Below are 72,089 nucleotides of genomic sequence, written 5' to 3' on the forward strand. Positions count from 1 at the left end.
TTTGACCCAATACTACCTGCGAGTAGAAATGGTGATCAATGAGGGATTTGTAGGAGTCCTAGTTGGGCATCAATGATGCTTTAATTAATTTACAGGAAGGGGATAATCATGAAAAATCAAGCTCTAAGGATGGTCAACACCGTTTGCTTTGCAATAATGCAACAAGATCACCACTTGGGTGTGCAACAATGATGAGCAATCTCTAAAATGAACGTCCATGAATAAAGTACGACCACACAATTTCTTCAACCATGGTGTTTAAAAGTGTCAGCCACATGCAAGTAAAAAATAATCTCATGTCAGGAAGAGAGAGTATGGTTGGCTCACGGTTCCTACCTCTCACCTACTTGTGGAAATAGTGTTCTTGGTACATAACCACAGCCAACCCCTTCTCATTGTCTATGGATGTCCTCATCCTTCATCTGTTCCCCTTGGTCCTCCCAGGGAACATACTGCCCTTCTGTGCCTTATTCCACTAAGTGGTCCTGCTTTCTCCCTATAAAGCACACACTCAGAGTGGGCATGCTTTTGGTGAGAGATGGTGACTGATTTGGGTGATAGAGTTGTGTTTACTTTACCTGTGTCAGCAGGGGTGGGATGTAAAGGTGAATGCACCCCCATTTTAACTTGTAAAGACTTATTTCTGTTTTATGAGTATGAATGAGTGTGCATCATGTCTGAGTGTGCATCATGTCTGAGTGTGCATCGTGTCATGTATGTGCCTGGTACTTGCAGACGGCTGAGCAGGACTACGGGTCCTCTGGAACTGAAGTTACAGATGTTTGTGAAGCTGTGGTGCTGGCAACCAAATCTTGATCCTCTGAGAAAGTAGACAGTGCTCTTAACCACTGGGCCATCTTTACAGGCCCCTCCCTCTTTATCTTATTTGTGAGACAGACTGTCGCTGTCTGTGGAACTTGCTGATTTGCTTCCTGGGCAGTCAGGGAGTTTGTTCCTCCTCCTCTTCCTCCTCAGTTTCCCTTTCCTCTTCCTCCTTTCCCCCCTCTGAGGATGTAGAGACATGTCTCATCATTTCTAACTCTATTTATGAGTACTGGGGATCACAACCCAGGTTCTCCTGCTCACAGACAATCTTACCATGTTTTCATTGTCATGTTTGGTCCTTTGATTTTTAATATTTCCCAAAATTTATACCATAATCATTAATCTTAACATCACACACACACACACACACACACACAATTTTTCTGCCATACCATTTAAAAAATATTCCCATGCTACTCAGTCTCCCCAACAGCTTCTTCAGCTTGCCAACATCTTCTTGTGGTGACAGAGATGGTCAAAGAGTCATTCCTTATTCTACCTGTGTCTGTGAAGCCACCAATGAGATTCTTAGCCAGATTCTGTTCCAGATGCTTCCCCAGGGGCCATGTGAACAGAGAAGGAAGAGCCAGGAAAACAGCCGGGAGAAAATGAAGATCTACAGATGTGACATTTCCTCAGAACCAACCTGTCTCCATTTCTCCAGTAATTATTCGCCTTTTTGTTTACAAATGGGAAATATCGGCCTAGTGTGCCTTGCCTTCCAAGAGACTGAAGTTAATTTGAAATAATCCTTCTGAAAAGGCAACAATGAAAGCATGCAGAACGCCCTGTTGCCATCCCCTCTGGCTACAGACTCGACAGTATTGATACACAAATCAAAGCTGACTGCTCTGGTAACTGAATCCCTTGGCAGCAGCAGAAGCTTTCAGTAGGGAAAGTTGTTCCCTCTTAACATGATATCTTGCTATAATGGGCTTCAGGAAGACATTACAGGGATCTCCCCCTAACCCCCGAAAAAGATGAAATTTACCTTTTAATTTTTTTTCTCCCCTAGATGTATGGGTCAATAGCATAAAATAATCAACACATCAAAAATAAAGAAATTTGGAGTAACAAGAATAAACTCAGGAGGCTGGAGAGGTGGCTCAGTGGTTACGAACCTCAGAGGACCTGGGTTCAATTCCCAGCACCCATGTCAGTTGGCCAAAAATCTGGAGAATCCAACACTTTCTCCTGGACCACTTGAGTCACTCCACATATGCACATATACAGTGTAACATGAGCACACAAACATGCACACACATGTACACATTAATAAAGATGAAAATAAATCCTTTTATTTCAAAGTATAGATTCTAAGGAAATAAAGGGGACCACTAGAGGAGTATGATTTGAGGGTACCACTGGATGATCCTCATCAGAACTCTGCCCACCTTCTGTCTTCTTCCCACCTGAAGCTTCCACTAAGCAACCAATTCCTTGGAATAGGCTTTGTGTAAGAGGCTCCGCTCAAACATGGGTGTATAGAACTTCCAGGTCAAAGGGGCTCTCAGAGGTTGTCAATATAATCCTGAGCTGGTATTTTGGTCTACTTCTTTTTATTCAGGCTCCTGTTACTCAACCTTCACATGAGCTAATCCCACATCAGGGAACTCATTGCCCGTCAAGGCCTCTTGACAGCGGACTTCCTCTCAGTGAGTTTGTGCCTCATTCTTTTCATTATTTGATTGCTGGCAGTTTGCGCCTTCAAGTGTTGGGTTTTTACATTTATCTTATTTTTCCCTTCGTCTATTGGAGACAGTGTCTCATGTATCCCTAGCTGGCTTCAAACTCACCACGTAGCCAACCATGACCTTGAAATCTCGCTCCTCTTGTCTTTGCTTCCACGATGCTGGGATTTCAAGTTGGCACTATGTGACTGGCTTTTACAGTGCTAGGGATAAACCCAGAGCTTTCTGTACACTAGATGAGCACTGAGCCACAGCCTGAGTACCCATGGAGGCATTCAATAAAGCATCATCTCCAGAGCCGCCAGCATATCGGCATTACAGAGAACAGAGGTTCCTGTTGGCTTTCTGTGAGAGCGATGCCCAGTACACAAAATCTGATAAACATGATCATTTCAAATGTGTCAAAATAGACCAAGTGATCATGGCCACAGAGGATGACTTGGGGTACTGTATATAGGCTGTGTGTTGTAGCTGATACCACTGAAGCCCTTAACCACCCAGTATTTACAAATGTGACAGTGTATGGAAATAGGGTCTTTGTGGCTGTAACAAATAGAATGATGTCACTAAAGTAAGGTCAAGTGAAGCATGTCCTGTGTCTGTTTTAGATGAGAGGAGAGAGACTCAGAGGGCAAGTAGTCTGAAGACATACAGGGAGAGCCTTGGGCCACCCTGTGGAGGTGACTACAGGGACAGCCACAAGTCCCCAATACTGAGAGGTGCCAACATCAGCCAAGGGAACAGCATGGGTCAGGTACACCCCTAGAGCCTTTGGCCAGGTCATGATCCCTGCCAACACCTCAATTTTTAACTGAAGTACTATGAGTTGTCACAGTACTCTGTGAGAAGCCACTGTCTTAGGGTTTCATTGCTGAGAAGAGACACCATGACCAAGGCAATTCTTATAAAAGAAAACATTTAATTGGGGCTGGCTTACAGTTTCAGAGGTTCTGGCCATTATCATCATGGTGGGAAGCATGACAGTGTACAGGCAGACATGGCACTGAAGGAACCAGGTGTTCTTCATCTTGACCTGAAGGCAGCAGGCCTAAGCAGAGAATAAGGATATATGACCCCAAAGCCCACCTCCCATGACACACTTCCATCAACAAGACCACACCCACTCCAACAAGACCACACCTCTTAATAGTACCATTCCCTGTGTCCAAGGATTGAAACATCTGAGTGCATGGGGGCCACGTCTATTCAACTCACCACAGCCACCCAGAGCATATAGTACAGTTATATCTGCCCTAGATTAGTTCAGAGGGTCAGGGATGATCTGAGCAAAATGAGCCTTGGACGCTAATGAGAGAACTTTAATCAGAAAGAAAGATAGGAACCAGGACGTATGGAAACTTTAAAGTTGAGATGATCTTATAATATTTCTGGTGGCAGGGGGAGAACCGTGGGACAAAGAGTCTGAATAAAGTCATCTAGTCAGATCTAGATGATGACACCAGAGATTCCCAGCCCATGTCATAGAACAAGATGCTGACATTCTGATGTTCATCTCAAGGACTCAGTATGCTCTAAGGCATGGCTCTACTTTCAGAAGATTCCTGGGTGTTGCAGTATTCACAGATTTGGGAAGGCTGTACACAAAAGACCCAACATTTTCTCCAAACACTTAGGTTGTATCCAGGCAATGGAAAGGTGCGGAGAAGTTGAACTCATCTGGAAACTCTCCCCTCTTCTTGTGCAGTCCCCTTCAGGTATGAAGAAGAGGCTGTTGAATGGAAGCCCCATGTCCAATGTCTTTCCTCAACGCCAACATTTCTTCCTTCCCATCTCAACTTTCCCAGTCCTTCGGAGGAAGCCTGACTTAATAGGCATTAAGTAGTGATAGAGCAAGCCACGAAAGAAAACAAACCCAGCTCACTTTAGTGTGATACCAAATTCATGTGTATTTTAGCTTAGTTAGTTCAGTAATTGTGGGTTGAAGTTAAGATGATTGGACAGCGGAGAGGTAGGTGGGGGAAAGGCTAGGAAAACGGAAGAGGAGGATAGAAGGAGAGATTCCAGGAGGAATCAAGATGGAGCTGGAGAGGGAGGATATAGATCCAGGTGGTCTTAATTGACAATAGGTAGATATGAATATTTTAAAAGGTTTCTATAAGTCTTTTTTATCTCATATAGAAGGGCAGTTTACATCTTTGTCCATTGGATGTAAGTTTATTGTGTAAAGGGGTCTGTGGATTGAGAATTTAATATATAAACCTGCTTGATAGGCTACTGGGCTTTGGAGTCATGTTTGTGCCGATAGGTGGAGGAAAGGAACATGACCCCCTGGAGGGTCGTATCTACTTGGGACAGAAGCAACAGGGAGGGTGGAGTGAACCGCCTGGAAAGGGAACCTTGAGGAGAGGTCAGCTTGTGAACCGTGTGACAGAGCCCATGTGCTCAGCTCCACAGGGGAGCAGCATGCATGGGGGCAGATAAAAGCACCATTTTAATATTTACTGCAACAAGTAACTCCCAACCTTCTCTTTTTCTGTCCCATGAAGCTTAAGCCTCACCTTGCTCTTTCTCTATGTGGGAAGTACTGTTCACCAGCCACAGTGGGATGGATTTGAATGTCATTCCCTCCTGTAGTAGAGACTCTTGTACCTCATCAATCAAGAGAAGCCATTAACTGGCTGCTTGAAGATGCTCAATGCTTAAGGAACTCTGAGCTAAAGAAGAAGAAAGACTTTAGATTTCATTTTTCCCATCCCATGTACCAGACAAGTGGTAGCTAGGTCTCCCTGTTCTGTTGGCAGGAAGAAAAAGGTTCAGACAGCACCCCTCATGGATGAGAGGAAAGATTGCCAAGGCAGATGGGTGGCGAATTTGTCACTTCTCTTCTGCTGTGACAGAACACCTAACAGAAACAACTCAGGGCTCACAGTTGGGAAGCATTAGTGAATCACAGCAGAGATGGTGGGCCAGATGCTGTGGCTCTGTCTCTGGCTCTGGAGTCTTGAAACGTGGCTTTTCACATCAAACTAGATCAAGAGGCATAGAGAAATCGATCGAGGAGTGGCTACACTTTCAAAGATCTATCCCTAGTTACTTCCCGCCATCAGTAAGGATGTGTCACAAACTGACAAGGTGGTTTGTCAGCTGGGTACCAGGTTACAAACGCACAAGTCTGTCCGAGGCATGTCTCTCCGGGACCAGAAGAGACGGGAGAAGGCAGTCAGTTCTTGAGTTTCTTTGGTCTGAGAAAGAAGTTGGCTCCAGAGAAGCCTTCCCCGGACTGAAAGTTCTAAACTCAAAACACCAAATGTAGGCTTGCAGGAACTTTGAGTAGAGCAGAAAGGAAACACTAAAATGTTCCTCTGGAAGCCGGTTCTTAGGACAAGGTTCTGACCTTGGCTTCATTCATGCTCTCTCTTTTCCAGTAACTGGCAGAATTCCTCCAGTGGCCTCAGATGCTCTGTGACCTACCATAGCCAACAGATACCAGAAGACCAGAAGAATAAACTTCAGAGTTCAGTATACCTACCTATCCGCCATCTTATTTCCTCCTGTTAAAAAACAAAAAACCTTGCTCCTTCCCCCATCTTCATGAAATGACTCATTCCAGAAAGAACAGCATCTGACATTCATGTTTATTAAAGAGCCCTTTGCTGTCTTCTGATAACATGTTCTGATTGACTGGTGTGCAGCCTTAAATATTTTGACTATTGCACCACTGTTTGGAGTCCGTATGGAAACACCATGGAATCCTAGCCCTGAGAATGGCCCCTGTGAATGACAGCTACCCCAGCATGGCCGTCACCCTCCCACTGGTCAGTCTTCTCATCTCTGCCTGACTCACACCCAAAAGCACAGACTTTTAAGTCCACCCAAATGTAGTTGCCTATGCCCCACCCCTACTTCAGACACACTGGGTAGAGTGGGGATGGACACTCCCAACATTGTGTCTCTGTTTCTGTTTCTGTTTCTGTCTCTCTGTCTCTCTCTCTGTCTGTCTGTTTGTCTCTGTCTCTGTCTTTCTCTATGTCTCTGTCTCTCTCTGTCTGTCTCTGTCTCTCTCTCTCTCTCTCTCTCTCTCTCCCCCCCCCCATTCCCAATCTTGGCCCTATCAGCAGCAGCCTTCTTGCCTGGCCCATAAATTGGAAAGCTAAACAAGGCAAACTATAATAAATGAAAAAAATTGATAAGAAGCTGTTAAATTACATGTAATTTATTCCACATTACCCCAATTCCACTGAAAACACTAGTATTTGAACAGCTGGAAATTGTCAATTAATGGAGTTGATGGGGATTTTGTTTACACCTGTGCCAATGTTGTTACTATTACCCTTTTCAAAGCTTTGTGAGACAGGTCTTGCTATAAGTAGCCCAGGTTGGCTTTGAACTTGTAATCTTCCTGCCTGCATATCATGAGTGCTGAGATTACATTCGCATGCCACTGGGGTTCAGTGTACCTGGGTAATTTTATAATTTACAGCATTCTGGTTCTTCACAATTTTCTCTCATAGATTTTTTTTCTTCCTTTTTTTTTTTTCTCATAAAAGCAAATAGTATGGTGTCAACGCATGGAATGCAAACTTCTTTGCCTTAAGTTGTGGGAGGAACAGATCATATCCAAAGCATGAATATGTGTGAAAAGGTTCCATCCACCAAATCATAGCAGTGCAGTGCTTATAATTTTTACCAGCCCAGGATTAGATATTAGAATCCCCAAAGTGGGCTAGAGGGAGTCTGAAGCACATTCTAAATGATGCCAACCTAGAAACCACGGCCACTTCCAAATAGAACTGCCTTGAACCCAAGGCAACCTCTAAGAAATAATGTACAATATGTAGAAAAGACAGCCAGACAATGGCTACCACACCAGTCATAGAGATCAAACGTGGATGGCTAGATGGGGAGCTCCTTAATACTGGACAAAGCTCAGACAGATTTTTTGGGCTCAACTTTCTGTTGATAACTTGCAACAATAAATGAGTACTTGCTGACCATTGAAAAGGCTCTGGGTGGTTGCTGAAGGCTTGAGAAGCTCTCAAGCATGTTAAGGAGCCATTATCAAGAATGTTCTGGTACCTTGGAGCCAGAGACATAGCTCCCTGGTGAAGAATACTCACTACTCTCAAATTGGCTACAGTTCAGTCCCCCATACCCACGGGGTGACTCACAACTGTTTTAACTCTTCGATTCTGAGGACACACACACACACACACACACACACACACACAGGTGTTTATAAGCACACAGACATCCGTATGGCTTACAAAAATTCAGTCTTGAAAAGTAAGAGCATTCCGGTGTGGAAGACCCAGTGCTTCCTTTTAACTCGCATGTTGCAAAGCTGCTCCGTGCTTGATGACTCTTCTCTAGATGGCATGCTGCATCAGATGAGTACTGATCACATCAGTGTCACTAGAAATATGCTGCTAGAGGTGAAGGGTGTCATCAAACTCTGATCCTTTGGACCGATTCCCACACGAACGCTGAGTACAGACCACAGACATTTTTGCTTAATAGTTTTTAAGTAGTTGGAGAAAATTTTCAAAAGAATACTTCTTGACATGTGAATGGTACATGAAAGCCCAAATTCATCCCAGAAAATTTATTGGAAGAGACCAAAACTAATCCATTTGTGTATTGTCTGACCGTACATTTTGCGCGAAGCCAGAGCTGATTGCATGTGACGGAGACCACGTGGCTGGCAAGGCCTGAGCAAATTCGAGTTTCCTGTCTGGCTCTCTGGGGATAGAGTGTGTTCACCCCTACTCTGCTCACGCACCCCATGACACGTGATGGCCCCCTTTCCTTCCAGAATGTGTCTCGGGGGAGTGGTTTAGGGTAGAGGGTCCCTAAATGTTAGGTCTTCATTAAATTGGAAGCAGAAGCAGTATTTATTTATGCCAGTGGTTATTAAAATTCAAAGATCTAGAATCTGGCTGTGAATTATTACAGCAGACAGCCAACCCCTGGCTTTAAGTGGTGGGGGTTAGTACTTCTGAGTAGCAGCACATAGGGGTTGTGCAAAACCCATTGCTTTATTGCAGCCGAGGCTCAGAACATAGCCTCACAGGCATTTCAGTCCTGGGCCCCAGCCCTTCTCTAAGATGCTTTGTGCTGTGTAGCTGGTGAGGCCCCAGATATTTCAAAAATAAATCCCTTCTGGTTTGCTTTAGCAGAATCTAGCAGATTTTTTTTTTTTTATCACTTGAAATCCAATATGGTCCTTATTTATACATTCCTGATGACCCACAGAAGGAGTCGGGAGATGCAGCCGTCCATTTTATGAAGCTGTAAGATCTTGCTGAATTATTTAGGTAACTGTCCACTAGCACTTACAGCCAGGGAACTCTCAAGCTCAACCCAGAAATCTTAGTTATTAAGGTGACATTTTGTAATCTTCTCATTGGGCAAGAACAGAGGAAAATACACTGTTAGGTTTTGAGCAAGAATGCAGAGGGAACAGAGTACTGATGGGGAAAAAAAGAAGAGCCCGCCATAGTTCTTGTTTTATAAGACAGCAAGGCGTCCCACACCTAAGACAGGGCAAATGGCTCATGAATTATTCACAGGTCATTCTGAAGATCCAGCAGCTAAGCAAACAGAGCTTCCAAAGAAGTCACCAGGACCAGTGCAAATACCCACTGAGGCTCCAGTGGTGCTTAGACTCTACCTTCCTTCCTGGGGTAAACCCTCTCCCCAAGTGTCCCCGCCCCACCGCCTTCTCCAACTGCCTCACACTCAGGTGACAAAGCAGTGATTTTTTGACAGGTGTGCAGGGCAACCAGCAGGAGTTTGCTCTTCGCAGTGACACGCCAGATCAATAAACACCCTCATGCCAGCCTGCCCCAGCTGGTGAATAAATGGGTCCCCACTTTAATTATTAAACAAGAGTCGGCAAGGCTCAACACACAGGTGCTATGCGGGGCAACAAGTATTTCCGGTATGGAATGGGACTGGGTGGTGTAGCCCATCCCTGATTCAATTATCCTCATCCTACCCCTAGTTAATGGAAAAGGGAAACTGCAGACATGACTGTCAGGGTCTGTGCCGGGAAAGGACATTTCTGGACTTCGGTGGAAGTCCTCCCATCTTCCCTCGTTTCTGTTTCTTGCTCTTCCATTTGATCAAGTCTCAGCCTACTGGAACTAAAGTGTCCGGATTCAGCTTTCTGGGAGCGGCTCCTCATTTAGTCAAAAGAGAGGAGGAGAGTACATTTCCCCCCCTTCGGTGAGGCACGCTATGTGGGGCTGGGTCCGGCACGGAAGACGGCGCCATAGCTGTGCGGGGCCAAAGATGGAGGCTGAGATCTTGACAATGCGATCGAAAGCTGAACCGAGGGTCAGCAAGCTTGTTTCGTGAAGCGCTGGGCACTTAAATATTTAAGCTTTGTGGGACACCTCTGCTGCTGTTTTGTTAGCAAACTTACTTAATTTTCAGGTAAAAGGGGGAAAAAATGGCTCACGGAGGGTGGATTTGACCCACGAGCTGGAGTCTGCTGACCCCCTTCTCGAACCAACCCAGCAAATAACCGTCTCCAGAGTTCTTATTAGGAACGATGATTTAACAAATAAATAAATAAATAAAGTGCTTTTTAAGTTACTGTAACTCAAGATATTCCACTGTTTGCAGCAAGAATCCCCTTGTGATCCTGCAGGACGTCTGCTTTCATGAACTTCCTCGATCCACATCCGAAGGAAAGGGCAGTAACGGCGATAAAGGCGATCAGATGCCAAAGAGAGGAATGCCACACACATGAGAAAGAAGTTTCTAATGGAAGTGGCAGTTGCTGCCTTGGAGGGACAGGGCTGGATGAAAAGAAAGATGGAGAGTGGCGACAAGAGCTTAGGGTGAGGAGCTCTTTGAGGTAATAATGTAAAGGGGGTGGGGGTGGGGTTGAGACGTGATAATGTAGGGGTCCCCCCGCCCCCATAGCACGAATAGTAGTTTGGTTTGCAGCCTGCATCCCTCCCTTTCTCGTATGTCATGGTTGGTGGTCCATTTTATAGGACAACCTGCCAAGATGCTGTGCCAAGGTATTGCATCAACACCACAAAGGTGTTTCTGTGAGGCGTCTCTGTGTTGCCTTCACCAGTCTTTACAGTATAGGAGATGGTCACAGGTGATGTGGAGGGCCTTCTTTTGACTCATGGGGATTCCTGATTTGAAGTCCCTGGATGACCTTTCTTTTTTACCTTTTTTTAATTTTTATTTTTTTAATTATTTTTAAATTAAAATTACATCACTCTCCCCTTTCCCCTTTAAATTTATTTTTATTTTTATATACATATATTCATTTTATTTCTGTTTTTATATCCTGACCAGAGTTTGCCCTCCCATCTCTTCTCTAGTCCCGCCTCATCTCCTGCTCCTCACATCCCCCTCCTCGCCACACCCCTCCACGTCAAACCCCCTTTCTCCCATACCACACCCCCTTCCTTCGACGCCACACACCCCTCCACACCTCCTGTTTCTCTTCAGAAAACGGCAGGCCTCTCATGGTTATCAATCAACGACAGTATATCAAGTTGCAATAAGACTAGGTACCTTCCCTCACACTGAGGTTAGACAAGGCAACCCAGTGGGAGAAAAGGGTCCCTAAATTAGGCAAAAGAGTCAGAGACATCCCCTGCTTCCCAGTGTGAGGAGTGTAACATGAAGACCAAGCACATACGCAGGGGGCTTAGGTCCATCTTCATTCAGGCTCTGATTTCAGTTCAGTCTCTGGGAGCCCATGGGAGCCCTGGTTGATTGAGCCTGTGGGTTTTCTTGTGTCCTCAACCCCTTTGGCTCCTACAATCCTTCCTCCCCTCTTCCATGGGATTTCCTGATTTCTTATGTTGGCTGTGGGTCTCTGCATCTCTGCCTCTGCTTCCTTCCCTTTCTGGGTGAAGCTTCTTGAAGACAAATGGACTAGGTATCAATCTAGGAGTATCGCAGAATATCATTAGGAACCCTTTTCTATCCCAGGTCTCTGAGCTATCCATCCTCTGGGTCCTGGCCTTCTGAGCAGTGTCAGGAATGGGTTTCTGCTCATGGACTAATCATTGGTTGGCCACTCACATGGTTTCTATGCCACCTTACCCCATCACATCTTATAGGCAAGACAAGCTGTGGGTCGAAGGTTTGGTGGCTGGGCTGGTATCCCAATTCCTCCACTGGAAGTCTTGCCTGGTTATAGAAGATGACCAGTTCAGGCTCTGAATCCCCCATTGCTAGAAGTTTTAACTAAGCTCACCCTTGTAGATCCCTGAGAGTTTCCACTGTTTCAAACTTGCCCTGGAGGTGCCTCCCTCCCCTTTGCATTTATTCCAGCTGTCTTTCTCAGTACCTTCTCCCTCCACCCCCACCAGATCCCCCTGTTCCCATACCCCCTGCATGCCCCACACACCCCTATCCCACAATCACTAGTCTATTTCCCCTGTATAGGGAGATTTGACATCCCTCCACACACCTTGAGCCCGCCTTTGTTATTTAGCTCTTCTGGGTCTGTGAGAATTTTAACACGGTTATCCTCAGAATGTGGAGCAAGGAGAACACTCTGTCATGGCAAGTGGGAGTGAAAGCTCATACAGCTACTTTGGAAATAAATATGGTGGTTTCCCGGAAAATTGGGAATCCATCCCCCTCAAATCTTAGCTGTACCACTTCCCAGTATATACCCAAAGGATGCTTCACCATACCACAAGGACACTTCCTCAACTATGTTTATAGCAGCTTTATTCATAACAGCCAGAAACTAAAAACAAGCTGGATGTCCTTCAACTGAAGAAAGAATAAAGAAAAAAAGGCACACTTACATAATGAAATATTACTCAGCTGTTAAAAACGAAGACATCATGAAATTTACAGGCAATTCAATGAAACTAGAAAAAAAATTCTGAATGAGGTAACCCAGACTCAGAAAGGCAAACATGACATGTGTTCATTTAAGAGCGGATATTAGCCGTAAAGTAGAGGACAGTCATGCGACAAGCCACAGACCCCCTGAATGGCTTTAAGTAGAAAACTCTTCTGCTCCAAGGCTGTCTCACAAGCCGATAGCTGTTGTCATTTGAAGTCTCTTCAGGCTTGCTGATCTTCATGGAAGAACAATGGTTCCTTCATAAAGTCCATATTGGCTAATTCTCTCCTACTCAGATTTATTTATGTCTCTATACCTTTAAGACAGGGTTTAATGTATCTCAGCCTGGCTTTGAACTCCTTATGTAGCCAAGGGTGACCTTGAGCTTCAAGTTCTTCTGCCTCCATCTCCGGAGTCCTGGGATAATGGATGTGTGTCACCACACTGGGGTTGGAACCCAGGCCCTGCTAGGCAAAGTCTCTTCCCACTGAGTGACACCGTGGAGCGCTCCTGCCTTTTCAGACCTCCAGACAACAGAATGGTTTTTGTAGCCCTCTGAAAGCAAATGTTTCTGACTCTGGTTATGTGTTTGGGATCTCACACTGTAAACAAGTGTCCCTTTTGCTGTGTTTTAAAGGCCACAGGGTTTTGCACTTCTGCACTTTCTGTTGATGATTTTGTTACTTCCAAGAAAGGTCTTTGTGTGATGCGCATGTTCAGGCATGAGGGGTAGTGTGGTTGTTTTTCTGAAGTAAAGTGCTATTCTGGCTGTAACATATCCCTAAGAAGGTGTCTAAAAATGCACACACACACAGAGCCAGACTGTGGGGCATCTTGTTGATAAAAGGTTTTGACTCTGGGCCCCCAAGAACCCATTCATTTGCTTCTTCTTAAGATCAGCAATCCTAATCCCAGCTGATGATCTCCTTATATGACGTAAGTACCACACCCAATGGTAACCTGTGAACAGGATCTAGGCTGTGAAAATCCACCCCATCCTTCAGTATCCACAGGGGATTTGTTCCAGGACCCCAACCCCTTGGATACCAAAATTCACCAGAGGCTCAAGTCCTTTGTGTAAAACAGTGTAGCGTTTACATACAATTAGCAGCCTCTCTCAAATAATTTAAATGACCTCTGGCTTATAAGAGGGAACACAGTGTAAACTCTTTATAAACAGTTACAAGGAAGGGAAAGTCCGTTTTATAACTTTCTCAAGCGGTCAGTTGAATTCGGTGAGGTGGGGGCCACAGGCACTCAGTGTGGGCCATTTCCAGGTTTAGCTTGGCAAATGAATCTTCACAGAGACATCAGGGCACAAGTCTTACAGTGCCGGGCCCCGCAGGTCTGGTGGATCTCACCTTCTCCTTCTTTTCTCTGACAGGAGACTGGCCTTGGGCCACACTCCATCACCTGAAACCCCGAATCTCCCCACCCAGTCTCTTCCTCACACCTTCTTCACATGCCCTGCAATGCTGACTGAGAAGCCCCTGCCCATCTCCCGACCCTCCCCTCACACGTGCCTGCCTCCCATCTGCACGGTAATGACACCTCAAACTCTCCTCTGTACCACCATCCGAGGCATCCTCAGGCCTGCCCATCTCTTAGTGCGCTTGCACGTGTATTGGCTCCTTCTGGGGCATTCTTTTCATATCCTCTTGGATGGTTTCAGGTGGCACATTTTTATAACACAAGACCTTCTTCTGCAGGGCCCTTCCCCATAGCAGGTTCTCTCTGGACAGCTGCCCCTGCGCCCTGACTTCACTTCAACTGGCATTTGATTCCGTTCCATGTATTTAAGCCATGAAAGGATTCCTAACAATTTCATTCCATGGGCCCCCGTGGCGTTCTAAGACACCTAAAATGGCATTATTCACACAGGGTGCAAAATACACAGGATTACGGGGAATTTGGATTTAAATACAATCAGTTATCAAAATATTTTTAAAGGAACTTGGCAATAAATAGTTTCTTTGTAACATTGATGTCTAATAAAGACTACGCTTTTGGACAGTAAGTAGTAAGTACACATTTTTTATAGGTTCTTACCACATCTTTTTTTTTTAAAGAAAGATGTATTTATTTATTATTTTATGTGTGTTTTGCCTGCTTGTATGCAGGTGTACCCTGTGTGTTCGGTAGGTATGGAGGTCAGAAAGGGTATTGAGGCCTTAGAACTGGGGATACAGGTGATCCTTAGCCACCGTGCAGAAGATGGGAATAAACCTAGGTCCTCTACTAAAACAAGTCCTCTGCACCACTGAGCCATCTTTCCATCCCACTTAGGGTGTAGGGAAGTCTTAATGTTCTGTACAAATCTGCAGATTAGAGGGCTGTACAAAAAGTCACAGATGCTGGTAATTCTACTGCATTTGCAACTGACCCTAAGTGGACAGAGATGCTGAACACAGTTAAGAGTTTCTGAAGGTAACGGGTCATTTCTTTTTACTGCCAGCCATAGGTCTCTTGCTGGCTGCCGAATTCCATGTGCTATGCCCTGGATCAGGGAGGGCAGAGTAGTACTAACACTGCCCAAGTCCACCAGGGGCTAACAGAAGATAGGGTCCTCACCACCTCTGACTGTTGCTTCCTCCAGCACTTGGTGTGTTGGACACGCCCATGAACAGCAGCTGAAGACAAACCTGGAGAAGAATGAGGTTTCACCATCTGCTCGACTGAGTGACTCTTTACCCACGTGCTTCAGAATTTTAGATTGGGGCTGTTTTCTGTCCCAAGAGTCTTCCATGCCCCCCTTTCTGTACCTCCTTCACTTGGTCCTGACCACGGATGAGCTTTCTCTCAGCTGAAGATGGGTTTTTAAACTAGTTCTTCCCAGAGAGTTGATTCTTTTGGTTTATCCACTCAATGACCTGCTTCCTAATCGATGCAACTTTGACAGGGAGACTCTGTGGGGGCGTGGTCACATCTCCTTCATCTCCACATCTCTGTGTGTCACTGGTGGCTATTACAGGAACAGGCATGGTTTTATCCTCACGTGGATGACTAACTAATTCCATGAGACCTCACTGTCTCCTTGTTCACGAGGTAGCATGTCCTGATGCTCTCCACGGGTCGAGACCTCAGACTTCTTTCTGACCGCATCTTGCTGTTCCCTCTCACCTACCCGACAGGCTCCGGTTTGCACAGTCCTGCATCACAGATCAGCTGAGAATAAAGCACCTCGTGAATCCTACCATCGCCTTCTTCTATCATCAATGTGAAACCAGGGGCACGCCCAAAATTCCAGTGATCTCATTTTGAAGAATCTAGAAGTCATGTTGGGGAGAAGGCTTCCTGGGTAGAGCAAATGGGAAGACCTGAGTTAGAGTCCCCAGAAGCCGTTGAAAGCCAGGTAGGAGAACACATGTCTGTCTTCCCACTGCTTGATTCTGTGACAAAATGAAGGGGAGACACAAGAATCCCTAGAAACTCTTGGACCAAATAGTCTGACAGCACATGTGTGTGTCGCCCACCCACATACATCACACATACACGCACAAACACACACATACCACATACAGACACACAGGCAAACAGACACATACCCACACATGTGCACACACAGATACATGTGCACATGCAAACACATGTGTACTTGCACATGCAATACAGATAGACACACCATACATACACACACAGACACACACAAATAGACAGACACATATATATTATAGACATACAGACACGTAGACATACATACAAATAAATAAACACACACACACCATACACACACACATGCACATACACACACATACATACAACAGACATATATACACTATATACAAACACACACACATACAGAAACATACACAGACAGACACACATGCATACAACAAATAGACAGACACATATACACCATATACACACATGCACATACACATACAAAGATACGGACAAAAAAACACAAACAAATAAATAGATAATGTAATAATAACTTTAAATCATCATATTTCCTTGTATAGTTCCAAATCTTTCTGTGTACTGAAAGTTCTAGGGGAACTTCTGGGGTGTGGCCATGTTCCTAACTCTTTTAGCTCACAATCTGCTGAGAACGTTATTTAAAACCCACCCTAGAGTGTTTCTTATGTGATCTTCAAGATACATTTGCATTGTGTCCTTAATCAGCACATCATAAATGAATCACAGCACCCTCTTGTCGTGGGGGTTCAGGCTTGTGTCATAGGGACATTGACATTTTGATCGATACTATTCCTGCTTCTGACCACTGTATGAACACCCCAACGTGCGTTTATATACTTCCATGTGGACATGTGTTTGAATTTTGCTAATCTCTCTAATTTTTCTAATCAGTATTATACACAATGCCCCACCCCTGCCCACCACACATCTTGAATGTATCTTTGAGAATTTCTGGAAGCTCTTGAGACTAGAGTACATGCCTCTTATTTTATTTGTGTTCATGTGTGTGTGTGTGCATGTATATGTGTGTATGTGTGCCTGTGCATTAAATATAGTGCATGGATGTGCACGAATGAAGAGAAAATCCTACTGTGTCTTTTCTTAGAAACACTGTCCACCTTTAGTTGGTTGGTTGGCTGATTTGTTGAGCCAGCATCTCTCATTGGCCTAGAGTTTTCCAAGTTGGCTATGTTGGATGGCCCTGGAGTCTTTGCTTCTCCAGTCTCGGGATTACAGGTAGGTATCCCACACTCAGTTTTTGTTTATCTGGCTCCTGATAATGGACTTCAGGTCCTCATATTTGCAAGACAAGTGGTTTACTGTCCATGTTGACAAATCCTAAATGGCCTCAAACGCAGAGAAATTTCCCGTGGCCTGTGTGTGCCAACTCTGCCCCCGGAAGTAATGCGTGCTGTAAAATGAGCTTTCATGGACGTGGCTTGCACCCTTTATCTCCTTCCCTTGTACATACATACTCTCTCCTCCATCTTCTCCAGGCAAGGCCTCTCAGTGAGGCCCAGGGTTCAGTTGTATACCTAGCTTCCTATGCAAATAATGCCCAGTCTCTGCCTTCTGAGTCTATAACCACGGGGAAGCAGCCACGTATACCCAGCATGTATGTGGGTTCTGGGGTTCTGAACTCTGATAGTTCAGCTTGCTGGGCAAGAGACTGAACCACGGGTCATCTCCCCAGCCCTCATCCGCATATCTCTGATGGATAGCTTCTATGACCTACACATAGCCTTAAATGATTTTGAAGTATTAGAGAATTTGTCATGATCAGTCAGCTCAGTTGGCTTCTCGAATAAATGTGACTGGCACATTTTAAAAAATTGTCCTCAATCACACAGCTAGACTTGAAACCCAGACCTCCACACAGTGACCTGGAATGTACCTACTTGTCATTCACCACGTGACTGTGAGGACGAAGACCCAGAATATCCAAACTCAGTATGTGCAGCCAGGAGATTCTCCAGCTCTTCCATGACCACTCATCAGCTTACTTTTAGGGCCAAGACTGAGAATTCTCTCACCATGGAACCTTCCACCCTGCATAAATTTGTTCAAGTATTGTGTTGATACAATGTGTGTTGAACAATGCCAACAAAAAATAACGCCAATGACAACCCCCCACACACACACCGTGGACTCACATGAAGTACACGCTTGTGCAGTTTTTATGTACTTTATTGCTTTTTAAAAACAATAACAAGAGTTTTTGCATTAATTAATTAATGTGTTTGTTTGTTTGTTTGTGGTACATATGTGTACCATGGTGCACATGTGAAGATCAAAGGTCAGCTTGCTGGAGTTGGTTCTCTTCTACCATGAGTTCCAGGAATCAGCCTGGGCAGCAGGTACCCATACAGGCTGAGCCATCTCACCGGCCCTGGGCTTTAATTCTTTATGGCCTTAGACACCGAGCAGGTTAGACTCTTCTAGGTCCTGTTGGATTTTTCCGAGAACCTTGGCCTTTCTCTCCTGTCCCCCACTTCTCTCTCTCCATCTCTGTCTCAGATTCTCTTCTTCTCTTTAGCACTGCCCCCTCATAGATCTCTCTGGTTTTGTTTGGATTTTTATTCATCTACCGGAGGCCTCAGGGATAAATTCCTTTGGATCACCGCTCGCAAGAAGCAGAAAGAGCGATAGGAGAGAGTTCCTGATAGACTCAAGGCAATAACCAGCCAGCACCTCATGGGGTCCATGACTTTGCCAGCCGTCCTGTCTTGTTTTATTTAAACTGGACACATGTGCCCAGGGACCTGGCAAGCAGGACGTCTCTTTATCATTCAAACCCTGCACAAAGCTGTCACGCACAGGGCAGGCTGGATTTGATTTAGAGCAGTGTCCCAGTTGCCCAGAGGAAGTCTAGGGAATCAGACTTTCCATAATACACCCGGATTAGTCATTCGGCAAGCAGGTGAGTGTTTGCTTTTCGAAATTGTCCCTCGCTAAATAATCTAGGTAGATATTAAAAAAACAGTGAATTCAGCTGCCTGTGAATAGTATGGATATTTCTGCTTTTGTGCAGCACCAATCCCCAGCAATATTTTTTTTTTGTATTAAATACCATGAATCCACTTCACCTGTCAGCACTATTCAAAACACGAAATGCTGTGTGAATAGAGAGGATGTTCTGGGATCTTTCTGATGATTACTGTTGCTAGGAAAACCATGTCCTGATATCTTTGTGCTTCCTGTGTGTGTCTCTCTTTGTGTACAGCTTATAGTGACAAGCAAATTCATAGCGTGGTTTCGGGGAGGAATAGCGAAAGTTTAGAGATGTTTAAAGAATACTGCTTAAAGTTGGAAAGGGGATGTCAGCTAAAATAATAGTGGGAAGTTATCCTTCCATTGGGGAGGCGAGCTGCCGTGGGGATATCCATGGCTCCGTTTGCAGACGGTTACACAGACCCCGCAAGTCCATTCTAGGCCACCCCTTTCTGGAACCTCAGAACTGCATTATGCTTCTGTGGTCCCCAAGGAGATTACTGTCCTCTGCTTCTTGAGAATATTAAACCAATTATTGCTGCTAGCGTGTGACTTTGGTTTCAACTTGTAACTCAGCTTGATCGATGGGAGGGGGCCAGGTGAGCTCTTGTGGGGATGGAGCTGGGGAGAAAACCAGGTAACTGCAGGCTAGTTCTTTTGTTCAGAAGAAGCCATTCTTCCCCACTGGGCAGCAGTCATGATCTCACATCCAGAGACATTCGGGAAGAGTCCAAAGCAGCCATGGTCCGAGTTTTAGTGTTGTGCTCCGAGGCTGTCCCCAAACACAGGAGACAGGAAGCAGAAACAAAAGGCACCTTAAGTTCAAGGCCTGCAGGAGCCAAAAGTAATTCCTGTGGGGCTTCCGTAGCAAACATGGTTGCTGAGGGCCCTGAGGTGGTATCCTGTCTCTTTAGGTCTCTTCATCTTGTGTGAGATGAGGATTTGAACTTCCTCTCAAAAGGCCAGGACACGGCACATGAGAGTAACTCCTTATAGCATCTGGAGCAGAGGAAATGCTGTGCTAGAGATGGGTAGGAGAGGGGTTCCCCAATGTGGATTGGGTATTCCCTGTCATCCCCTCCAGTCCTTCCCTCAGGCCCCTCACTGCAACATCACAGGATTACACTCTAGTTGTTGATGAGTGAATGAACATGCACACACACAATCTCACACATGTACACACACGTAAGCAGACATATGCACACATAAGGCACACAGACTAATGCACATGGATATCCACATGTACAGAGCTATATCAACATATAGAACATGTACATATAGGCACCCACATGTACAAACACACACCCATACGAACAGGCACAGTACATTCATACACTGGTACAATCACACACATTCATGCACATGCTTTACCCACATCTGAGCAATTGTGTGAACTTACATATCACAAACATGCTCACCCACACATACATATCAACATCACCAGCCATATGAATGCACACATACACGCCCTCACATGCACTCATGTACACACGCAAAATGGGCCAAAGAGCCATGTACACAATTTTACATTTTAACCAATGGTGAGAAGAGTAACGGTGATGATAATGGCCGCCCCTCAGTCACTTTACAGAGGACTGCACACTATTTGTACACTAGCACTCTCCCGTAAGCACCTCTGTGCTGCAGCAGCCAAATAACAACCTCCCCCCAAAAGGAAACCTAAGCTCAAACCTCCAGGAGGCGCTGGCCTGAAGCCCCTTGTGCCTATTCACTGGGCAGTAACTCTAGAGTGTGTTCAGTTTGGGAAGCAGGGACAGACAAAGGCTCCAGTCAGTCCAGCCACCAGGATCCTGACTCTCATCTGAAATTCTATCCCACGTCTACCACTGACATGCATAGTCCGCCTCCGCGAGAGGCTGAAGATAAATAGTGCCTGGAATTCCTCCAGGGAGCTGGGATATTAGCAAACACCTTTGTGTAGGGACCCTTTGGCGGTGGTTTTAGGGCATTAGAATGTGTGTGTTTCTACATACCAGTCTTCTGCTAGCCCTGGCCCAAAGCATGCTGTGCCTTCTTTAAGGATGGAGGGGAGCGGGAGAGGGAAGGGGAAAGGGAAAGGAGGAGGACAAAGGGGAGGGGAGGAGGAAGGGGAGGTGGAGGGAGGTAAAGGGGAGGGGGAGGGAAAAGGAAAGGGAAAGAGGAGGGAGAGGGGTGAGGGAGAGGGGGGAGGGAGGGAAAAGGAGAGGGTCAGCATGCTCTCTGCTCTTGGGTCCAGAGCTGGAATAACCTCTTTAATGGCCAATGGCCAATCTTCTCTAACCCTGTCCTAACAGGATATGGAATTTTTTACACTGGGGCTTGGAGGGAGACCAGATGCAGCCTGGGCTACAGGTGCCCTGTGAGAGCAAAGATGCAGAATGAAGCAAGGGGAGAAAGGAGAAGCCCCCTTTCCCTTCTGCCTCTCCTTGGTGTGAAGTAGTTGGGTAGAAGTCCCTGTGAGCCCAGCACTGGGTGGCCCAGATCATGCCTTTGTTCATTATTCATGCCACATTGACCTGTTCACTGGAAAAACCAAGGCCAGTCTAGTCCAAGCTTCAAGTCCACATCACACTTAGAGACGCCCAGCTGACTCCGCACTCAGACCTGAGACAAACTCTGTGGTAACTAGTGAATCCTTCTGTTGGGGATTCTGCAGGGGTACATGGAGAGTGTGGCATCCCCTGGAGAGAAGTGGGCCAGCTTATCTTATGCTTCTAATGAGCCTGCCTGAATGAAGGAGCTCTCCCTCAAGTTAATTTACAAGGAAGAGAACAAGGGGCCCTACATATTCAGAAATCACTCCTTCGTTTCCAATGACCCCCTTTTGAGTGCTTCCTATATGCTTTTGCATATAGGAATTATGTGCACTGTGTATGAGAACACTATGCATTTTTCTCTATCTTGTCCCTTTCGTGGAAACCATTTTGGTGGGTTAAGCCTCTAAATAGTAAATATGTAAGTTAATATAATTCTATTCCAAAAAGCTTTTCCTAAGGGAGTAATCGAGCAATTATATCATGATGTATATTATATGAGGATGAGTTTTGTGGCTAAGCTTGTAACAGGAAAAAAAAATGAAGAGGAACAAAGAAAGGTGAGTATCAACTGAAGATGTGTGCATATCTGTGTTTATATTGAAGTGTGTGTGCGCACACACATATGTGGTTGTACACACATCTGCATGAGCATGAATTATATATCATTCGGTAAAAGGCACAATTCCTGCCCATGCACACCACTGAAATGAAGTCTATGAGTTTCCTGTGCTCATTTTTTTTTTTACAAATGGGACAGCAAAGGGAGTTTAAGGGTCAACCTATTGTTGGCCAACTCTACCGACATGTGCATGTTTTAAAAACAGAAACCATGAGCTGGTTTTGTGATCAGCAACCCCCAACCTATTGACACTTGGAGGAGGGGACAGCCAGGCACTATGCACACAGCTGCACCATTACTACCAATTAGCACTTAATTAGTACCTAGTGATGGAGATAGCTATTTTCAGAAGGCCATAAATAAGGCATCAGCCCTGGGTAAATATAAAACCTCATATTTTGAAAAGTAAGTACCAATGAAGACCCTCTTACCTATTGTCTTAGTCAGGGTTTCTATTCCTGCACAAACATCATGACCAAGAAGCAATTTGGGGAGGAAAGTGTTTATTCAGCTTACACTTCCACATTGCTGTTCATCACCAAAGGAAGTCAGGACTGGAACTCAAGCAGGTCAGGAAGCAGGAGCTGATGCAGAGGCCATGGAGGGATGTTACTTACTTGCTTGTTTCCCCTGGCTTGCTCACCTTGCTTTCTTATAGAACCCAGGTCTACCAGCCCAGGGATGGCACCACCCACAATAGGCTGGACCCTCCCCCCTTGATCACTAGTTGAGAAAATGCCTTACAGCTGGATCTCATGGAGGCATTTCTTCAACTGAGGCTCTTTTTCCTGTGATAACTCTAGCTTGTATCAAGTTGGCACAAAACCATCCAGTACATGTACGAAGGATGCCTTTCTTCTGGCCTTTATTTCCTACCAAATACTTGTGTAGACACTAAGGAGCATAATGTCTCAGACATGTTTACGAAGCTCTTGTGCAGAGCTCACACTAATGTATGAGCCATGGAGGCCCAGTGGGAATGTCTGGATCACAGAGCTTAGGGCTGGGGTCAACCTTGAGTCTACCACAAGCAAGTTTGACAGTGTAGAGTAAGTGCTCTCACCACGTGTTACCTCAAGTTTCTAATTAAGGAAATAAGACACTGTATACCTGTCTTGAAACTGTCCACAGCACTATGTTCATGTCATAGTCAATGGACCAGAGCATGTTCAAACCATAGTCGATGGATCATCTTTAATGACCTGTGCTACTGAAGACTCTATTGGGCGCAAGGGACCACAAAGAATAATAAACATTCACCCCAGGCCTCAGGAGCTTAAAAGATGGACAGCAATGGTTTGTTGTGTGTGTGTGTGTGTGTGTGTGTGTGTGTGTGTGTGTGTGTGTGTGCATATGTGTTCTCAGAGACATTCCACCATACCAGAACCAGTCCTAAGACTGTGGCAGAGAAGTTTAACACTATCAAAATACCCACAAGTACACATAAGCTTCCATGTTTATAAACATAAAAAAGTTTATATGATCTCGATTTCTTTCTCTTCTTCCATCCTCCTCATCTGTCTGGAGATAAATGATAGACCCTTAGCCTACAAAATGAGTATGACACATTTTCATCCTGAGAAGAAAAGCTGAGAAGGTATGGTTACCAGATGCTATGACTAGCAGAGTTGGGGTGCTATGGTTTGCAGGGGTGTTCTGATCAGTTGTTGTCACATTGAAACAAATTAGAGTCACCTGGGAAGAAGGAACCCCAATAGATGAGTTACCTCATTAGATTGGCCTATGAGCTTGTCTTTGAGGCATGTTCTTGAGTAAGATTGATGGAAGAGAAGATAGCCTATTGTGGTTATTGCCTTCCCTGGGCTGGTGCTCCTGGGTTGTGAGAAAAGCAAACTGAGCAAACCATAGGGAGCAAGTCAATGAGCAGCACTCCTCCATAGCCTCTGCTTCAATTCCTGCCTCCAGGGTTTCTGCCCTGACTTCCCTCAGTGGTGGAGTGTGATGTAGAAACTTAATGTAATACAATTTGACATAATGTAACCCAAGTAACACTTTTCCTCTTGCAAATTGGTTTGTATGTGGTATTTACAACAGCAGAAAAGCTAGCTAATGCCACAAGGAGACAAAGTAGAGCTCAGAGTCTTCCTTATCCCTATCTCTCCTAAGGCACTGACCAACACATGTTCTTTACTTAGTGTTGGGTCATCACCTCTTTGGACGGTGTGTGTGGGGTGAGGACATCAAAGTCAGAATTTATCCTTGGAAATATTCCTACTCCCTTAGGAGGTGAAGCAATTCACTTGCCAAATGAAGGGTGATTAAATTTCTTTACATGCTTTGCTGCTCCAGAACTTACTAAGCACATGGATGGTAACAGATAGATGAATATGTTTATTTGATAGACAAAAAATTGATTGCTGTTATTCTCCACAAACATAAGCAAGGATCCGGAGGATGGAATGCGAGTTCTTTGACAAACAATTTGCAACCTCCATATTTCTTTGTTTGGAAGGGACTCTAAAATTCTGTGGTAGTTTGAATGTGAATAGGCTAATAGATTTGAATGCTTGGTCACCAGGAAGTGGTACTATTAGGAGATGTGAGCTTGTTGGTGAAAATGTGTCACTGAGGATGTCCTTTGGTGTTTCAAAAGCACAACCCAAGCCCAGTGTCTCTCTCTTCCTACTGCCTCTGATCCAGATAGAGAACTCTCAGCTACCTGTTCAGCACCATGTCTGCCTGTGTACCACCACACTTTCCCCAAGCCCCAACTAAATGCTTTCTTTTGTAAGAGTTGCCCTGTGGTCATGGTGTCTCTTCACAGCAGTAGAACACCGACTAAGACTGGCAGAGCCTCTAGATGCATCATGGATTAAAGCTGAGGAGTCTGCCAAGTTCTGGGTGACAGAGAACTCCAGGTCAGAAGGAAGGAAGCCATTATCTTGCCTGTGAAAATGCAGCTTATTATACAGAGTGCACTCAGTCAGAGAGGTGACATTTTCTTTCTATTGCATGAACCATTTTACTTAAAATGGGGGAAATCTGGGGACACACAAGCATGCCCATCTCCTCTCCTTTATTTCTCCCTCTCCCTCTCTCCCTGCCTCTTCCCCCCTCTCTCTCTCTTTCTCTTCCTCTTCTCCCGTCCCCCTTCCCCTTCTCTTCCTCTATCTCCTCCTTCTACAGGTTTCAGTGGAAAGTCACTTCCTGCCTCAGCCCTACAAGACAGAGAGAGAGAGAGAGAGAGAGAGAGAGAGAGAGAGAGAGAGAGAGAGAATATATGTGGGTGAGATTAAAGTGCAGCCAGAGGAGAATGGAGGATGGCCATTAAAACAAAGAGCAGAAGTTCCACTACATAATGAGAAGTAGGTGGTAGAAGATAGCCACCTGTCCCAAACACAGGGGTAGATGTCACAGAATACAACCTCTCCAAAAAATAAGTAAATAAATAAAATAACCATTCAGCTCTGCAAATAACCCCTGGCCATGTACTGTGATACAGCTGCTGAAGTGACCCTGAGGCAGAACAAGAAAGCCTGCAGTCTGGTTAGGATAAATCTGAAGGTGCAATGGCCAGTTCACCTGGGCAGCTCACAAACCAAGTACAGAAGGAATGTTATTTCGCTGATAGCAAATTAATTTTGGTAGCACTGTGTAGCTGGCAGGAAGAGATGACCTCAGCCCATGGTTCCCTTCCCGATTCACAGCCAAGTGTCTAAGTCTTGAGACATAGAGAATGAAAGTGAGGGTGGGAATTTTAGCCTAGATTCATGCAGCCCATGATGATGACCACATGTGGTCATATGAGCAAATTAAAATTAAGTGAAATAAAAGAGAATAGGGCATGTAGCTCAATCGGTAGAGTAATTATCAGACTGGTCATCCATGAAGCCCCAGGTTTGATCCCCATTACCACATAAATAGGGTGTGCAGTTACAAGTATGCCATTCCCTCACTCCAAAAGCAGAGGCAAGGGGGTCAGGAGTTCAAGGTCATCAATAGTGAGTTCTAGGCTAGCTCTGGATCTATGAGATCTTGCCTTTCATGTAAAACTAACAAACAAAAACCAATCTGTAACATCACACACAGTTAGACTAACCAGCAGTTGCTTGGACCACCAAAATTAAGCACCTGAGGAATTGTCCATATGAGTCCACTTTAGTTCAGCTGAGAAATCTAAGACTGAGAGTCTCTGTCACTCAAATGGAACACACCCCTCTTCCTGGGCTCCCAAGCAATGTGTGGTTCTTTTGATCTCCCCCTTCTCCCATGACAAAGCTAGAGAATCTTGAGACAAGCCAGACAATGAGGTAAATGGACTTCAGCCATGTTTCCCAGTGAACACCAGTCATGATGCCAACTTGTGGGGCGCCGCCCACACATTCCCACGCATTCGCCATTACAAGATGGCGCTGATATCTGGCTGGAGTTAGCAGTAAACAAGCCATGTGCGCACAGGCTGGGTAACTTCCGCTTCATGAGTTCCGCCTCTTCCCGTGGCGTCATAGGGCCTGGTGAGTTTCAACCAATCAGGGGGCTCCGCGTCCAAGGCAAGGACTGATCCCTTTATAGGGGACGGGCTGGATAGCTCCTCTTCTGCCTCTTCTTCTCTCTTCTGCCTCTTCCTCTCTCTTCTTCTCTCTCTCTCTTCCTCTCTTCTTCCTCTCTTTCTCCCGTTGGTTTTTCGGCCGTCTCGTGGAGCTTGTTCGTCCTGTTCGTCTCCTTGGATCTCTTGGTTTTCTCCGTCCTTTTCGTTACGTGAAGCAAGTACCGGTTTTTCCAGATTAATAAAGTTTACCGCAGAAGGATTCTATTTTGTGTGCCGCGTCGTTCTTGCAGGCGAGACGGTTGCGCGGGACACCAACTAGTCCTTTATGCCTAGTCTCGCTGATGGGTTTAGGTACTTAGGGACCAGAATTGTGATACTCACAAGAGCTTATTCTTGCTGTATCTGCTATGAGGATTGTTCTCTGGGAAGCTGGACCTCTTGGTAGCTTGTATGGGAATAATAAAGGAAGCCAGGGATTATATATAGTAAAACAGCAATCTATGTGCCAACTAACACAGCCAAGCAATATTCGGCACCAACTTCCGAGGAAGCCCAGGAGGATGAAGTCGGGACGAGAGATGTCCTGATTGCTTTGGGGTCAGTCTCACAAAGTATCTAAGTAAATGGCCATCTCCAAGTTCAGGGGCTTCATTCATGATTTCTCTTGGAGGTCACAGGAAGTCAGCTGATGCCACTGTGTACTGTGACTCCGTGAGCCAAGCTGTTTCTCCCAGGTGACTCTGGGCTTTTGCTGTTCATCAGTGATGGTTTGACTATGACAAGTTCCCCATAAGCTCATATATTTGGACCTCTGGTCCCCAGTTGTTGGTGCTGTTGGGGAGGTCATGGAACCCTTCGTATGTGCAGCTTTGTTAAAGGAAGTATGCCTGGCCCCACTTCCCTTGAGTCTAATTCTTCCCTCCCCCTGCTTCTTTTGTGTGGATGAAATAATAACCCATCTTTCTGCTCCTGTTGCTACACAAAGCCCTCCCTGACAAGAATAGACTCTGACCCTCTGGAGTCATAAGTCAGAACAACCCGTGTCTTCTGTAAGTCGTCTTCATCATGGTGTTCACCATAGCAACAGAGAAGCATCTAGCACACCATCCAAAGGAAACAAAAATTCACGAACATTGCTGAGGCTCAAGTCCAAAGTGTCCCACAGCAGTTACACCAGGAGTGGTACCGATCCGATGCCCTGACTCATGGCAGAACCTGGGAAGGGGGAGGAGGCTTTAAGTGAGCATGCGCACCTTTCCCATCATGCTCAGATAAAATGGCTGACCACACAAGAGAATTGCAAAGCTCTATAGAGCCCTGGCTGTGACTGCACACCTTGCATGTGGTAGTTCATTTGATCTAAAACAAACAAACAAAAAAACAAAAAAACCCCGCAGAAACCATGAAAACAAATGTGACTATCACTCTGCTAAAGATGAAGACTGTGCGGCTTACATGTGCGAGGACGACGGGTCGAAACAGCAGGGGTAGCCACCAAATTCAGGTCTGACTAAACCAAAACCAGGCTCCCGAGGAGGCCTCCTGTGCAATGCCTTCCACACATATTTTGTTTGAGAAATTTATTGGAACGACTATATACAAGCTTAGAAGTCCTTACACATCCATACTTTCTTCAAGAGAAAATTGCCCTTCCGGAGCTGTGCAGCAGAACTTTCTGAGTAGACAGTGGTGTCAGTGTGTCTGTCTGATCCACTGCAGTGGCCGTGAAGTCTTTCAGGCCTCTCCCCTCCATGGCTGAGGCTGCCACCTCCACAAGGTATCTGATTCCCATCACTCGCTGGTCACATGTCCTGTTCCAGTCTCGTTCACAGTGTTTAGCAGCTCCTGTTTGTTTAGAAGTCGTTTCTCTGTCCAGCCAAGAGACAGTCTGAAATGCAAATCTTGGTAAGTATAGGAATCCTGTTCAGTGGTGCTGTGGGAAATATTTAATCTCCAGCTTCTAGAACCGTGATTGGGATCTGGGGGTTGGGACCCCTTTGGGGCTGGATGACCCTTTCCCAGGAGTCTCCGAAGACCCTAGGAAAACACAGATATTACATCAACATTCATAACAGTAGCAAAATCACAGATGAAAATAAGTACGACTGGTAGTCATCACAACATGAGGACCTACGTTAAGGGGCTGCAGCATTAGGAAGGTTGAGACCTGTTGCTCTAGAGCCATTTCCACCTGGGATCGCATTTTATCAAGAATTTTTGGTATGACCCCGTGTATATAATTGTATAAAATATGTATCCACATCAAACCTCCACCGAAAATAAAACATGAAAAAATTATTTTCCAACAATTCTTTGGTATGCATATTATTTTAGTGCATAATGAGGTAGAAATAGCTCCATCCTAATGAGATGTATGCGCTTGTATTGTCGAAGAGGACATAGTCCAGAGACTCGATAACCTAACCCATGCTGAGGAAGAACAGCGGGGAATACGGAAGTCTCCATTTCCCATAGTGTAATCATTGTTTGTCTGAGAGCAGCAAGTGTCAGGACTGTAGAGCTGAGGCATCTCAGGCTGTATGTGCGGTGCTGCAGATTTACATGTTCAGGCCCGACACAAGTGAAGTCACATGCTTGTTCCGCAGTAATCAGGACCAGAAATGCAAGTGTGTCCTGCACATTTGATTTTTCAAGAAACTTTCCTTCACTGTGCGCTCAGAAACCTTTTACTGCTATCAGACTTTTCCTACCCCTCCCCCGTAGCTGGTTTGACACCTCAGGACGTCACAGTCCACAGTGTGAAATGCTTTAGCAAAGGGAGAAGATGGGAAAGGCTGTGATGTGTAGCCACCTTTTTCCAAAGTGTAAATACCAACCCCCACCCACCAGTGACAGACACACACATACACACACACACACACACACACACACACACACACACACGTCCAGTTTTAGGTCACTGACATCACAGGATGCTGATGTGGTAAGACAACACGCAATTAACCCTTCCAAGCTGGGACAAGCAAGCTTCAGGTATCCCCAGTACTTAGACCAGCTTCTTGCTCCAGGTCTCATGGTGAGAACAGAGAACAGTCACTCACAGGTGGCCAAAGTCTCTCACTCACTAACTGGAAAGGGAAGGCAGGTCCCCAGAGAACCCACATTAATGATGCAGTGGGTAAGGTTTTCCACATTTTCCTGCTCACTCTGAAATATTCCCCCTCCCCCCTGTGGACCCCATCACAAAAAGCCTGTGTGGCACCCCAGAGACACTGCAGAATTTTTTAAAAGGTGTTTTCCTCTGATAAAAATCAATGTGTGGCTGCATTTTGAACACACACATTTCTGCCAAAAAGAAGTAATTTAATTGCATGGAGATAGAAAATGTAATTAATAGTGCGGTAATTTAACTGTGTGTAAATGTTCCTACTTTAATAACAAGAGTGAAGACCTTGGATGTTACAGATTGTCCCAGACTCAGATTTGTTGCTTTCTTTACCTTGGGCCCAGCAATGGCAGATCAAAGTCACTCAGTAAAATGATGATAGTTATCAATTCATACTGAACTACTGCAGGGCTCTAGGAACCCAGATGTGCAGTGACCAACTCTCCCAGCCTGGAAGGGTCCAAAATATCCCCTGATCTTTAACTAAAATTCCATCTTTTTCCTTCCCCGTACTACTCAAGGTTGTTTTTTTCAGAAGTCAGTTCTGAGGTTTACAAAGAAAAAAAAAAAAAGCCTTTTTCCTTCCTAAGAGAGAGAAAAGGAGGGTGTCAAGTTGCCTATTTTCCATACCAATTTTTTTTCCAAAGGAAAATGAGGATTTAGCTTAAAATGCTTTCCCCAAACAGGAGCGGCATGAAATGGAGACGCTTAATGGATCTCTCTATGAATAAAATGACAGATAAAACATCTATTTTGCTCACATATTCTCCGTTCACAGACAGTTCATTTCAGTAAATTTCTCACCACCACCCGCACATGTCTACTTTCCAAGGGTTTTTTTGGGGGAAATTTCTAGTACGTTCTGTTGGAATCTATCACCGGTATTTATAGTGAGGGTCACATCTACTCAGCCTCCCTCCTTTCCCTTTCCCTGCAGCTGGCAAGCTCCTGAAATCTTACTGGGAACAGAATGCAAAGATTCACAGCCTCTGTAACTGGGTTAGCATTCACTCCCCTGCGGCCTGCATTTTGCCTTTCTCTAATGTGCCTCCTACCCTCAGTAGGCCTGCTAACCTGGAAGATTAGAACACAGGTAGAGAACACCTGCTGGGACCCCTCTCCATAGAGAATCCACTTCTTCCCAGGAACAGCAAATTAAGTGGATGCCAAATACCCCTAAGCTGCTGACTCCCCACCTTGGGTTCTAGTGGCTTTCTGGACCATCCATGCTAGTCTCTCATAGGGTCAGTTTCTGCACTGAAAGACACCCAACAGCAGCTGACTTTCACCTTTGAGGTACCTGTAACACCCATGACAACCACAACATGTCTTCAGTCACTGCTAAACATCCTTCAGGAGACAGTCACCCCCAGTTGATGGCTATTGTCCTAAATGGTCACCATAACAGAAAATTAAGAGTTTTCACTAAGCCACAGAATTTAAGAATTGAACTCTTTTAATCCCAATACTCAGGAGGCAGAGGCAGACAGATTTCTATGAGTTTGAGGCTAGCCTGGCCTACATAGTGAGCTCAGGTTAGCTAGGGTTACATAATGAGACTCCCAATCCTATACCCCTCCCCATAAAAGAAAGTTGTAAGGACCAGAAGAGTAACTAAGACAGAAGCTTCATAGAAGTGGAGGGAAAGATTGAGTGCCAGCCTTGCAGAGGTTGCTGGCTGCATGCTATTACAAAATGTCCGGCAAGAAGTCTGGAAAGACAGCTAATCGGTTAAGAGCATCAATCTGGCAACTCACAACCACCTGGGACCCCAGCTCCAGAGGGATCTGATACCTCAGGCCTCGAGTGCACATACCCACACATACATACACATAATTCAAATGGTTTTTAAACTATTAAGCAAGAAGCAATTGAAAGAAGGGCATGTTTGCTTTGGCTCACAGTTCTGGGGGATACATTCTGTCACACAGGTACAGCAACCCGAATAGCGAGGAGCTGGCCAACCTTGTCTCTGGTGGTCAGGAGGCAAAGAGGGATGGAGAGCCAGGGCTTACCTCTTTATTAAACCCAGGATCCTAGTTGTTTAAATCACACCGCCCATATCTAGGATGAGTTTTCCCACTTCAGTTAACAAAATCCAGATGATAATCCCTCACAAACACACCCAGAGATTTGTTTCCATCGTGATACTACATCCTGTCAAGCTGGAAAGCAAGATGAACCATTACAGAAGGTGGATCAGAGGGTTGGGGTGGCTAAACGGCCATGACAGCCACTTCTGGTGGATTGAAATCCTTTGTTGAATCAATAGTCCGTGTGCCAACTGTCACCCCAAAAAGAACCAAAAGAGAGGAGTATCAGGGAGAAGAATTAGTCAAACCATGTCTTGAGGTTTCCAGCTTATGCAGTTAATGGCTGGCAGTGCCCTCCATCCAGAGAATGATAATGAGGAAAAAGTGAGATCACACTAGGCATGTGAGGTCTCTAGTGAGCATGAGGCATTCCAGGTACCCCGAGAAGAGCAGACACGGGGCACATGGACTGTAGCCTTGATGGGGGAGTCTTCACATTGAGAAGGAATGAGACAGGGAGGCTAATGCAGAACAATTGCTTTGTTGTGTTAACATCCCAGTGAAATCTGAGCATTAGAAAATCAGGGCTTTGTTCTATTTGTTCTAGCCCTCTTCACTTCCTCCCCCCCACCCCTGTGTGTGTGTGTGTGTGTGTGTGTGTGTGTGTGTGTGTGTGGCCACAGTTCACTTCAGGTATCTACAGGGACCATCTGTCTTTTTTTTTTTTTTTTTTTTTTTTTTTTTGAGACAGACACTTTGGCCAACTGGACACTTTGGCTCGGCTAGCAGAAGGGACAGCCCTAGAGTTCAGCCAGCCTCCAACTCTCCAGGGCTATAGTTACAAACACCCAACTTTAACTGCAGTTTTAGGTATTGAACCCAGATCCACCTATTTGAACAGCAAGCTCCCCTGTGACTGTTCCGTCTCCCCATATGAGAGAGAGACAAATTCTTTGTCTAAATTAACCATGAAGATATACTTCAAAGTCAGCAGCCACCTTCTCCCTCTTTGCCTCTGTCTCATGATGTTTGGATTTCAAAGCAAGAAGGAATCCTAAACACAGCTGTTTCCTGTGGGGCTCTAGATAGGAAAGACCTGACTGTTCCTGGCATTTGAAACATTCTTTCCCCTGTGAATGGGGGCAATCCTGCTGTATGTGTCCCTACCAGGACATCTGTAGGGGACAGTCTCCTCCTGTTCACCTTGTATCTGCTCCGTGTCTCCATCCTAAATGGTGGGAGTGAACAGAGGCCAACCTGTAAGGATATAATTTGTTTCCTATTACATTATTCCTTCTCAAGCAGGAGAGACCAAGTGTTTGTCATTTACAAGTGTCATGTCATTACATTCCATATTGCAGTGTAATGATCTGCAATGATTAAATGACAAAATGCCAGCTCACTGCCAAAAATTTAAAGTGGCGTGCTTTTATTTGTAGATCAGAAAGCTATTATTAATTCTCATATTGACTTTGCCACATGAAATAATGCGAGGAGACCAGCAGAGCCGGACATGGCCACGGTAGGTGAGGGGCTCTGCTCGACTGCAACAGACAGGGGAAGATCACTACCATTCTGGAACATTCTTCAGAACGCGTATCCCCGGCTGAGCATATCGACCTAACAGGCTCGTCACCCGATGAGTGTCAAGTGGCAGGTATGAAAATATAACCTGACCGGAGTTGTTATTGAGAAGAAAAACAGGAGTTGTGGACAGTTGGCAAAGAAGACAGAGGGGCCTCCAACATCTCTGCCTCTTCTTCATCCCCCTCCCCCACCCCTATCCCAGCAGTTACGCGCAGATTGGATTTCCTTCTGTTTTTCTCCTTTAAGGGGGGAAAAAACCATGGAAGATTTCCCTTACCTCATCAAATTACCAGAAGGATCTACAGTTGGTAAAATAAAGTCACCCCTTTCCATCCTAGGCTAAAATGTCTCCCAAAGGAGAGCTTTGAAAGGGGGCGGGGCTACTGTTCCAGCTCTCCTGGCTTTTTAAGCAGCTAAAGTTCAGATCCCAGGGACCTCAAGTGTTTCCTTGAGTGTGAAGAATTCCCTTCTGATCTTCCTTCTGCTGATGCCATCTCTTCCCTCTGTCCTTTTCTTCAAACAACACGTTTGCCACCATCCCAGGAGGAGATCTCTCACCACCTCTCACGAGCCCGCTTCTTCATGATCCTCTTTTGTGACTTTTTTTTTTAAGGGGAAGAGAGAAACGTTGTCTTCCCTAATCCCTTCTACAGAGGAGTCTTTTTTTTTTTGCTTTATACTATTTTATTTTGGCTTTGGTTTTTTTAAAAGACTGTCCTCTGGTCATTTCTCTCACCTCCACCTCTCCAGTGTGCCGCCCTACAGACTTTAAGAAGCACTCCCTTGCCTTTGAGTTGTCTGTGCTGAACATCACAAAGACTTCGGCTTTGGTTTTAATTTCCTTCCGAGGTTTCTCCTTTAATGTAAACTCACCTCTCCTGTGTGGTCTTCATTTTTATTTTATGTGGTGACTGGCAATCACTTTGGAGCATCGTTTCGTTAATAATAGGCATCGTGAGAACAGATTGACTGACGCAAACAAAATGAAGGCATGTAGCACTGTCTTGCTTGGCCTCCATCTTTATAGTCTGTTGCGCGTGCGCGTGCGCATACAACCGCTCATGACTTTAAAATAGGAAGGTACTAACGTGAGTCCGATCGTGGTTGTAGAGGCGTTGGCTGCAAGCTTAGCTCCCACACGGGAGCAGGGTGTGCAGGTTTCGTTGCCTCTGGCAGGTTGGCAGGAACACAGGGGACATATTCTTTAGGCAAAGAGCTGCATGAAAGGACAATTTCTTGGGTGGCAACATTATTACAGCCTTTTTTGGCTTGTGGGTAAAGCTTAAAGATTCCGTGGTAGGTAAGGTAGATCTGTGAGGTCATCTGGGGATAACACTTCTGACCATTCTACTTCGGCTGCTCTGAATCCAGCAGCTTTCTTCGGTCGGTTCATTGTCTTGAAAAAAAGTGCACAGTGGCTCAAAGTGCGCGTGCGTAGTGCTGGCAATCAGGAAGCGGCCTCATTCCGGTCTCTTTTTCCATGATTTCTTTCAAGCCTTTTCTTTCTATGTCTTTTTTGGCAGTGGCTCTTGTTTGGCAGGTGTTGAGAACTAAGTATTCTCTCAGAAGACAATGCACAGAAGATCACTGGGTGATTTTTTTTCTTGACATATAAATGGCTTTGTCACTCTGTCCACAGTCATGAATGCATAAAACTGCTGCCAAGAACAGCTCAGGTGGCGGCATGAAGACCTGACACAATAGGTGTGTTCCACCCACGGCTGCAGGGGAGATTCCATTGCGCACATCCCCCACTAGTACACGCAGAACAGTGGGTCAACCTGACCTCTGCCACGTGGCTGTGGCTTTAAGTTCTCTTCAGTAAGACAGCCTTCTTCTTTGGAGTAAGGGCATGGTGTGTACATGCACACAAGTGCACATGCGTGTGTGTGTGTGTGTGTGTGCCTGTATGTATCTGCGTCTCTGTGTGTATGTGTGCATGGCAGGCATATGTGCAGGTATGTGTGAGCATGTGCAGGCTATAAGTCAACATCAGGGCTCTTTTACCTTATTCTTGAGGTCGCTCAATGAGCCTGAAACTCACCACATGGCTAAGCTGGTGACCCAGAAGTCTTCAGGACCTGCTCCATACTTCCCTCCTCCCTCTCAGTGCTAGTGTTGAGGATGAAAATCGTCACAGCCAGATCTGCAGATGCCAAAGATCTAAACGTGGGTCTACTGCTTATACAGCAAGAACTTTACTGACTGAACCAGCCCCTAAAACCACCCCCTCCAGGCACCTTTGCAGTGCCATCAGCCTTTCTCCCGAAATCATTGCTAAGTGCACAAAGACAGTGGGAATATATATATGTATATATACACACATTCCCAATATACATTGGGAAAGGCTCTCAGAAAAGGTGAACCCAATGTGGCGTGGTGAACAATGAGTTATTCGAGGTAGGCAAATGTACACTATCCACGGCACAGTCCCAGAGGGTTTCCAAGAGGAAGTGATATTTGAGTTGAGCATGATTGTTGAAGTGTCAATCAATTCAGAGCTCAGGAAGCATGTTCCAGGTCATCAGAATGTCAGACATAGAACTGCGCCTGAGAAGCAAGTACGGGCAGGAACCAGTCCAGCATGACAAGACGGCATTGAACTATCAGAAAGATAAGAACCAACCTCAGAAAGGGGGCCGGGGCCAACTGACGCAAAGATGGTTAAATCCGCCTTGCTGATCTAGGCTTGTCTGGCCCTCTCTTATCTCTCCTATATTCGCTTTGCTTTTAGCCCCAGTCCTGCCTTTCCCAGTGGTTCTAAGACAATAAGAGACGCCACCAGAGAAATACAGGCACTGAGAGGTTCCAGGGTATAATGCAGTTGTTAAACATCGATGGGCGTGTGCAGAATTTTCCTTGTCTGTGCCAAGGGACACGTATGCTCATGACAAAATCTGTCAGAGGCAACAGAAGAAAAAGAGCAGGGTGCCCAACGGAACTGGAGTTGAATGTCTCTTACTCACACACCGAGAAAAGCAGAGCTGTCAAGAGGGCAGCCCTGTCATACAATCATGATCAGGAGCAGAAGGTTGTCGTAAAGGCCCTGACCCAAGAGCTGAGGGTAGCTGTGGCACAGCTGGAAGAGGACTTGCCTTGCATGCATGAAGCCCTGGGTTCAACCCCCAATACTGTACAAATCAGATATGGAATCATAGGCCTGTAACCCCACGACTCAGGAGGTGGCGGCAATAGGATCAGAAGTTCAGGGTTACATGTCGAGTTCAAGGTCAGTTGGATTACAGGAGGCCCCGTCAACAAACAAACAAGCAAGCACACCACGAAGCAGAGAGAAGAGAAAAGGAGAGGAGAGAAAAACACTCAAGACGTTGACCCAATCCCAGACATTTTGCAGAAACCAGCCAGGGTCAGCAAATACGTATCATCATATTCTTGTGGGGAGAGGGAAAAAATCCAACTTCTTGTTCAAAACCAGTGTGATAAGTAGGAAGCTGAGAGCACAGTCGGAGTGACAGCAGTGGAGTGAGAATCACTGAAAGCCTGAGGACTTTACTATGTGCACCTTTTGGGCATCAATAGCTTGGCTTGAGTATTGCCTGGCATCAAGAAACGACCAAGAGGATAATTAATGAGAGTCAGAACAGTGACATCATCAGATGCTGAGGACTGCAATTTATTTCATTATGACTGCACATTTCATTCTTTTCCACAATGCAACCAGACTTCTGGTAAAATGATGAATTTTTTAAAAAATATGCAATAATAGACTTAACCAGTGTGGTGGTTTGTATACACTTGGCCAAAGGAGTGGCACTATTAGAAGGTGGGGCCTTGTTGGAGTAGGTGTGTCCCTGTGGGTGTGGGCTTAAGACCCTCATTCTTGCTGCCTGGAATCTAGTAACTGCTTAAATGTAGAACTCTCAGCTCCTCCTGCACCAAGCCTGTCTGGATACTGCCATATTATGTTCCTGCCTTGATGAAAATGGACTGAACCTCTGAACCTGTAAGCCAGCCCCAATTAAATGTTGTCTTTTATAAGACTTGCATTGGTCATGGTGTCTGTTCACAGCAGTAAAACCCTAAGACAACCAGTGAGCACAGAGGCAACCCCCTTTCTCATGGAACTGTCCCTAGCAACCTCTGCCTAACACAGTGATGCTCACTCTGTCCTGGATATCTACTTGGGATCTCCAGCCAGACAGAGGACAAGTCCTTTTACCTGATTTTACCAGCTGCACCCCAGCCAAGAGACTCTTTCCTATGGTAGGCACATGTGTTCTTTAGTTTATAGATTTTGCTTTTTCTTAGCATCTCTAACACCCCAGGTTCCAACAAAGTTACAAAGAAAGGCTGGCCAGAGATCCTGTCATCAAACCTGTGAGTGAGAGAGAGGGTCTGCACCAAATGGCCCTCTTCAAGTTAAGGTTTGTCTAGCAACACCCTGGCTGGGAAGGATCAAAGTGGAGAACTTGAGACTGCAATGAAGGTGGCTACAGTATCTCATGAGTTCCATCCTCCTAGAACTCATTGCTATACCTGAGGACAGTGCACACAGGACGGAGGCTTGTTGTCATCTAACCTCATACTTGGTATGTGGAGGTCCACCACACGATGCTTCCAGTGTCACCCCCTACATCAATAGGGATCCCACTAGATTCCTATAGGACTGCATTATGAGCAATTGGGATTCATGTGGCCCTCTAATTGTCTTGATTTATGCCCCCTTACTCTCCTAAAAGGTGACCATGACCATCTCTTTAATGAGATGTATTTCCATATAAACTAGTCGGCAAAATATGTGAACTGGGGCATCCACCATGAATGTGATCCTTGGCAGCCAGATTGGCTAAAAAGCCACCCCAGTCTGTGTCCCTTCCCCCTTTTTCTTTCCGGTCACCAACACCTCCATTGTCAGAGACAGCCCTGACTGCTTTAATGAGGAATGTCTCCTGACTGCCTGCTGGATGTGGTATTGAACATCGGCTATCCTGGTGAGGGAACCAGCCGCTATTTCCAGGCCTGTGGTAAACACCACCCACTTTCATGCCGACACACTGATGGCCCGGGACTTACCCACAACCTGCACATCAGGGAAAGAGGGATGTGGTATTACAGCTGCCACCATTGCGGCCATCACTGAAGGCATTGCCACGGCTGCTGATGACTTGACCCAGACAGCTACTATGGGGAAGACTGTCACTGCTGTGGTCTCTACATCAGCTGAGGCCCTGCAGACGCAGGAGGTACTAAATCAACATCTTTATCGAGCCATCCACATTTTACAACAACAGACTGTCTTACTAGCAGAAGAGTTGGCCCTTGTTAGGGACATGTATGTCTCTATTGGAATGCGACCCCAGGTTTCACTCAATCTGCCTAACCTCTTACCAGATTCATAACACCACTGAAGCCCAAAGCCAGTTGGGTCGATATCTTAAAGGTACCTGGTCAGACATATGCTTTAACTGTTCTGTACTGTTAAGGGAGAACATAGCCAACTTCAATATGACCAGGGTGTCTGTGCTCGCCCTAGATGCTGGATTCTTTGGGAAAGGTGTGGGACAATATTAAGAGGCTGTTTGACTCCTCATGAATAGTCACACTAATAGTTATGTTTAAGGGTCTCACAAAGCATGTCTCCAGGAAGCGCTCCATAAATAAGGCTGCCCTCCAGGTGCTGATCACTTTTGAAAATCCCGATTACAGCCCTGCTAAGGAAGCGATCTAAGCATCACAGCAGAGACCCGTGAGACTACCATGTGGGCTGTTCCTCATCTCCCCCTGTGCGACATGCCTCTGGAGTGACATCTCTTAGAGGGCTGGTAGTCCATGATGGGTAAGATCCTGGAAGATATGCACAATCCAGTATACTGGGAATCCTTCGAGGTAGGGTCTACAATGTAGAGGCAATGACACCCTGGCTCCCACTAGGCTGACAAAATCTAAAAACAAAAAGATAGATACGTAGCTGAAACAGCAGTGCTGCCTCTGTATAAATGCTGGGGGCCCTGTAGCTGCTAAAGCATCTCCTGCAGGAGGACCTAATTAAGGACTTCCTGAGAGACTAAGGATTGCTAGCACAGACAATGTCAGCCAACCAGGAACTGCTGTTTAGAAGGATGCTTTCTTGGGACCAATGGGGCGCTGGTGGAGGGTATTAAAAGAGCATGAAGCATGCTCAGAGGAGCTTGTTGCAGCGCTTCTCACCTGCTTCCGGAGTCTGTGCCATTGACTCTGAGCCCCTCACCGTTAACTCCCAAGGGCAGGTTGGGATGGGTAGCAAGTAGGCCAGGGTACAGGCAGCAGAGGCTCACCTAATGAAAAACATGTTAAAGGAATGGGTGATTAAAGCACAGAACAAAAAGGAGACACAGATCCTTGGCCAGGGTGCTCAGTGCAGCAGCGGATATGGTTCCAGTGTAGTTGGATATTACCGTCAGTGATTCAGTAGAAAAGGTGGTTATGAGATGGATGTTGGGGCCCCTACTCCACATAGCTACACCCTGCTGGGGATAAGGCTTTTAAGTGCCACCACAATAAGCTGCCCCATATCCATGTATAGCCCTAAACTAAAGATCAGAAGTGATCCAGAGATCATTCTCACCATCCATAGAGAAGGCAGACAGGAATTCAGTCACCACCTGATCCCTGCCTAGGGAGAAAGTCAATATCCACCCCTGTGTACCTTCAATTTACACTCCAAGGAAGTCAGATCCACGTTAGTGTTGAAAGTCATCTTGACAGATTCTATCCCCAAATACTAGAGCCTGACTCTCCGAAATCTTTTTTGGAAGACATAATTCTCAAACAAGGGGTTCTCTGCATTATTAACACCCCTACACTTCTGTACCCTCGGTAACAATGGGAGCATATTTTGTTGGAAGAGATGTTACATTACGATCCCCGGCGCTCACATTCAGCTGACTTCAGTGCGTTGACCAAAAATAGAAACGGGCTTACATACCCTTCCATTTTTAGGGAAGGTGAAGACATATATTTCGACACTTGATTTTCTTAGCTCTGGGAACACTGTAGGCTAAACTGCTTGGGCCCGAGGGACTCTTTGCTATTGGCGGCCCTGGGCAGGGTGATAGATTTAAAATTTATTCCTGACATCCAGTTGACATGGGGTTTTAAAAACCGTGTTGAATATTGCACTGGTCACCATTTCCATTCTCAAAGAGCTCAGCTGCCACTGACTTCTGGTTCCTGTTCCTCGGTCTGTGCTTTCTTCAACTGTAGCTTCAGTCTATTGTCAGACTTGGGTGCTAGTCTCTAGGTGGGAAGAGAGGCGAGGAACAGTTTGGGAGCGAGAAAAGCTGAAACACACCACGCCTCAGGCCAGTAGCCATGGCATCTTCCCTGGTCCTTCCCTGTGCCCTGTCAGTGCCTGTGGGCTCAGTCAGCAGGCTGGGGAAACTCTAGGTTTGGAACACACAGGCTGATGGTTTGTTTTCCACCTACAACTTCCTTTTGAGGCCGTCATCTCTTTCAGAGGGAATGACAGGTGGCCTGCATCTCCCCCTCTCTCATGAACTTTGAGACGCAGATAGGGTGGGACAACCCCTAGAGGCCAAAATATATTACAAAATGATGATGCCCGGGGGCCTAGAATATGTTATCAGGATATAAAATCTGCTGTAAATTTGGGAAGTTGGGAGTATAAATGTATAGTTTACTTAAACAAAAGTCACTTGGAAGGGAGTATCGAGAACTTGCTGAGTAGGATCTTGCAAAAGGACCTTTCATAAAAAGCTGGGTTTCCCCCCCCTCCACTATGAAACCTGTAAGCTGTGTGACTTTCAGACAATGACCAGACTTCTCTGAATCTTTGCTATGCTAGTGTGAAAGGGAAACTATGATGGATATCTACCTCCACTACAAGGTTCTCAGAAACAATGTATATGAGAACACATGATCTCACGTGTTCATGAAAATCTCCCTGGTCAATGGGATTGACCACGCTCCATCTTAGTTGCTCACCCCTTGACTATGGATTTTCCAGGAAGAAAACAGGAGCATGGGCAAGCCTCACTAAGGAAAAGGAGAGGCGTACAGATGGAGTATAAATCAATATGGTATAGCTTTGCTCTGCTTCCCTGCAGCCCTCTCCATCCATAACAGAGATACAGGAGAGTAGTGATGGGTGTGGGGTCCCGTGGATGGGTAAGAGACTCAGTGAATGAGGATGTCATTGTGCATGAAGGGTGTCCATGTCCACACTATCTCAAACAGTTTATATACATGCAGTATTTATGATGTGGGCTATACATAGTGACCAGAAACTGGCAGAAAAAAAAATCAACGTGGCCCTTTCTGATCTCCATATTCAGAAGAAAAATCTCTTGCTAGACCAGAAATGTATAAAACAGATTGTAACTGACACACATAAAGAAAATACATATCTGCATATGGCGTATCTGAAACACGTGTTATATAATCAAGAGCCTTCTACGGTGTTGGTGTGTGCAGAGTAGATACAAGATGAGAAACAGAGAGGTAAGCAGTGCGTTTGGCTCTGGAGAGGCAGTCAGTGGGAGGCCTTTTATGTTTCAATGCAGAAACTATAGTTATTAGAACCTAGAATTCTCAGGAGTGGGAAGATAGCCAGTTAAAAGGCTTGTCTCTTAAGCTGACGAACTGGGTTCTGTCCTTAGAAGCCCCCAACCCCTCACCCCAAAGCTGTGGCAGTGCATGCTCATAATGCCCATGCAAGGGCTCCAGAAAGTGGTTTCCCATTGTTGGCAAGGCAACCAGCCAGGCAGCAAAACTGCTGCCACTAAGTGAGCTTACCTAAAAAACAGGTCTGCTGGCTCTTGAAGTATGTCACCTGGGTTGACCTCTGACCTCTGCTTACTTGTACACACATGTGTTCATGCAAAAGCACATGTGTGCACTTGCACAAACACATGTAGACACACACACACACACACACACGGACACAGACACATAAAAACCAATCCTCTCCCAGCTATCCCATTTCTTAGGTCACCAATCTAATTCCCTCTAACCACAGAGTTTGCTAAACTTACTTACAAGCCTCAGCTGGCACTTGTGATGGCCAGGGTTTTGTCAATTTAAAATAGACCTAGGCGAATCACCTGTGAAGAGAGAACCTCAATTGAATTTCAATGTTGGCCTATATGCAAGTATGTGAGGCTTATATTGATTAATTATTGATGACAGAAGGCCAGCCCATGGTGGGCAAGGCCAGCCTGTGGTGGGTGGGGCTAGCCCTGAGTGAGTGGGTGGGTAGGTAGCCCCAAGTTGTATAAGAGGTGCAGCTGAAAGTAAGGCTGAGAGAAAGGCAGTGAGCCACATTCCTCTATGGCCTATGCTTCAAGTTACTGTCTTCTGTTCCTGCCTCAGCTGCCTCTAATAGAGTGTCATACTCAGCAATGGAGTGTAACCTCTAAGAAGAGCTAAGCCTTTTCCTTCTCAAGTCGCTTTTAGATGGATTAAGTTTGTCTCACCAATGGAAAGTGACCTATGATGCATGGCTGTTGTAGACAAACTTAGGTCTTCCCACATGTTCTGTGCTTTTCTGACAGAGCCATCTCCCTGCCCGTATTTAACAGGACTTTGAAACGCACACGCAGTTAAGACTGTTTGTTGTCATGGACACGTGTCCTACTTTTTCTTTCTCCTCAAAGAACCAGGGACATTTTCTCGGCAAATCAATTCTCCTGAACCTCATGAGAAGGTGATGGTGCCCAGTAATTCATTGTCAGACACAGTCCTGGGCACTGGGATGCAGGGCTAGGTGACCGGATCAGATGGAGCGGTCATGGGATGCAGGGCTAGGTGACAGGATCAGATGGAGCGGTCATGGGATGCAGGGCTAGGTGACCGAATCAGATGGAGCGGTCATGGGATGCAGGGCTAGGTGACCGGATCAGATGGAGCGGTCATGGGATGCAGGGCTAGGTGACAGGATCAGATGGAGCGGTCATGGGATGCAGGGCTAGGTGACAGGATCAGATGGAGCGGTCATGGGATGCAGGGCTAGGTGACAGGATCAGATGGAGCGGTCATGGGATGCAGGGCTAGGTGACAGGATCAGATGGAGCGGTCATGGGATGCAGGGCTAGGTGACAGGATCAGATGGAGCGGTCAAGCCTGAAGCAGTGGTTTAAGTCTGCAAAGTATTATGGCTCCTGTAGTAACCCAGCAGCAGACAACCCATCAGCAGACAACCCAGCAGCAGACAACCCATCAGCAGACAACCCAGCAGCAGACAACCCAGCAGCAGACAACCCAGCAGCAGACAACCCAGCAGCAGACAACCCAGCAGCAGACAACCCAGCAGCAGACAACCCAGCCGCAGACAACCCAGCAGCAGACAACCCAGCAGTAGACAACCCAGCAGTAGACAAGAAGCCAAGGAGATTTAATTGTGGTGTCTATCTGTGGGCATGCTGCTTGCTCGAGATGTATTTTGTGCAATAAGAATGATCATGGATGTTATTCCATGACTGGAGGATAAAGAGAAAAAAAAAAAGACTTTGATGGATCCACTCTAATGTCACCTCCCTCTGCCTGTCACTTCTTTGTTCCATGCTAACTCCACTGGCCTTCTCTTTGTGACTAGGCCAGTGTACCACTCGGGTGACTGGCTTGCCCAGTCTCTTTGTTTTGGCTGTTCTCCCCTTTTGCCTCAGAAGTACACATCCTTCTTTATTCTAATCTTATAGAAATGTCACCTCCCCTCAGGGAGGCTTAACCATTGTATTTGTAAGGGAAGTGTTGACCTTGTTTATTCCCCAAGGCTTTAATTCTTAGAAAAATAATTGTCATAAATAGTATGAGTGACGTTGATATTCTTTTGTCTTCCTGTATCTATCGACTTTAAGATGTCAGCTTAGCCAAAGATTGAATCATCTCTGTTCATGTTACAGAAATCCCAAGAACTTAACCTGGTGCCACGTAGGTAGCAGGTCCCCCATAAATATTAATTAACTGAGTGGATGGATAAATGAATGGATGGATGAATGGTTGGACAGATGGGTGGATGGATAGATGAATGCTGGTGGTTGGATACATGGATGGATGGATAGATAAATGGATGGATGGATGATGGATGGATGACTAGATAGGAGAATAAATGAGTGGATAGAAGGGTAGATAATTAATGAACGGATGTGTGGTTAAATGAATGAAAAGTGAGGAAGGACAGAATAGAGATAAAGTATGTTATGGCCTATAAACAAAAATGGATCACAAAAAACAAATTTAAAACAGAAAAATTCCTGTGTGTTTTAGTTTTAGTTTCTTGTTTCTTTGTTTTGTTCTTCTAGTAAATATTACCTGGATCACAGAGCACATTTGGCAGTGGCCAGAGATAGATAAATCTTAAACGCAATGACTACAAAGAAAACATAGGCAGATCAAAAGGAAAGAACCACAAAGGTAAAACAATGGCCAGAAAATCCCCTGCACATCAGATGCATGTGTCCACCCAGGCTTTAGTGACAATTATTCTGGCTTATGTATGACGCACAATGTTTCATTTTTCAGATGTGAGGTTTTAAGTCATGCTATTTCTTCCAAAATTCTAACCCCCTTCCTATGAGTAGCTTGAGAGCCATCTTAGTTATGTTCTCTTGTCCTGACAAAGCCCCTCAAGGGAGAAAGGTTGGCTTTGGCTTGGGTTCCAGAGAGTTGCAGTCTGTCATTGCTGGGGAGATATAGCAGTGGTCCTGGAAGGCAACAGAAGAGTGGCTAGTCATGTTTCATCCTACATGCAGATTTCATAGCGGGATCAGCAAATAGGGCTGGGTATAAAACTGGAAGGCCTGCTTCTGGTGCTCCACCCCCTCCAAAAAGCTATCTCCTGAAGTTTCTACAACTTCCTCAAACATCACTGCCAGTTGGGGAGCAAATGTTAAAAGATGTCCTATGGAGGACCATTCACATTCAACTCACAAGACCTCATGACTACCAGGTGGCCACTGCACCTCTGGAAAGAGTGACATCCAAAATAACTGATGTACAGACTTGGAGGTCACTGCTTGCCTAGGCCTTTTAACCACTGAAATGTACGCAACTTAAGGTCACTGGACAAGGCACAAAGGAGGGTGGGTAGCATTTGAGAACTAGAGAAGCTGATGTTTACATCTGACTGTAAGTTGGATGTGAAGTGTTCCCATTGGCTCGTGTGCTTCAAGATTTGCCACCAGAACTGAGGGAGCTGCCTTGGGAGATTGTGGAATTTTTAAAGGTGGTAGGAAGTAGGTCATGGGGTTGCGGGAGTCTTGGAGTTATATCCTGCTCTCCCTGATGTGAGCAAATTTCTGCTGCCATGCCTCCCTGATTCCATGGGACTTTCCTGGTCAAGCCCGAGGCAAACCAACCAAGCCTTCCTTTCTTAACTTGTTTTCCATGGGAATCTTATTACAACAATGAGGAAAAAAACTCCAATAACAACCTTTGTGAAAATACCGTCTTTGAAGGCTGAATTTCAGTCCTGTCCAGAGAGTTCTGGCTTCCAGACGGAGAAAAAAGAATGACCTGGAATTTTCTGTTTGGAATCACATTGGGTGTAGGGAGAGAGCTAATGCCCAGATCTCATTGGGCGAATTTGAGTCATGTGATCAGCTCTAATTGCAGAGAGGCAAGCTCTGAGTTTTGCATGCCTCTATCTTTCAGGGAGCTGGGGGAAGGGAAGGTGTCAATGGCTTTTGGAAATTCATTTGCCAATTTCCGCTGCCTCTGCCCATTATGACTTGGGAAGGGCAGGATAAAAGGCCAGTTCATCCATCCTTCCGGTGGACAAATTAAGAATGAGGTTCTCTCCCAAAGCAAAGAGCTCAACTCAAGGTAATGTATTCTATTTTGAGCACTGAATGTTTGACAATACATTTCACGGCTCATTTCCTGCTACTTGTGAACGCTAGTAAACACTCAGAGAAAAAATGCACATTTTTCATGTCAAATATCCTTATGGCTCCCCCCCTCCAAGCTTGTCAATAGTTAAGCAGACCCCTCTGAGGACAGTCTACTCGCAATATAATCTTCTGCGACACTAAACCTCAATCTGCCTTAAAATTCCTATTGTTTCTAGCTAAAAGGCTCTTGCAGAAGTATTTCACGGAGCGTATCCATTTTTTCAGTGGAGAATAAATTGTATAATCAGAGGTGCCATAACCCATGCTGGATTGCCCTTCCCAATCCAAATTTAAGAATTTCACATAGATTATTCTTGCCATTGATTTAGCTAATTTGGCACCAGGATTTTATTCTCCCGTGTAGGTGAGATTTATCCTTCTCTGAAATGAGCTTACGGCATAATAACAGAAAAGAAAATGTTGGTGAAGCTGGTGTCGCCGAATTCCACACCTCCCAACCGAGCCTAGAACTGAGGAGTTTCTAAAGTCTCCCAAAAGAACCAGTTTTTGTTTGTTTGTTTGGTTGGTTGGTTGTTTTTTGTTTGTTTGTTTTTAAAAGATCTTTGGCATGCTGTTTATTAAAGAAAATACAAAGACGTTCAGCATTGCACATAGTGACAAAGTGATGCTCTGTTAGCTTTTACTGCCAATTGGGCACAGTCTGGAGTCACCTGAGAAGGCAGATTAGACAGGCATGTCCATGTTTGTTGATGGAGGAGTCCCAGGCCACGGTGGGTAATACCATTGCTTAGAAGGTGATCCCGGGCGGTACGAGAAAACGTAGCTAGCTTCAGGTTCCTGCCTTGAGTTCCTGCCTTGACTTCTGTCATGGATGACTATGGTCTGCAAATATAAGCTAAATAACCACTTCTCTCCCTAAGGTGCATTTGGCCCGAGCGTTCACACAGCTTACAGCGTGAACCTAGGACACGGACCTTCTGTCGATGCCTGGACTTGTCACGTTTCACACTCCACTCAACACCCAGCCTGTTCCTGGCCCAGGTCTTTCTTGCCGTATCGCCCCACAGCCTTTCTGTATCTCCTAGTGGCAGTGCTCTTCCCTGTCCCTTCTCTCAGCCTCGACAGCTGCAGAATGGGCATCACCAGGCATAAGCAGCCTGCCCGGTGGAGGCAGGATCAAGCCATGTGGATAATTCGGCATCTCCAGTAGCCAACCGTATGGGGGCTCACAGGCTCAAGGGTTTGAAGACTTGACCTTCAGCAGGTGGCTGTTCCAAGAGGTTGTAGAATCTTTTAGAGAAGATGTCTAGTTGGCAGGCTTGTAAGTTTAGGGGTGAACTGTATGGATTATAGGGTCCCCCAAGTGAAGGCTGAGCTCTCTGTTTTCTGATCAGAATAACCCCCGCCCCAATACACTAAGAACTAAAATAAAAATAGCCCAAAGTGAAAGGAACCAGGGTGGCTAATGTTCAGTACCAGATCTATCTGACCAAATACAACCAACCTCTCTATCTGTGGATTCTTCATCTCTTGCTTCAACTAGTAAACGATTGTAAATACTTAGGGGAAAATTATATTCTCACTGAACATATATAGACTTTTTCATTATTCTATAAACATTATGACAAAATCACTATTGATAGTTAATTTACTCAGTGTTTGATGCAAACCCAAAGATGATTTACAATGTACAGGAAGGTGGGGTCTTGAAAGATGGCCCAGAGCCTAAAACGAATGCTGCTCCTTCAGGGTTCCCTGAACTCAAGTGAGGCTATTCACAACCACCGGTAACCTCATCTCTCAGAAGATCTGGTGGTCTCTTCTGGCCCTGTGTACACTGTGTGTATGCATACATACCCACAAAATCACACCTACCCATGCACACTCATAAGCAGGAAGTTACTGAGGCTTCCTGGGCAAGCACTGAGGCAACCCCATTGTCTTTCATAGAAAGAACTTCTGCATACTTCTTTGGGGTTTGGGTTTCTTGAGATGGAATATACCTGTGTACCTCAGATGGGTCCAGAATTCATGATGTTCTTCCTTCCTTGGTCCCCTCAGGTCCTAGAGTTGCGGGCATAGGCAGTCACACCAAGCTGACTTGAGACCTCCTAGGTTTTTGGAATCCTTGAGGGGTCCTGGGATAAATTCTCACTCAGATACCAAATCAACACAGATCAATATGAGAACTATTAATGGGCGGCTGCGTTACATATTTTGTGAATTACAGAGAGTGGCACGCAGAGGGGACAGCCTGTATCCTGTATGCATGTGGACACTGCCTTCCATATTGGGGGGGGGGAGCGTGTCTCCAGTGTGGATCTCTGCTCCCTCTCCTTTTGCACAGGATCAGGGATTATATTTGTCTTCCAACCACTACACCCCCAGCACCCAGCAGCTCACAGAAGCTTAATAAATGTTTGATGAAAAAATAATTGAACAATCCCACCTCTGCCGCTGTTTAGCTGTGTGGCGTTGATTTCTCTTGAGTTCTACCTTATTAAAGAGCAGGGTGTCATATTCTACTATTGCCAAGGTCCCCATAAATGTACACATTCCAGGTCACTTAATTCAGTTCTCTCTCGGCATTTAAGTATATTATTTCCATTGGCCAGCCAGGGCATGCCCGAGTTAGCTGTGCCACTTAGTTGGCCTTTGAATCTGAGAAATGCTTAGATTCTGACACTGTTCTCCTTGAAAGAGGCATTTTTGTTGCTTTTCTTTGGTGGTGGTGGTGGTGGTGGTGATGATGATGATGATGATGATGATGATGATGATGATGATGATGACAACCTGTCTTCATAAGAGAAAGTCTAGAAAATAGAGCAAGATCATCAAACAACAAAGCAGACAGTCAGCCTTTTTTGTTTGTTTGTTCCTCCTGGCTCAGTTTTCTGTTTATTACCAGCAATATATTAATTATGTGATGTGTGTGTGTATGTGTGTGTGTGTGTGTGTGTGTGTGTGTGTGTGTAGGTATTGTATGTGTGTGTGTTGTATATGTGTGTGTGTGTATTTGTAAGTGTTGTATATGTGTCTGTGTGTTAATGTGCATGCATGCACCCGATGCTCCTTTGAGCTGAGTGGGGGCCATCTGTGTGTGTTTTCGTCACTTGTTTCCCAGCAGTATTGGGGTACACTTACTCCAGTCATCCAACACCATTTTGAAGCATGGGATAAAATTTTATATGAGCATGAGCTCACTAGTACTGAGAAAGAGCAAACCAGATGAGTATCTAGGTTAAGATTCCCTCCCCATCCCCAGAAAGGAAACAGAAAGCGCAAAGGCCCTGTAAGAGAAACAGTATGGCATGTAACTGAAGCAGGGTGTGCTGGGCAGAGAAAGAGAAGCAGCGAGGAGAAAGGACAGGAGGCTGGGCAGGGTGAAGATCTCAGCCTCTTGGATGAACGGCCCGTTCCACTGGAGTTGACAAGGGACACTGCTGTAGCAGTTTGGGCATGTAGCTATGCATGGGGTGGAGATATAAGGTATGCAGTCATCTGCTGGGGAGAAGTCAGGAATGTCATTACTGTTAAACAGCTTTTGTGCTCTGGAAGTCTCTGTCCAACTGTTGTGGTCACTGTTCTATTGCGATGAAGCAATAACTGGACCATGGCAACCCTCATAAAGGAAAATACCTAATTAGGGCTGCCTTACAATTTAGGAGGTTTAGCCCATTATCGTCATGGCGGGAAGCATGGTGGGATGCTGGCAGACATGGTGCTGGAGAAGGAGCTGAGAGTTCTACATTCAGATACAAAGGCAGCTGAACAAGGCAATGGGACTGGCTTAAGCATTTGAAACCCCAGAGCCCACCCTCAGTGACACACTTTCTCCAACAAGGCCACCCCTACCCCACTATGGCCACACCTCCTAATCCCTGTCAAGTAGCACCACTCCCTGGTGACCAAGCATTCAAATATATGAGCCCATGGGACCATTCCTACTCAAACACCACCGACCCATAATTATATACATCCAAATGTCAATAACACCAGAGTGGAAGAAAAGAACCCATAACCATGGCCAGTCAAGAAGTCCTGAGGGGCCTGGTGCTGGGGCTTAGTTTCTGAGCTTGTACAATCTGAGCTTGGGTTTGATCCCCTGAACCTTAGAAACAAAACATATGGTGACATTGGCTAGTCATTCCAGCTCTCAAGAAGTGGAGGCAGGAGGATCAGAAGTTGAAGGTCTCTCGGCTACATTGCAAGTTCAAGCTGAGATGGAGCCTGGTCAACATCAGGGAGAAGCAAGCACTGGAAGCAGACAGAGATATTGTGTGTTTGGCATCTGTGAGCAATTTGAGGCACAAAGTCACTGGTGGAACAAGATGTCAGTTTGTGGTGCGAGGCTAATCTTCAGTACCCTTGTCTTGAGCATTTGGGGAACACTAGCCAGTAGGTAATGACTATGAAGATTTGGGAGCACTTCAATCTGTGATTCAATGTCCCTAGAGACTGTGTCGCTTCCTACACCCCAATATTCTAGAGGGTTCCAGCTAAGAAAAGTTGCTGTGTGAGGCAGTTTAAAATGGGAGCGAGAAATGATGAGAGCCGAGTTTCAGGAGTTAGAATTTGGCATAAGATCTGATCTCGTCAGCGTTTCCCCCCCCCCCAGGTTGCTTCTCACCTCTGCTTGTAGCAGGTGTCTGATAAGAGCCTGTGCTAAGAGACAGGAAGAGAGAGGCAGGTATGAAAGTTTCAGAAACCCCTAGGAGGTTCTCCACAGCCAACAGGCTCTCCACAGCCAGGAGCCTTTGTGTACCAACCTGTTTGTTTGGATCAGACAGATGCCACATCGAGACTTGGACCCAATTGTGCTCACCCATTGCCCATACCTCCAAGATCAGGGTGGCAACGGGGCAGATGGGGAGAGATAACCCCCAAGAAGCAATGCCAGGAAAGGAGGAGCAGAAATCCTTCACTTGGGTGGAGGCCGCTGCCCTGCTGGCTTTTGCCTACAAAGCCAGGACAGACACCTGGTTTTTCATCCTTAAGTATTTTGGGTTTCTGCTGAGTCCAGTTTCTGACTGCTTTGTGTGTTTGGCATCTGCAAAGCTCAAAACAGAAACGGCACACAGCCATAACCGGCATTGTCTAAGGACCCCCACTCACTCTACAGGGAAGACAGCAGGGTAGGGAAACAGGAAAGGTGTGGATCTTGGGGTGAGGCAGCCCATAGAATGCGGCTTTAGCTCATCCTTCCTCTCCGGTATTAAAAAGGTGGTTTTGATAGTGACTTGCTAAGAGGCTTGCTGTGAGAATTAAATAAGAATTTTTTTTTCCAGCAAAGTGCTGACTGAGCATTTGGTGAGTGTTAACCACCATTCTGTTCAGCCTTTCTATCACTATTGGGTAAAGTCGGGAGAGATGGTGAAGTATCACGAGGCAGCCTCTGTGATATAAAACAGATTCATCCCGACCCCCACCCACACCCATCGTACTCCAAGTTCCCCACAGCACCATGGGAAACCGGAGAGGAAGAGAGAGACACTGCGTTCTGTCAAGCTGTCTTCTGAGAAGTATTCAGATAGGTGCCACAGGAAGATGCATCCGGGTCTCATGCTGACGTCTTTTTATTCACTTGCTTTATTTTAGCTTTTAAGATTAGATTGAAACAGAAATACACTGTAGCCCAGGCTGTCCTCGAACCCATAGTAATTCCGTCATCTATAAAGTTAGAAATGTCTTTGATAATGGAGATAAAAACTGAAAAAAAAAAAATCAGTTTGCCTCAGAATCAGCAAGGATCTGATAATAGCAAGCCGACTGCAGGCTACTCTTCCTCCTCCTCCTCCTCCTCTTCCTCCTCCTTCTCTGACATGTCCTGAAGATCCATCTCCAACCCCAAGCCCAGCCTTTATTTACACAGGCAGGAAATCCTGACATGGGATTCTGTTTCATGTGTTTTTAATATGAGGCTTGAGGTTTCCTGCCGCCTGCCTCTCAGAGTTCAGCTTGAGAGATGATCACTAGCATGACGGTGCCCAAAGAGTTGGACTGATAAAGGCTTTGAGTTCAGTAATTCTTCCTCAGTTCAGACATTATCGGACCAATCAACACTGGCGAGCCTCAGGTATCAGAGTGCAGCCACCAACCCGTGTAGACTAGGAAGAGAAAGGAGAAAGGAGTGGGGAGAACAGATGAAGAAGGGGGAAGAAGGAAGAGGAGAAGAAGTGAAGAGGAAGGGGTTGATGGAAAGGAAGCAGAGGAAAGGGCTAAGTAGGGGAGAGAAAAGAAGGAGAAAAATGGAGAGGAAGGAGGAAAAACAGGAAAAAGAGGAAGAAAAGCAGGAAGAAGGGAAAACAGGAAGAGGGGTAGGAAAAACAGGAAGGGGAAACAAAAAGAGGAGAAAAAACAGAAAGAGGAGGAAAAACAGAAAAAGGGAAGGAAAACAGGAAGAGGAGGAAAAACAGGAAGAGGGGGAGGAAGACAAGGAAACTGAAGATCAAAAGGGGGTGAAGAAGGAGAGGATATGATGGTGAGCCAGGATGAGGAGGAAGAGGAGGAAGAGATGGAGGCTTACTGTTCTATGTCCGCTTCCATTTGGTAGCTTCTGGATTAATTAAACAATAAAAACATGAGCAAGTTTCTCCGAGTTAGCTCTTTCTGAGATGTGTCCAGGTGCTAATTTTAAAGGGGGATGAGATATGGAGAGGTAGAAGCAGCAACCCCCAGATTTACGTCATTGGGGACTTTGATCGCTGTTGCTGTTGTCCCTGTCATTACTGGGTGGCTGGTAGTAGTGGTTAATGAAAGAAAACTTAAAAATCTTTGTGCTGGAGGTATCAGTAGCCCTGGGCGCCGACTGCAGAATCCTTACCAAGCACCACTGTCACAGTTAGTGTTCTAAGATTGTGTGGTCTCTCAAGCGTCCCTCGAGTTACCTATGTGGACTCTCCTGTGTCATGTTTATAGGACACTATCAATCTGGTTCAGATCAAGCAATGCCGATGTGAAAATTATTTATTGATTTTATCTCCAGAGCCAACTAGATACAGAAGAGGGACAGTAAGGATCTGAAAACCCCCCTTTTCACAACTGCGTGCAATTTTCCCTCCAGCTCTCTTGGGCCGCGTTCTTGGTAGAGAACTCATCTCCTCTACTACCAAACAATGGAGGACGTTTCCTCCACTTACAGGTAGATACTGCAAATCTCCGTTCATAATGAGAGAAGTGTCTCCAGCCAGTACCAGGAGCAGCAAGGACTGAGAACCACAAACTTCATATTGCGCCCAGCTACGTCCCGAGAGCCCATTTGTCCCTGTGGTCACCACTCAGCAAGCACTGCTTAATTATCAACTTCCCTTCCTGTCTCTTTCTTGTCCTTCCAAACCTTTGAGCCCATATCCTTTCTGACACTCCATTTTCCTTACATGTACTAACATAACTCAATTTATGTCTCATAATGAACACAGGAAATGTTCTGGAACCGAGTGATTTCCCTCTTGGTTGGTATGGGATTCTCAAAGCAGTCTAGTTGGAGAGGGATGGAAGTTTGTTGGTATGTAAATAACACAGAGAAACCCAACTCAGCATTCAGAGGGAACCAGCAAATGGCTGCTTTGGGTTTGAATCTCACCTTTGAGGAGGAAAACAGTTCTTTTCTCAGTATGATGGGCTTCTATTGGGTGACAACACCCAGACAAGCTTCTTCTGCCTGTAAGTGCCCACATAATACTTTCTAAAGACTTCATGCACAGCGTGCTTGGTGGGATGAGGCCTTTCAGACTGAAACGAAGAGAGAAATTCTTCCATGTTAAAAGATGTCTAAGGAATGCTTACGTGTCTAAATATTAACAATATAACCGCTATGTTGTCACAGAATTCCCAATATTGTCTCTGTGTGATATAGTGGTTGTGTTATGTGTTTTCACAGGTACGTGTGGAAGGCAGAGAACAAACTACTTGTCTCCAGCAATCACTCCCCACTTTGATTTTGAGATGGGATTTCATTCCTCACTTTGTCAAGGACCTGACTTGATTTTTTAGCCTGTTAGGGTTAGCCAGCCCAGCCCCAGGGACCTGCCTATCTGTATCCCCTCACCACGGGGATTGCAGGAAGGTACCACCACGCCCTGCTTTTAAAAGTAGATTCTGGGAATCAAACTCAGGTCCTCGTACTTGTACATCAGCACTTTAGAGACCGAGTGAGTCCTCGCCATAAGGCGTGCTTTCCAGTATCCTGGGAGTATCTCGCTACCCGGTAAGGTGGATGGTCGGGTGACATCGGAAACAGATGCGAAGTCATGTTTCCGTGAAAGAGAAAAACAGATGTCTACTGTTGGTTCCAGAAGCTTGTTACCTGTCCTGGGGCCACCTCTACCAGGGGCCTGGGTCCATACTGCGCCATTCCCACAGGGCACTATGTTCTGTTGTCATTTACATCAGAAGGGCGAAGAGATGAAATCATTGATTATAACATGGCTCAGGTCTATTCAAGCAGCGAGCTAGAGCCTCCATTTCATCTTAATGGTCTTGTCGCTGTAACCTAATAACAGTGTCTGGTTATCGGAAGCAACGGCGCCTTCTTAGGCGGTTTTAACAGTCAGTTATTTACGTTTGCCGTTTCCACTTAACAGACTCCATATGAGAGCGTCGCTCCTGTGCCTGGCCGCTTTGCAGATTTGTCTAATTATTGTCTTTGGTGCTTCCATGCAGAGTGCTCTTGGATGTGCTCATCCTGATCTCGGGGAAAGAGTGCTGAGCTAGGACATCTGTAGGTAAGAGAAACTTCCAGGGCCAATTTACTAATAAAACCTGGCATGGCGTTAGCTGAGAAGATGCCGCCTGTCAAAGGCTTAATCAGGGAGAATAATCTTGCCCACTGTTGCATCCGGGAATGTCAGTGTTTATGACTTCAGAGAGTCCTGTCTTGTTAACTTAAGAAATAAACCAAAGGAGAACCCTGGAGGGACCGGGCATAAAGGGGCAGGAGTGAGGAGGCACCGAGGGTGTCTTTCCCTTTTGCATATCCAGGAAACCTAAAAGAATTTCTGGAAGCTTTCTAGATAAAAGCTTTGGGGGAAGCTGGTGGGTGATCCTTGACCTCTGCCCACAACCTTCACCTACCTGGCCCCGAGCAGCTCAAATGCAATCAGTTTTGGAAAAGAGGTCAGAAGCAGAGGGGCAACGGCATTGGTCCCCAATACCTGTGGTGAAGGTCCCAGGACAGTCATGTCCCAGTCACCTGGGAGCTTGTTAGAAAAGCATAAACAGACTTTGCCCTAGATCTAGTCAATCAAACTCTACATTTTTATAAGACCTCTACAATCAAACTCTACATTTTTATAAGACCTCTACAATCAAACTCTACATTTTTATAATACAGATGTTAAAAACCAGAGAAGCACCGAAGAAAGGCACACTGACCTCCGAGGGTACCTGAGGAGATTCTTCAGGGGCACGTAAACCTCCGTAAGATGTTACTCAGCTCCATATGCCTGCATGATTTCAATCTCATCACGCTGCTAATGTGATACTATAGAGTCACACAGAAACATTATGAATAATCACATTTTTAAAAATCAAAAGCCACCAGCCTTGTCATAGTCTTCCTCGGGGTGGGGAGAGCAACGATTGCATTCAACAGGGTCTGGTGGGGACTAATTCGCCTTCAGCGCTCAGCACTGAGTCACTGAGCTCAGCATAAGAACGTCTTCTAAAGTCTCACAGACCACGCTGCCAAACACTAATGTGAGCTTCAGCGTTGCCTCGTCCATTCAGCAACCCAGTTGGTTTGGGAAAGAGTTTGAGCTGGGGCTCTCTTGCTTTCCATATGCAATAATTCATTGTCCAGTGTCTGTCAGTTTGACTCCACATCTGGCAGGAATTTCATTCTAACCAGTGGGGACCTTTATGCCATGATGCCCTGTCGTTGCATTTTGGAATATTCTGAGGCTCCGTGGATAACACGTCAAAGAAAGCAAGACCGTTCTGATGCACTGTTCTTTCTGGAGCCCCTTCGTGTTATCCTTCTAATCATCTCTCTCAGTTTCTAAGCCTGCAAGGTAACAGAAGACACCCAGTGGAGCTAGGGAACTGACGTGATAAGTGTGTGTGTGTGTGTGTGTGTGTGTGTGTGTGTAACCCTAGAGCTGGAGACACAGACACAGGAGGATCCCTGAAGCTTAATGGCAGCCACCTTTGCCAAATTTGTGTGCTCAAGGTTTTGTGAGAGAGCCTGTCACACAACAATAAATAAATAAATACACAAATAAATAATGATAAATAATTAATAAATAAATGAATAAATAAAGAAATTAGATAAGAATTGCCAAGACCTATGACATCAGGCTCTGACCTCCAAACATGCATGACGTACACATATGTACATATGTGCACATGTGCACACACACACAAACACACAAACTATACACACACCCCATTCATTGCACCCTGCTTGTCATGTGCATTCTAGGGATTAAATGCAGGTCCACGCGGCTTACACTATGGCCTGACACACCGCCCTGGCCTGCGTCCATGCTTTTATGTGTGGTCTTTAAGTATTTTCAAACTCAAGCTAAAAAGCTGGGGAGTAGGAACAGAAAGTGTGGGGGTTCACCCCCCTAGTCACTTGGGTGGTCTGAGATTCAGAACAAGGTAAACAGACTCATTCACTCTATCTGGGTCGTGGGGGCCAGAAATAGAGCCACATCCATGACCCCAGGCCCCAGATGAACTCTCCAGGTGAGGGTAAGTTTCCAAGCTGTTGTCCTGGTGACTGAGGCTGAGCATCGGAAAAGCATCATGTACATTATTTTCACTCCTGAAAAAAAACACCAAAAAAACTGTGACTTTTTTCCCAAAATGTTGCCAATTGCTTAGCCATCTCTAGCCAACTTTCGAGACAAAAGCTCCTGCAGTTTGGAGGGCAATCAGATGGAGCTCTTGGTGGCAAGGAGATAAGAACCCCAACACTCACGACCCTGACACTGACCTATCTCCATTGTGACTTTGGTCTCCTTCCAACTTGTTGTTCAGTTTATTAATTCAAGTTTCCAGGACTGGATAGGATCCTCTTCCTCGGCCCTAAATTTCTCCTAAAATTTATTTTCCCAAACATTATTTTTAATGTTAAACAACCCCAAAACACATTTTTCATGTTTATTGCTAGTACATAAAATTATAATGCTGTGAACATTTTTTAGCCACACACCGATATGGTGACCCATGATTTAAAGGGTGACTTTAGTGCCGCAATAAATTTCAGGAGACATCGGGACCTCTGCAGAAAGGATGCAGATTAGGGGCTGGCCACCAAGCCAGCATCTGGGGGGAGGTGGTTAATTACTGTTTCCTATTAGAGAAATCTGTGGGGACAGTGGGTGTTTGCTCACAGGGGGGAACTGTGGTGTGAGAAATAAAGAGAAATTGGATTCACACCCGAAGGAAGATGCTGGTGATAGCACATGTAGTTAGCATGATGGAATCAGGGTGACATACGCCTTCATGTATGTCCTCCCACCCCACCCCCCAGTTAAAAGAGGAGAAAAAAATCAAAGTGCACAGAAACAGGTATGCAGGCATGCACTGTTCAGTTCACTCAGTGGTGACCACTAAACCGTAAATGCCCTTTCTGGGCGGCCTATTAGCCCTCATCGACTAAGTTTCAAAGATTGAATTTGCTTTTATCCTGTATTTCCATTCTCCTGGGGTCATGACCAAAGGCTACTTTGTCAGAGAAAGCTTTTGTTATTATTATTATTTTATTTCATTTTCAAGGGAGGTAGGTGGTATGCTGGACAAGTCAGTCACTCCTTCAGCAACCAATGTCTGTCAAGGCTCCCACCTCAGTGTCTCCCGAACCGGAGGCAGCTCGGGTTTTTTCTTCTGCTTTCTTCCCGAGGACACAAGGCCCAGTCAGGACAATGTTTTCACTGGGCAGGACACCTTACACATCTCTGATTTTCTCAGGGAGATCGATGGCTAAAGGAAGCAGGGCGATGTTCTGGATGGTTCCCAGATGCCTCAGAAATGACAGACGTACTTGGCAGTCCACCCTGGGCTCCCAGGAAAAGACTTCGTGACAGCAAAAAAGATAATTACCAGAGAGCTCTAATAAAGCTGTGGCCATCAGCACACCCACGAAGTTGCAGGCCAGAAACCTCTAGCACACACACGGACTTGTGCCTCACGTGCCTGCCCCCAGTGATGCATTTAAGATGGCTCCCACATTGTCATTGCTGTCCTATGTAGGGTAATGATGCCCAGAACAATCAGAGGTCTCACGACCCTGAGAATGAGAAGTTCCATATAGAAAGGCCCCCTGGAGGAAATTTTGTCTGTTAGGACTTTACAGGTCTGATGGATTTTTTAAATCTATCTGCCAGACTGCTTTGAAAGCTAAATAGATAGATGCCCATCAACACGTTGTCTGTCAGCGATCAACAACTTTATGCCTTTTGCTTATGTTGACGGTGTTGTTGTTTCAGTTGAGTGGGTTGTTTGCCAGATGGCTGCTGTCCTCATTAGGGACTCTTAGTTCATCAAGGGAGTATTCCTCATGTGCCAATGGCTGGCCCTTTCTTTTGTTCCTTGGAAAAGGCTAAACTGTCTAAGGGGACACATGTTCGTGGCTACTGTGAAGGCGATGTAGGGCTCACACCGTGGGCTACAGCCATGCAGTTCTGTTGGCATGTTGCCTGGGGACCTGCTCACCTCTAGAGATGTGATAGATAGTTGTGCTATTTAAGCCATATAATCTATGAAATGGCCACAGGTTGATATTCCATTATAATGCAATTAACCACAGAATAAAACACATTGCTTTCTGTTTAATAAAATGGGAGTCTTGACTCCTCAACTAAGCTGAAAGTCTGAAAGACAGCTATGGTGATCACCTCTTAGGTCAGTTCAGGTACCAGTAAGGGCCCATGACTACGGTAACATAGGAAATGGATGGATGATGCAGATCTGTGATCTTAGAGACTCACGAAGGAGGCCCTGTTGGAGCTAAACAGGGAACTCAAGACCAGTTACAGTGAACCACTGAGATGTTGTCTTAAAGTAAAATCTGAAAAGAGGCCAGAGTAGGTGGTTCGGGTGCTGAGCACTTGCCTTGTATGTAAGACCTTCAATCCATCCCAAGGGATGCCAAAAAGTAATTACTTGGTACCGAGATTTGAAATGTCCCCTGGGAACTCTCCTGCGTGTCTCCCAAATGGTGGATCTGTTGGGGAAGGTTAAAGAGCCTTCAGAAGGTGGAGGCTTGCTGGAGAAAGTGGGTCACTAGGGGCAGGATCAACTTCCTGTTCACTCTCTGCCGAGTATGTATGGCCTGTGATGTGTCAGCTTCTGGCTCCTACTAGCGTGCTTTCCCTGCCTGTGGCTGTGTCTGCCTTGGCATGACAGGCTACGTCCCTCTGAAACCCTATGCCAGAATGTATTCCTTCTTCCTTTGGTTGCTTTTTGGCATATTTTGTCACAGGACAATTAATACTTCGTTCATTGGTTAGTTAATTGATTAATTCCTTAGCAGAGACTCCTGTTCAAAGTGTTTTCCCATGGAACAGTCATATTCTCCAGTTCTCTAGAGTTATATTCACAGCAAGAGTGAGAAGAGGAGTGGATTTTATGAGAAGAGCCAATGGAGGCCTGCTGTCAAACATCAGAGACAGAAAGTGACTAACAGCAAACGAAAACATGGGAGTGAAGAAAAAAATAATCAGGTCCTGGACGTTGATAAAGGCAGCTATGAAGACTATTTTAAATTCCAGGAAGTCAAGGTTTCTATGCATTAACACATTCACTCATTTGTCCAATATCCATGAAGCCTAACTCTGTGATACACTGTGGCTATTGAGAAGCGAACTGAGTCCATGGATTGGCTGGAGACAGAGGGGCGTTTAGGTAAGGAAGAAAGAGAAAAGAATGGGCAGACTGATAACCCCCAAAGTTGGATGGACTCCAGGCAAAGCTCTAACCCAGGATGGAGACTCTCAGAGAACCTCACACAAGTGTCCCCAAGGCTATGTGTCTGTGCTGTGTTCCTCACCTTGAATACAGTTAAGAATCACTTAGGATGCTTGCTGAAATGTACACATAAACATTTGAACGTTTCCTTCGTCAGAGCCACGTGCGGAAACTGTGACATGCGAGGAAGGAGAGGCTCTGCTGGCATTCAGACTGTGTTTCCAGGAGGATCACGTGATCCAGGCGTGTCTACTATGTACCACTGTGGTCAGGAGGTAGGAGGACCACAGATTGCTTCGACAGTCTGGAGACTTTCAGAAGGTTAGAGGTATCATAACCCTTTCTCTTTCTCTTTCTCATCTCTAGTCCTGAGGTAGATGTTTTAGCTCAGGCATTTGTCCTCTGCCATAATCCTTGGTCTCATCTCAGGCCAAATAACTCCCCCCCCCCTTTTTTTTTTTACTTTGAAAACTGATTTGCTGAGTCAAAAGTTAAGGTACAGAAAGCTGTCTAACCCAGGAGTTAGGACTAAGGTTTGGTCTCAGCTCAACTTGCAACACTGCCGCCATATGATAAAGCTTCTTTATCTCTCTGGCCTCAGCAATAACACCTGTACCAAGGGGATGATGATACCCCAGGGTTATGGCAAGGACAACAGAAAATGGAGATTAGGTGGTAATGGTGTCTAGACCTAGAAATGTCGGTAACATTCAGCAAGAGTTTGTCAGGGCTGTCATCAACATAACTCAGATAAGTGTCACAAGGCTGAGGAAATACGCCAGAAAGCTAGGAAGCATGCGGAGAATTTGATGATTCCAATGTGTAGAATTAGGCCAGGGAGATGGCTCAGTGGGGAAGGTACTTGTTGCATGAGATAAGAACCTAAATCCAGATCCCAGATCCCACATAAAAAGCTGGGTGTGTTGGGATGCACCTGGAAGCCCACTAGCTGGAGAAGACCGGAGTATTCAGTGGCCAGCCAGGACAGCCTATTGATGGACCCCAAACTCAGTGTTAAAAGTAAGATAGAGACACCTGATGATGACTTCTGACCTCCACATGTGTGCACCACAGGTTCGAACACACACACACACACACACACACACACACACACGTCTATTATTACCTGTAAACAAGAGGAACAAGCATTGTACGTGTTATAAACTAGTCTAGACTAATTGTGGTAACTCTGTGCTGCTGGACATGTTTTATAAATAAAAATCCACTTCTTTATAGTTTAGGTAGTTGTGGTGACAGCACTGAGGAAATTAAAATTCGTAGCTCACACCAGATCTGCAAAACCTGAGTGTTTGCTATTAGGCCCTTTATAGAAAAAAAAAATGCTGCAAGCCAAGATCTAGTGGTACAGCCCAGTGGTTAGGGGCATGGGCTCTGAGTCTGGGTGCCCAGGGTGTGATTACCTACGTAAGCTTCATTTCTTTGTGCCTGGTTTCTTTTTCTAGAAAAACAGAGGCAATAAAGAATGTTCTTCATGGAGACATTCTAAGAGGTTTAATGCGTTGTTGTACCTGCGTCGGGGTAAACATTCCCTGAGCATTAGCTGTTACTTTGACTTCAGACTAAGGCCTGTGCACATTGGTTGAACCCAAAAGGCTCACGAAAAGCACCTCCCCTGGTGTTATGGTGTAATGTGTGAGGTCAGCTATGAGCTCATGAGCTGGGACATGGGCTGCTAAGATTTGGGAGCTGTTTGGAGGGGGCTGTGAAGCCTTCCAGACAAGAAGTCTGACTGGCAGAGGAGGAGTCGCTGGGACCAGGCCTCTGACGGTTAGAATCCTCCTGTGCTGACGTCTGAGCTGTTAGCTTATGGGTCAGTCTAGGGTGAGCAACGACCTTTGTAAGCTACAAGCTCTGCTGTGCCTTGACTCCCATGAAGGAGTAAGCTTTGGTGAGCAAATCTCCCCTCCACTGTGTTGCTTCTTTCAGGTACGTTATCCCAATGACAAGTAACTTCATATGGCAGAGCACCTCTAGCTATGGCCAAAGCCAGGAAGATGGAGGCAGAAACAGCCAGCCTCCCTCCCGGAGGCCCCACAACACGTGAGCCCAAGAATGACCAAGTTCTGTTTACGCGGCAGTTCCTGGTTGTGTGTATGTTTTCTCTCTCTCTTTCACACATATAATTTTATTTTCTTGGCTGGGCCACCCCGCTGTCTGTTACCTCAGCTGTGGCAGCATTCTCTTAATAAATACCATTTACATTTATTTTTCTATTTTGGCTCTTCTCCTTTCCCTCTGATGGGTCTCTTCCTACAGATCCACAACTTACCTGTGCTACTCAGTCTGTTAGACCTGATATAAAAATGATTCCTTTCAGCCTGGACTGGAATGCCTTCTCCATCCCTCACTTTTAAGCCGGCCCACTTCTGTTAGCCTCAGTTTACCTACCTGTAAAATAGAGACACCCCCACCCCACTCACAGGCTTGACATAAGGAACTGATCAAATTATATATATATATATATATGTATGTATATGTATATGTATATGTATATGTATATGTATATGTATATGTATATGTATATGTATATGTATATGTATATGTATATGTATATGTATATGTATATGTATATGTATATGTATATGTATATGTATGTATGTATATATATATATATATATATTCCGGTCACATATTAGTGACATAAATGTGTTCTACTGCAGTTGTTTTGTTACCAATCTAGACACGTGGGATACCGTGGTTCATATTTTTGAGTAGGGCTGCTCTGAAATGCCTCCTTCTGATTGTTCAGTGAGAGAAGGGGGATCTGCCCTCCTAGGAACAGCACATTTTTTTTTCCTCAAGCACACTTAGACACTTTCAGGCTGTTATTAAATTAAAATGTTTATCCCTCCGGAGAGAAAACAATAAACTCCCACACCGACTCTTTTTATGAAACAAAACTCTCGTTGGATTTTCCCTGATGCAGATCTTCCTTTGTGTACAATCTCTCTGAAATAGACGGTGTTTAGAATGGTTGCTCACACTGCACGTGCATTGTCCTCTCTCTCTCTCTCTCTCTCTGTGTGTGTGTGTGTGTGTGTGTGTGTGTGTGTGTGTGTCTGTGAGGGTGTGCTGTGTGCATGTATTTCCATGTGTTTATGTGTGCATGTGTGTGTATGTGTGGGTGTGTGCACGTGTGTATGTTGTGCGTTCATATGTTTGTTTAGGGAATTAACTGATGCTTGGGGACTGTCTTAGGAGTCACCCTTAATTGCTGTAGGTGAGAAGCCCCTATAGCAGGGAGCTCTTAGCCATAGTGGACCACAGTGGACTTTATGGCTTGAGCGGTTTAGCACTGTGCCCAGTGAGGACAGTAAGAGTCTCAGCATCACAGGCCAGCAGAGCCAAGCTTTCAGAGATGTTTGTTCTCTTCCAGGGTGAGGGTGGTTCAGTTATTAATAGACACCAGCCAGGCTTCTATCACTAGATCCCAAACTTCCTGAGACTCGGCATTCACACACATCTCTCTGCTGGAGATGACCACACTCCTGCACATCTCTATTCTAGTCTTACTGTGTATTAATTAGAAGCTGACAGGCAGGAACAGTCACTCCTGGGGAGAAGCAGGTGTCTTTCTGAATTTTACTAAACACAATTCGTGTTTCGTTTTTTTTTTTTTTTTTTTTTTTTTTATCCCATTAGATGGAAATTTTATTTACTTGGAATTAGAAATCGTGAGCCTTTTTCTAGTTTCTGTTCCAACACTGACATCAGAAGTTATCTTCTCTGGGGATATTCTGATAGCTAATCCTACCCCTAGGAGTAAGTGCCGCTCAATGTTCTTGTGACTCCCAATGGACCCAGTGCTTAGGAGCCGGCATGGTGTGTTGCTATCTAGTTGTCTTTCTTTGGCCATCAGGACTTAGCGTTTCATCTGTGAATGTCCAGTGTCCATCTTAGCTGAGGACTGTGGAGCACTCGGTGAGTCGTGGTGAGAGATGGAGTGGAATGGCACGTGGAAGACGGAAGGGCAGTGCCGAGAACAAGGCATGGTTGAGAAGGAGGCATGGCCCCACCTACACCTCCTCAGGGGGGTGTCTGACTCATCTATCATAACTAGAATGTTCCAGGATTCACCAATAAACGTGATAGAAGCTAATTATTGTTAGGTGAGGAAATGTCCCACAAGCTGTGGCATCATTGAATGGCACTATTTGTTCCTTCCCTCTCTCTCTGAAATATAAACGTGTGTATGTGTGTGGGGCAGGTGTTTAGGAGTACACGTTCACGTGTTTGCAAGTACAGGTCAGAGGCTGCTGTCCAGGGTCTTCTTCAAATCAACTGTAGACTATGGTATCTCTCAGTGAACTTGGTGCTTACTGATTCAACTAGCCATCCATCTGGCTCCAGACAAGCTCCTGTCTCTGTGTCCTGGTCCAAAACTGAAGGCACCTGCTCTCACTCCCATCTTACACTGCTGCTGAGGTTAGGGACCCAGGTCCTCAAGCCTCTGTACCAAAGACTTGACCAACTGAGCTGTCTCTCCATCCCTCCTCTTAGTCAAGGGAATAGCTAAATGACTCCTGCTGCCCCCTTTCCAGATTTCCTTTTTGGTTATAAGAGCTGTCAGTTCTTACGGAAGCCATTCCTCCCCCACTCTCAAGTCAAACAGTAGAGGCTACCGTTGACTTATGGTTCCAACACGTCCTCCAGGCCTGGCCCCTCAGAAAAACCACTCTGTGGTTGCTTCAATTACCAAGGATCATGTGCCAAAGCCGGGCCAGCCAGCCACAGTCTGGAAACTCTTGCTGGGGACAAGGAGAAACCTGTACTCATGGTCTCTCGGTCTATGGACACTTTTAACTGAAAGATAGAGCATTAGACGTCAGAGAGGAAGCTTGTGAAGAGAAGTGACCGACCTCAGTGTGAACTCAGTGATGCCGACTCAGAGAAGCTGAGCTGAGAGACAGCAAGAGGCACAGACTGCCAATGCCTCTGAGCTGACGGATCGGCCCTGCCAGACTGTCCTGACTGTTTTAGTGAAGTGAGGATATTTCTGTGCTTTAGTTTGTTTGATATGGAATTCAGCTTAGAGCCAAAGAATCCTAACATTGTAAATTTACATCAATACAGGATGTTGAAAATCTAATTTTATATATATTCTTCCCACTTTCCAACTCTATTAAATTTCTAGTATTTTTTTTAAATTCTCCTTTGCAATCCATGACTATAAAATTTGGTGTTTTTGTGCAGACCGTAAAGGAAAAGGGAGGCTGTTTAAATAGTTGATGAATAAAGACAAAAACAGAAGAAAGGGATTCCCTTCTCCCCTCCAGCAGAGCCCTGACTCCAGATGACATCTTAAAGGCTCCTTGCACACTTCCTCCTGGAAATCTAAGAGTTGCCTTGGTGGAAGGTGTGTATCTGTCACCATCTTCCCAGGTGAGATAACAAAACGACACTCAGAAAAGACGCCTAACAACTGTCACACAGGCGACCATCGGGGGCTGTGAATGCACCAGTCACAAGCTAGTAAAAATGCATTCTCCTGTTTATGCGTTAAGCAATAGTGAGCGTCTGTGCTATGTCAGAAACAGTTACATGTGAGGGAATACTAAGGTGGGCGAGAGGGTCCTGGGGATTTGCATTCTAACAGGGTGACATAATGCTTAGGAAACCACAAGAAGATAATTGCTGGCACTTAGGAGAGCCTGGAGGAAAATGAAGGGGTAATCGGTGGCTGGAGTCAGGGAAGACACCAAACGAGCTTGTCAGAGTGCGTTCTCTGAACAGACTCTTCCAGCGGAGGCCAGAGTGGTGACAGGTGCTAAGGGGACAGGAAGAGTGGGAAGGATGATGTAATACGTACCTATGGATGGGCTTAGGGGTCCAAAGAACACTTCTGTAGCACAACACTTGGCCAACTGCAATTATCCCATGGCTGCTCCTGTGACCAGGCATTGAGTTGGAATCATCAGTGAACTAAAACTCTTGAGGGGATGAGACACTTGGGACCTGGCTCTGTTTGTTCGGAGTTCTGGGGACACCATCCACCTCCAATTCATAGCCTGCTTAGTCCCTCCATTGGTTCCCTCGTCTCTAAAGAATACACACATGGCACTTTGCATATGGAGAGCACCCAGAAATCAGCCATCACCGTTATTTCAAATCTGGGAAGCATCCCAGAAGTGGAAAGGGTCTTTGCTCTTCAATACATGCCTATCTTAGCAGGTGAGCCCGTGACATCTTCAGAATGTGAAGGTGCCCATGTGAAGTACGAAGGGAGTGTGAGAGAGAGAGAGAGAGACAGAGCTTACAAGAAGGATGTATAACAGAGCATCCAGTAAAGGGGAAACTAGAGGACCAGACCGCAAAAGGCACCGGAAGCAGGACCACAGAGGCGAGCCAGCTCCTGCTGTGGGGTGGAGTCCTTTGTTCTAGCTGGGCTCTCATCCCTCTATTGGCCAAGGGGTAGCGTGGAAACTTGCCTGACACTTGCTAACCCTTAAACTGACAAGACCTGATGGCACCATCAACGAAAAGCAGAGGGATGGGCAGATGGCTCAGTGAGTAAAGCACTCTGTGCCAGCATGAGGACTTGGTCTCCAACCCCTGCCTAGCATCATCTAATTAAAAGTCACTGTGCTGGTGCTCACCTGTAACCTCAGCACTCCTGTAGAGAGGTGGAGGTTGAGGCAGGAGCATCCCAAGGGGCTTTCAGACCCCCTAGTGTGGCATATGCAGTAGCGAGTTGTGTGTTATTTTAAAAACACGCTACCTCCTTGCCCGGTGCTGTGGCCCCGCTTAGCTCTGAGATCTCACTCCACGCTCGCGCTCCGACCTCTCCCGGTTTAGCTCCGAGAGCAGCTGCTGGCCCCACTCCCAATTCGCCTGTTCCTCCCGGCTAGCTTTGCCAAGCTGCCAACAACCGTCCCATCTCCTCTCTTTCCCTTGTCCACCTTAGCTCCATGGAAGAGAAACTCTGAAGCGCTTTATTATTTGAAAACTTGCCCGATAACACAAATGCTGGGCAAAGAATTACCTGCTCTAACCTTATCAGCTAGCCAATTCCAGCTATCCGCAGATGGCAGAGGCCTTCTTTTTTTGGTAGCCCTAAGACCGTAAACGGCTGTTACATCCTACCGGTTCCAAAGCCTGGTCCAAAAAGACCTCCTCTCTCCCTGCGCCTGCCCTTCCTCCTCCTCCTCCGACCCAGAAGTCCCACCTTTTATCCCTTTTGCCCAGGGAGCCAATCCCCCCCACTTCTCTCTCTCACCTCTCTCTCTCTCTCTTTCTCTCTCTCTCTCTCTCTCTCTCTCTCTCTCTCTCTCTCTCTCTCTCTCTCTCTCTCTTTCCTACCAAAGGGAGACTCTTTCCTTACTTGTCAACAGAACATAAGGGCAAAGAACGGGAAGGTCTAACATAAGATGGGTTTTAGCGTTAGGTAGTCATTAGGAGCAGGAGATCGGGCCATCAGGGTATGAACCACAAACACGTCCACTAATGAGCAGGGGCGTCTGATCATGTGGCTCTCTCTCCTTCCACCCCTCCATAGCATCTCTTGTCCCCTCATCTGAGAGGCGACTCTGCCTCATGAGCTGTTATCGGGATATGACCAGCACATTTTAGGTGTCCTTTTAATAATAATAGTTACTACTGGCTGACACATTGTTGAATGCACAGTCTTTGGCTGCTGGCAGATTCTATTTGCTGCTGAGGCTTGTTGATATATAGAAATTTATACATTGGCTATTTCCACTGTCGTTGTGAAATAATTAAGCCCCGTGCCGAGGACTGTAATAAGAATGAAATCCCCAGAGTAGAGACATTGATGTTGTATGAAGCATGTGACTCTTCAAGGTGCCACAGAAGGAATGGAGGAACCTAAGCAAACACCTCCAATAAGAGGACCCATTATCAATATTTGATTGCCTGACTATTGATATTTTAAATTGTTCCATTTTTTGCCTTGTAAAGAAGGCATCCCAGATAACTCATTTATGCATTTTATTGCCGATTTTGACTGTTTTCTTTACAAAGTGTGATTCTTGTAGAAATCCACCTAGATTGTGACTTATTGTCGGGAATCGGTCTTTGGATGTAAGGATGAGTATTTGGAATGCTTCCTGAGGTTACACTGAAGGCTTTCCATTCTCGTCCAGGATGCTGCTCTTTGCAGCAGACAGAGGGACCCTTGCCAAAATCTACAACTGGGCAAACCACAGGGAGGAACTGAGTGGAGGATGCCAGGCTCACCCAACACACTCACCACACAACCTGAGCACCTCTACAGCTGAGCCAACACCTCAGAAGAAGCCATAGAGAGATTTTAAGAACTAGAATACCACACAGTCTGCAGCAAGATGTGTCTTGTAGATATGACGGGGAAGTGAAACCCAAGAAGTTCCAGTTCAAACAATATGGTCACCTAAAGAAGACCCGAACAATCACACCACTGGTTTAGATGGCAACATAAATGGGAGGGGGGAGAACCTCAGAAGGCTTCATTCCTAGATAAAGGGGCTACCAATGTGTAATGACTGCTGAGAGAGATCGGTCACCCTCGGGGTTGCCCCTAATTGATCATCCAGTCCCAAGAGGTCAGCTCTAAAATCCTACACGGGAGCATCCCTAGATGGATTCAGAAGGTTGTACCTCCGCATTCCCATCTGTACATATGCAGCAATGACTATTAAATAGAGAGAGCACAGGGTGGGGTGGTAAACAAGTGGAGTTGGGAGGAGAGGGAAGGGGAAAGGCTTGTGAAAGATTTAACAATACTTTTTTTTTTTTTTAATTAAAGAGGTAACCTTTGTGTTCAGAGAATCAAATCCAGAAAATCGGCAAATTAAGACCTACTGTTACAATGGAAAAATAGTCACATCTATTTAACTTGACAATGATACATTTCATTGCTAAGGACAGTAGACTGACAACAAAAACAAAACATAGAAGGAAGAAAACCCAAAGAGGAGCAAAAGCGTCCCCATGACTCATCTTTACTGTCAACTCTTATCCACATGCACACTTTCTTTAATTTTTTCTTAGTGTTTTTTCCAAACCCCAAAAAACCTTGTGATAATCAAACTTGAATGAAGACAGGCTAAGTGTACCCAGGGTGGTGGGTTCTCTCTCTCTCTCTCTCTCTCTCTCTCTCTCTCTCTCTCTCTCTCTCTCTCTGAACATCCACTTTCTATGTTTTTGGGTGTGATTTCGCTGTTAGCCTTCTCCTGAGGTAGGTGAGGAAACAAACAAGCTCCGGGAATCCAGATCACTCCAGGGATGTAGAACTCAGCTCCATCATGGGCTGGTCCTTGGCCTCCCTCATGTCTCTCTCTGCCTGCATTTCCTTTAACATGCCCATGGTCATGGTCGAAGTGAATAATGATATATTTGTGTTGTTGTTTGAGAGAAGCCCTTGAAAGCCATTCTGAGACTGGGGTCCAGAAATCTAATCTTTGTTTGATTCTTGTTTAGTGGGGATTCAAATCCCAACTTAATTTAATCTTTTGACTTATCCTGCAGGTTCTACTTGATTATATCCCATTGCCACCCGTAATAGGGTTGTAGGGACCGAGTCTTGCTATTAGCACTTCGAGAAACAGAGCAGAGCAGAAGGCAATGCTGGCACCGGCATTAGTCAATGAAACCCACCACAAAAGAATGACCCCCTCCTCGGCTTCTCCCCACTGCCTCATTTTAATAAGCTATAGCAGAGACCGCCAGAAAACTTTGAACCTCACTGAACTACAGAGTGTGACATGCTAGGCTCATAGACACCTTCCAACGACCATACCCCATAACAGACAGGTGTTAGTAGGAATTAATTTACAGTCTTGCAAATCAGTCTATGTGATCGTTTTTCTTAGGGGTTTGTAGTATTTAGAAACATTGAATTCATATGGAAATAAACTATAAGCTATGTCTCTGGAATTAGGTGTCCTGTCTCACCATCCTGACCCTGCCTCTTGTGAGGGCCTAACTTACTCTAGATAGTTTTCCTCGTTCATTGCCGGGCTGTTGTTTGGAATTTTGTAGTTTAAGGTCAACCATGCACGGGATGTCTTTAGAGAATTGTACAGCATATGCAACTTACACACAAAATGTCACCTGTAATACAGGCCAGAAGGGCAGGGGTGTGGGCAAAAAGAAGAGAGCTCACACATTAGCCCAAGAACTATAATCACAGCTGAGAGTCTCTGACTTCATCTCCTGTGGGGAAAGAAGGGTGACTTCTCTGAAGTATCCTGTAAGATCCAGTCCATCAGGACATGAACAAAAACAATTCTGAGACTCAGTAACAACATTCAAACAAAGAAGAATCAGGTTTCTTTAGTAGACAGAAAGGGTCGGGGAGACAGTATATAGAAACATTAGCGATCTCTCTGCAAACCATGGTGACATAATTGGGTTGATTGTAGCAAGAAGGTAATTTATTATCATGTTATTGGGTCATGCACAGCCTCTGTAGGAAAGATGCAGGCAAGTCCAGTGCAAGCAGGTGAGCACACTGTCTTGGGTGACACGCAGAAGTGGCCCATGGCTGGGTGAATATGCCTGGCTTGTAGAATTCGATCGGCGGGTGTCAGCCCCAGGCTAGTAGAGCTTCAGGGCCTGGGTCTCGACTTTGGAGTCTCAGAGCTCCCAGGGAGACATCCTTGAGGCCTGAGTCCCACTCAGACTCTAGATGTGCTTGGGCACAGTACTGCAGAAGGCTGGAGACAACTTCAAAGATAACATGGAGTGTTGTCCGATAGCACTTCTCACTGATGGGGGGGGGGGAGTCATCTACCCACAAAATAAGGAAATCACTTCAGTATCAAATAGCTTTGTTTCAGGGGATAGGCGAGAGTTCCAGAGGAGCAGGGAATGAATGGAACTCTGCAACTGCTGGGAGATTGAGGGGAATCTTTAGGAAGTCCCAGAGGTCTGAGATGATGTCAGTTCTCAGGAGTCAATGTGGGTGACCTTAGTTGAGATGCCTAACAATACAGACATGGAACCTGAAGAGGCCACCTCCTGGAGCCAGACAGGATCCCCAGTGGAGGGATAAGGACATTAACCCACCCACAGAACTTTCCACCCAAAGTTTGTCCTGTCGAAAAGAAATGCAGGGACAAAGATGGAGTAGAGACTGAAGGAATGGCCAACCAATAACCAGCCCAACTTGAAACCCATCCTATGGACAGGCAAACATCGATTCATAACATTAGTAATGATACTAGGTTATGCTTATGGACAGGAGCCTAGCATAACTGTCCTCTGAGAGTTGTGATCCAGTAGCTGACTGAAACCGATGCAGAGGTTGGGACTTTCATGGAAGACTTGGGGGAAGGATTGAAGGGCCCGAAGAGGGTGGGAACACCACAAGACGACCAACAGAGTCAACTAACCTGGGCCTCTGGGAACCCTCAGAGACTGAGCCACCAACCAAAGAACACAAGTGGTCTGGAAAGATGCCCCCAGAACACATGGAGCAGACGTGCAGCTCGTTCTTCATGTGGGTCCCCCAACAAGTGGCGTGGAGGCTCTCTTTAAAGCCGCAGCCTGAGTTTAGTATCATTTCCCCAACAGGGCAGCCTCGGCCTCAGTGGAAGAGAATGGCCTACTCTGGCAGACTTGATGCTTCGGGGTAGGGGTATACTTAGAGGGGCACCCTCTCAGAGGAGAAGGGCTGTGGGGAGTTGGGAAAGATCTCTGTGGGGGTCTAGAAGAGGGTACTAGGAGGGGGTAGTGTTTGGGATGTAAATAAACAAATACACATAAATTTAAAGAATAAAATGGCTTGATATAGAAAAAACTGAAATGTCTAGGGCATAGTACACGCTACTGAAAGCTGTTATCTTATGTGATAACTGAAAGTATGAAGTGGTTTACTCTTTATCTGAAAGCGAGTTTAAGATAAAGAGGCTTAAAATCATTCACATCCTCCGAATATGCAATAAAAATAATAAATCATTCACTTCCGGTAATAATTTATCCAGAGCAGCACACACATGCATACAAGGATATTAACCAAAGCTTTATATATTGATCAAAAATGACAATGCTCTAAATTTTATAACAATTAAAGGATGATTTAACAATGGTAAATCCATTATTTTAAGCATCCCTTGAACTACTTATTAAGAAAGAAAAAAGAACTCTAAGAATTAGCATTTCTAATGTAATCCTGAGCTCCATGCTGTTTAGAGAAGTTTACATTAACCATCTTACCAGGTCGTCAAAACAATTCCATGAACCACAAAAGGGAGGGCCGTTTC

The sequence above is a fragment of the Micromys minutus genome (genome assembly GCF_963924665.1).
Source record: "Micromys minutus genome assembly, chromosome: 11".
NCBI classification, from domain to species: domain Eukaryota; kingdom Metazoa; phylum Chordata; class Mammalia; order Rodentia; family Muridae; genus Micromys; species Micromys minutus.